We start from the raw sequence: 70,338 nt of genomic DNA, 5'->3' as shown, positions 1-70,338 counted from the left end.
TCCTGTAACAACCTAACTAAAGGTTTGCTAACTAGGAAAAAGAAATGAGCGTTATTGACAAGATTAAAGCAGGTGAACATACACAAAAGGTAATAGAAGTGTCTGTAATAAGCAAGCTTGTACGTCCTTTAGGGCTAACCCAAGCCAAGCAGCTTGGCGGATCTCTCACTTATGTTTAGGAATCTTTGCCCCTCAGACTCCAGACAGCATAAAGAGACCAATTTCTCCTAAACAGGCATTTGTACTCCCTTCCCCCCACATTCAAACTGTGACGGGACGTGGGCTTGCACATGTCCCCTCTTCAGAGGTGTGGGGGAAGCAAAATCAACAAAGGCTTGTATCCACAGCGGTTTGTCTGGTGTCTGTACACCTTGTGGTGGTGGGGAGGAGAGAACCCTGCTTGTGGTAAACTAGCATTTCACACTTAATATGGCTTCTCCCCTGACTGGGGGGGATCTACAGTCTCAGCAAATGTGTTTAGTTACAGAGCAAACATTAGAACTTCACCTTCTGGCATGGGAGACGAGTAGGATTAAAACATGCAGCATCCTACAGGCAGTCCATAAAGTCTGGACACATTTTTATGACTCTGCTATCGATGGTAATAACACTAACACACAGGTGAGCCAGGCGAGTTTCCCGCTATGCATTTGTCAGCGTTCAGGGAGGCCTAGGGGCCTGGGCATGAGCTGTGAAAGAGATAGGCGCAGCAAGGGGCAAGCTGATGTGCTTTGGGGAAGCATATGCAGAAGTATCAGGTCATGGAACAGAGAGGTGATTGTGTGTTTCTCGGTTCAGTGTTGGAAAATTCAGTACAGGAGAGTTTACAAACTGAAGGGAATTCATGGACAAGCAGCACAAATTATCCCGGGGCCAGAAAAACTCATTTGTCAGGAGAGGTTAAAAGCGCTAAACATTTCGGGCCTGAGTTTCATTTTCACGAAGATCCCTTTATATCACGCTGGCCGTGTTAAAGGGGCTGTAAGTAGATGTAAATTACAGATGCTCCCACTTGAAGGCTGCTTTACGCTGGCAGAGGGGTGTAAAGGGGCCTTAGGGTAAATGAGAATCCGGCCCATAGCTGTGTGCTATCCATGGATAGGGCTCTGGAGTGGGAGCGAGCGAGAGCAGATCTTCATCTGGTGTAAACTGACATAGCTCCATTGCCTGCCATGGAGATGCGTTTTCTGATTGACACCAGCTGGTTATCTGCCTCCCCTCCCCCTTCCAGGTTCCGTTCCCAGCTCCACAACGATGCATGGTGTCAGTCACTTCCCTGCTCCGTGCCTCAGTTTCCCACCCTGTACAATGAGGATAATGATGATCAATGGATGAAAAGCCCTCTACGAAAAACGGGTTCTTATTTATTACAATATTCAGTTTCTTAACGAGTAAACCTAAGTTTTGGTGTCATACTGAGCATGGGACAATACTTATTCTAGCTTCTTGCTTTTGATTGTGTTCATGTAATTCAACCTTGTCCTTGTGGCTATTTATGTAAAAGTGTGTGGGGAAGAGAGGGCAGGGTGTGTGTGTTAACTAGGGCTGCCAATAGGATTGTCCTGGAGTCTCCAGGAATTCAAGCTTAATCTTTAATTAAAGATTGTCATGTGGTGAAACCTTCAGAAAAATGTCCAACCCCAGGAATACCTCCAGCCCCAATGGCAACCCTAGTGTAAAGCTAACACGGACTCTGCTCTGCTTTGGAGAATGCGTCTCGGGGAGAGGCTGACCTGTGAGTTAAATGCAGCTCAGACTGTCTGCTGAGCGGAAGATGCACAAAGGTGTTCGCACAGACCACAGTGTTATTCTAAGCCCAGCGAGGCAGTGGCTAAGTGTGTGATTCACTGTACAGTGGCCAGCCCTGGGTCCTGTGGGCTGAAGTGAGACCTCACTTCCGCGTAGGCCCCGTGCTAGGCTGCTGTCCGGGAGTCAGTTTCACCGAGAGGCTCAGGCCTCTACGCGACTGAGCCACCACGAGGCTGCTGGAAATGGGCAGCTGAGGGTTCTCCCTGTTTCAGGGGAAGTCTTGGATGGGTAAAGCCAGTGTAGGCAGTGTGTCAGGGAGGACCGGGGAGGGGGCATGCCAGGTTCAGGAGAGGGTGGGGCAGAGCCCGCAAAGCTCCGACAGATGCTTGGTGGCACAGGGTAATTTAGAGCAGCCCTGAAGCTGGTCTAAGTTACACCAGGGACCATTCCAGTCTCTGGGATGCCCAAGCTAAGCAGAGTGGAAAGGTCCCATGTACCCACCTGCCCCAAAGCTGAGCCAAATAGAAACTGAGCACAACTGAGGACTGAGCCCTGAAGATCTTATTTATGCTCTCAGGCCGCGTAAAGGGGCCTCGGTGTGAATGAGACTCAGGCCCTCTGTGTCCTGCTGTGGCTGCCTGCGCCCCAGGGAGTGGGTGTGGGAGGAAAGCGTCTGTAACAGCAGCTTCTGCCCTGCACCTTGGTGGGTGCTGCTGGAAGTGGGAGGCTGGGCTAGATGGACCAATGATCTGATTGAGTGTGGAAGCTCCGGTCCCAGCAATCCTGCTCACCCCAGCGGCTTCCTCTGTGTCTCCCCCTGCCCCCCAGCAGCTGTGATGGGAAAGAGGGAAGCTATTAGTGCTATTTGCACACACCTGTCCCTCCTCTGAGGGTCCCCAGAGCAGCTTATCTGCGCTGCTGGCTCGGAGACAATGGCACCTACTTAACCACACACAGGAAAAGGCAGATGAGCAGAAAATGCTCACGCTCTTGGGGGTTATTTTTCAAGAGCTTTTCAGCTCAACGCTTTGCAGGAGCTGTTAGCGCCCAGGGGCTGCTCCGGGGCTGGTGTGAAAAGAGAGCGTGGGGCTCCGTGCAGCTTCTGGGGAAAGGGGTCCAAGGTACAGTCCGTAAGACCATCCCACTTGGCACTGTCATCTAAATGCTAATGAATGAAAGCTCATTTCCCAACTTAGCTGACAGACTGAAGAAGGAATCTGGGGCCCGGATGAGCCAGGGAGACTGAATATCTAGCCGGGAGTATCAGCGATGATATTCTGGTAGTCCCTAGGGGCCATCATGTGTGGCTGAGTGGTTAGAGCACTGGGATGGTATTCAGCAGACCGGAGTGTTTATTTCTAGCTCTCCTGCTGAGTGACCTTGGGCAAGCCACTTCCCTTCTCTGTGCCTCAGTTTCCCCAGTTGTAAAATGGGGCTAATGAAATGGACCTCCTTTGGAAAGCACGTTGAGATATACTGATAAGAGCCAGGGGTTATTAACATGTGGGATGCTGCATGTACGCAGTCCCTGCCCCATAGACCTTACACTTTAAATAACAAGACAGAGATTGAAAGGAAAGGGCATCGTATGAGTAGCCCCACTTTCAGGAGGGAAATTGAAGCACAGATAGGTGAAGCGACTTGCCCATGGTCAGCCCTGGAGTCTGTGGCAGAGCTGGCAACACTGAACCCAGGTGTCCCCAGGCCTGGCTCAGTGCCTTAGCCACAAGCCCATTCCACCACTCCAAGAAGTGTGAGACAGTGGAATGGGTGGGGCTGAGGATCAGCCTCCCTAGGGACAAGGTGGAAGCCCCTTTGCCTGGGACAGTGAAAAGTGGGGTGGAGCAAGGATCGAACTGGCCATGGGGGCTGACTCCAACCTGGTGCAGATCAGTGCTGATGCACACAGCCTGGGGTGCAGCTGCTCTGTGGTTTAATAGAGGACTCCAGGCTGATCAGTTCAGTACCTTTCACCAGCACTAAATTCCACCCACCCCTAAGCCAGGCCAGGAAATGATCCTGTTTTATCCCAGGTTTCCCTGACAAGCTGGGGACCCAGTTAACCCTTCACTCACCTGCTCTTTGTACTTTTGGACCCCCAGGTTGCAAAGAAATGGAAGTGGCCAGAATTGCAGAGGAATCGGTTCAGTTACAGCCAGTGAAATTGCCGGAGCCTTGGACAGAAATGACCTGGGAGGTTACACTAGACTCAGCAGAGACATATGGGATTGTAACATTTAATGAAGGGGAACCCCCTGACCTTGGGTCATCCCCATATTTTATCAACAGAGTCACTTTCCACCCTGAGAATCTCTCACTGCAGATTGATCCCTTTAAGAAGTCAGACAGTGGCCTCTATACCTTGAGAATTGACACTGGAGGAGGCCGTGAAGACATCACGAAGTTCCGTGTCTCTGTGTTTGGTGAGTAGCAAAGATTACATTTTCCCCTAGTGTGTGTCACTGACGGCAGCCGCCTTCCTCAGCATCTCTCACCAGGATCTCTCCTTTCAGAGCGAGTCCGGCAGCCAAACCTCACGGTGCTCTCTGCCCACCAGGAGCTCGGCCAGTGCAACGTTACCCTGTCCTGCTCAGTGCCTGGCGCTGACAGAGTCACCTACAGCTGGTCCCAAGGCACGTCCCAGATCCTGTCTGACAGGGACCATCAGCTCCCTGAGAATCAATCCCTGCTGCACATAGTGATTAACGCAGACAGCAGTGACGTCTTCTACCAATGTAACGCCAGTAACCGAGCCAGCTGGGCCGCAGCCACTGTAGATGGCAAATCATTGTGCGACTTCCCAGCCACAGGTAAATATTCCTCAGCCGAAGAAATGTGAGGATTTATTGTCTTCTGCAATGCATGGGGCTCTGGGTCTGGGAGCAGCCAGAGCTCTGGTGGCTAGTCGCATAGGTTTCAGTGACACAGGTGTGTTTCCACTAGTGCGGATCTTGCTCTCTTTGACTAATAACTCGAATATAGCACGTGTCAGCTGGAAATCTCCAAGCACTTCACAAAAGAGGGCAGTATCATCCCCCTCATCTGACAAATGGGGAAACTGAGGCATAGAACAGTGATGTGACTTGCCCAATGTCACACGGGGCAGAGGCAGCTGGGAAGTGAGGCAGGGATTATGGGATAGGTAGAACTCTCTGGGAAACATTTCTCCCCCCTCCCCGAACACGGAGAAACTTTACACAAAATAACAACAAAATTGTTTCAATCTAAATTTTCCACACAACATTTAGACTTTCCATCAACCAGCCAAAACCCAAACATTTTTGGCCAACGCCCATGTTTCTTTTATTTTTGTGTTTTTTCCCACATAAAACTCAAAATTTTCCACCAGAAGCAGATGCTCTTCATGAAAACATTTTATTTAACCAAAAAAAGCAAATTTCGGTCAAAACACATGTGAAGGAAAATTTTTGACCAGCCTTTTAGCCAGGATTGGGATTTTCAAAGGAGCCTGTGTTAATCCAGCTCCCAAACCCCAGCACGGAGGGCCCTGCGAGCGAAACAGTTTAGAACAAGGTAAAGCTCATCTGCGAAGGCAACAGGTTTTGGGGCCTGGTCCAAGATCATGGAAGTTCCTCCTGCAGGATTTAAGAACCACCACAAAACTCACGCTACCTTCTGCTCCCAGTGCAGGGGGCACGTGGTCTACACATGTTTGCAAGTAAAACCAATGGCTAGGGAGTAGTACTGCTGAAAAGGTCTGGGGGTTACAGTGGATCACAAATTGAATATGAGTCAACAATGTGATGCAGTTACCAAAAGGGCTAATATAATTCTGGGGTGTATTAACAGGAGCATCATAGGTAAGACACGAGAGGTCATTGTCCCGCTTTTTCCCCACATTTTAAGAAAGATGGGGACAAACTGCAGAGAGTTCAGAGGAGAGCAACAAAAACGACAACAGGTTTAAAAAACCTGATCTGTGAGGAAAGATTAAAAAACACTGGACTTGTTTAGTCTTGAGAAAAGATGGGGGGACTTGACAGCAGTCTTTAAATATGTGAAGGGCTGTTATAAAGAGGACTGTGATCAATTGTTCTCCATGCCCATTGAAGGTAGGACAAGAAGCAATGGGCTTAATCTGCAGCAAGGGAGGTTTAGGTTAGATATTAGGAGAAACTTTCTAGCTCTAAGGGTAGTTAAGCTCTGGAACAGGCTTCCAGGGAGGTTGTGAAATCCCCATCACTGGAGGTTTTTAAGAACAGGCTGGACAAAACCCTGTCAGGGCTGGTATGGGTTTATTTGGTCCTGCCTCAGCGCAGGGGGCTGGACTTTATGACCTTTCAAGGTCCCTTCCAGTTCTAGGAGATAGGATATCTCCATTAATTTAATTTATCTCTGGAGGTCCCTTCCTGCCTGACATTGCTGGGATTCTAGGATTCAAGTAGCTTGTCCCAGTAAAAGGCTAGATAGGGATACACCTGCAATTTCAGATGTCAGTGCTCCCAGTCCCTGCTAAGGAGGGTTGAGCTGGTTCAGTAGGAGGATGGGAGACCTCAGGAAAACCAGTGGTGCTGTTCAAGGAAACAGAGCTGCTGTTATTCCTCTTGATTATGAGCTCTTCAGGAAGTGTCTCTTTGCTATAATTATGATTGTGGTAGCACCTACAAAGCCCCAGTGGAACAAAACAAAATGGAAATTTCCCTCCCAAATGAAATTAAAATTAAAGAAGTTGCATTTTAGGTTGATCAAAACATTTTATTTCAATCAGCTGAGAACATTGTGCTCCTATTTAACCTTTTCAACTTTAAAAAAAGAATTAAAAATAGCAGAAATTTGTTTCATAATGAAAAGCAAAACATTTCATTCTGAAAGTGGCATGTTTTGACATCGGAGGAAAAATGAAGCATTTTGATAAAATTTCACTGAAATCTATGAGTTCTTTTTTCTTCAAAAAATGCCATTTTTGGTGAAATCTTTTCAATGAAACATTTGTGACCCACTCTAGTCGCAAGCATTGTGGGTGATGTCCCTATAGAACTAGAAGTGAGGGAAAGTGAGCAGATTGGCCAGCCAAACTGGCAATCATCCAGAGAAACAGGGGAGGGACTTCCTTTCTCTGCAACGGACTCGGGTAGGCTGATGAGGAAAGGTCATGTTACCTGGAGGAACCTGGCCCGTGTAAGACATAGTAGGGAGTATTTGGGGTGAGTAAACAGACTGATGTCAAAAAGTCTATTTTGTTGGGGTTTTTTTTATTTACTTAAACATTTTGGTGGTTTTTTTGTTTCTTTTTTTTTTATTTTTTGCTAAAAGTCTCTGAATTGGGTCCCAGTGATTAGATTGGACAGCCTTGCTGCTGCACTTGGCCAGTAGCATGCTAAGGATCTGAGTGATATGTGTTATGAGCACATCTGTAGAAGGTGTTACAGATGGTTATATGCCATAGGCTAGTGTTGCAACCTCTTGTGATTTTGTTGCAAGTCTTACGACCTTAAGCATTTTCATTAAAGCTCCAACTTCTGGACTCAGGCAACAAGGTGAGACCCTCAGCTTTCATTATTTTTTTTAAAGTAAGTTTCTAGCCATCAATGGGAGACAAACCTGAAAATATGACCCAAGTGAACTCTAGAGGATTGGAAACCAGAGGGCAAATAAAAGAAAAAAAACGCTCATGATTTTATTGAATACCAGCGGTTGGCAATATTTCTCATCAGTCTGTTGGGCTCTGTGACAATTGATCTATCATTTACCAGAGCATCTACTGCCCATTAACTAACCCATCATAAACATGCTATAAAGTAGGGTGGAGAATAAGGGTCAGGAAAGGCTCTGGCATTCTGCCGTGTAACGAGAGCTCGGCTTTTCACCTTTCTCTCTTCCAGACTTTTTTCAGAAAGTCCCACTCTGGGCAATTGTTGCTGTGGGGCTGGGGCTGCTGCTTCTGCTTCTGCTCATGGTGCTCACCCTCATCTTCCTCTGCAAGCATCGGAAGAAGCGACGTAAGTGGTTAAAAGGAAGCTCATCCGGTAGAGGAACGTCACCTTCAGGTCATGAAAGCAGGTTAACATGAGGGCCACATACGGATGGCGGAGAGCTGTCTATACACTGTCAGTCCTCCCTGCTGACACCTGTTACACTGGAGGTCAGGCTAGATGGTCACACTGGTCCTCTGACTCCCTTCTGGACTGAAAATCTATGACTAAGACATGAGAAATTGGCCCTGTAAACCCATAGAAACCCCCTGAAACTGCCTCTTGTCTGTTGATTTTTAAATGCTCGTCCTGATTTACTGCACTGCAGCTTGGAACCTGACCCTGGGGTAGGAGGCCAAGAGACTTAGACTAAGATCACTGGGACCAGGGTGGGTGGCTCTGGGAAACATCAGGGCTGTGGGTGATATGTTAGTGGTAAGGTGCCCACACCCTGTGCAACCCTGAGCAGAGGGCTTTGTCTGGAGTAACTTTCACCCTGTGAGACTGGGATGCGATGGGGTCTCTTACACAAGTCGCTTTGTTCTGTCTCTTCAAAGGCTCCTCCAAAGACGGTGACCCGCCCCTCACCATCTACGAGGAAGTGGAGGACGCCCGCCCCAGAAGAAACGCTGTGAGTCCCGAGGGAATCCCTTTGTTTTCCCCCTTTGTAGGCAAGGTCAGGGCAGTATTGTTACAGCTCGCCCAGCTTAATGGTGGCAAAGGCTGAAAGCTTTCGCAGAGAGTGAGTCTCATGGAGCGCCACCCTGCTTTGGCAGAAGGAACGGATATCACTGACAGCCTTCCCACCCAGATCAGATAGAAAACCGTCCCTAGGAACATGGGGATTGCCAGACTGGATCAGACCCAGGCCCATCTGGTCCAGTATCACGTCTGCGATAGTGGCCAGCACCAGATGCCTCTGGAAGAGGAAAGAACCCTTCTCTAGGCAGGTGTGGGATAACCTGCTATCAAGGAAGGCGTCATTTTCACCCCTAATAGTCCGAGATTGGTTTAAGCCCTGAAGAATGAGGTTTTTATCCCTTCCAAAACTCTGTTTGCATTAATTGTTATAACTCTGAATATCCTTGTTCTCCATATAAATGTCTCCCATCCCTCTTCGACTCTTACTCGCTTCTTGGCCTCAATGACAGCCTGTGGGAGTGAGTTCCACAGTCTAATTATGCATTAATTGAAAAACTAGTTCCTTTTATGGGCTTTGAATTTGCCATCTTTTACTTTCATTGAGCGTCCCTGTCTCAACACAGGCACAAGGGGAAAACAGAGACTTCTGCGCTAACGCCCTAGAAAGCACCATGCAATAATATGTAACTTAGCACTTCTGTTGCTGCTGTTTAGCTGTGGATCACAACATGCTTTATGAAGTCTGGTCAAGATCATTACACCCATTTTATGGATGGGAAAACTGAGACACAGAGTGGGGGAAGTGACTTGCTCAGGGTCAAAGCTGGGAGTGACACTTAGGTCTCCTGATTCCCACTCCAGTGCCATTTCCCCTGGGCTGTGAATGCAGTTGGGGTGACTATAATTTACCTGCCTAAATTCCCCCTGAAGTTTCGAATGCCACAGGCATTCTTTACTTCCCATCTAAACATTTGTGTTGTGTTGCTGTGTAGCTGTTAAGCAGCTGCTGTGCTCTACCCAAGAGGGAGCTGCTTTGCAGGGGTGGGGGAAGTAAATCTTATGTATAGTGTATACATTGCTTTGCAGTCCTGCAGGATAGAAGTGCTATAGAAATACGCTTGTTGTAAGATCTGAAATAAGAAATATATTTTCCAGACAGGTCAATGGAATGTCTATCAGCATGCAGGATTCATTCATATCCACCTGCTGCCACCTTCTGCCCAGTTTAGAGCATAGCAGCTCCTTTTCTGATTTCTGATCCTCTGCTGCCCCCTGGAACTCATTTCATCTCGCTCTTTTGGAGCTGCCGCAGTCTTAAAATAAACAGGAGGACTTGTGGCACCTTAGAGACTAACACATTTATTTGAGCATAAGCTTTCGTGGGCTACAGCCCACTTCATCGGATGCATAGAATGGAACACAAAGAAAGAAGGTATTTATACATACAGAGAACATGAAAAGGTGGAAGTAGCCAGACCAACTGTAAGAGGCCAATCAATTGAGATGAGCTGTCATCAGCAGGAGAGAGAACCTTTTTCTCTCTCCTGCTGATGATAGCTCATCTGCCTCTTACAGTTGGTCTGGCTACTCCCACCTTTTCATGTTCTCTGTATGTATAAATATCTTCTTACTGTGTGTTCCATTCTATGCATCCGATGAAGTGGGCTGTAGCCCACGAAAGTTTGTGCTCAAATAAATTTGTTAGTCTCTAAGGTGCCACAAGTATTCCTGTTCTTTTTGCGGATACAGACTAACATGGCTGCTACGCTGAAACCAGTCTTAAAATACTTTCCCTGTATTCGTCTTGTCTTTCTTGTTTTGTTACGTTTCACGTCTCTATTTCTTGGATAAGTGGAGCTAATGTCAGATGAACAATGGGTTTTTCATAATAAAAGTACAGATATTTAATGTATAAAAGCAGCATAAAAATCAGAGAGGTAACACAGTTAGTTAATGTGTATATACACCACTGTCCTCTACTGACTGGAATCAGAATTCACCTGTGTGTCATAGGCTGTAGGTGATGGAGCTACCCCTCCCAGAGGGAATGACCAGACTGAACCTTGTGGTCTGGAGGGCATGTTTGTCTGTGGAAAGGTTGTCATGACTTGAGTCCCCTCTCGTCAGTTTTTAGTCTGCACCACTGTGGCCTATCCACACTGTATGTCTTGGCTTTGTGAGTTTAGCTTTAAGGAGAGATGGTATCCAATGCTTTATGAAACCCCAAAGAGATTAATTCTACCTCATTCTTGCCATCCACTTCTCTTGTACCTGTGTTTAAAAAAGCTAATCAATTTTTTTCGGCGTGACTTCTTCTTTGCAGTCCCCCAGTGCTGCTTGTCGTTCATGGGTCCATCATCCTCTAGCAACCTGATTCCGAGCTCACTGAAGTTGGTGGAATGGTTCCTGTTGATTTCATTGCACCTTGGATCTGGCCCCAGAGGATGGTTGAATTTTATTCTCTCAGCAGTTGAGCCAGTGATCCTGATTGAAGAGACAGGAAGGAAATTAAATCCCTTATTTTTTTCCCCATGTCTAAGATAACCCAGTTGTTATTTTTTCCCCTGTACAGAATGGAAATGCACAGAGCAGAATTGTAGGAAACACCATCTACGCTGAGATCAACTGCAACCCACAAGTAAGTGCGCAGTGGTCCTCCCAGGTTCACTCTGCTGCTTTCAAAGCGTAGGTTTTGTTTTACATCAAGCTACTCCAAGTGCAGGCGTATGGATGAAAGGAGTCACCTCTCAGGCCTGTGGGACCAGAGCCTCTATTGATGTAAATTGATATTGCTCCATTGATTTTTGTGGTTTCGATGGAGCGATAACAATTTACGCTAGCTGAGGATCTGGCCAGTGGTTCTTGAAGAATCATAGCAACGCCATGCTGGAAGGGCCATTGAGAAGTCATCAAGTCCAGCCCCCTTGCGCTGAGGCAGGACCAAGTAACCCAGGATCATCCCTTGTCCAATCTGTTCTGAAAAACCTCCAGTGACGGGGATTCCACAACCTCCCTCAGAAACCTATTCCAGAGCTTAGCTCCCCTGAGAGTTTAGAAAACTTTTTCTAATATCTAACCCATTGCCTGATTTGTTGAATGGTCATTGATTATATTGACTTCAGAATTTCCAGTTGATCAGTGATTAGATTTGAGGCTTGAAAGGTTCTAGTCCCGGTATCAGCACAACAGAATAAAGTTCAATGTCTGGTTGGGAACCCGGGACATGCACAATGACCACACTCACCTGAATGTTCCTATCCTAAAATATCCACAGCTGGTTTCTGTTCCTATTCCTATTCCTGATCTCATTTTACACCCCAAATCCCCTAAACACAATATTCTCCGTTCCCTCATAGCTCAGGGTTACTGTTGGGTAACTCCCTTATGCTCAGGCCTCCAAACCTTATGCTAACTACTAAAGGGAAATATCTCGCAGGTGTACATCTGTAGGTTCCTCACGTTACTGCCCCATAAAATACCTTCAGGATAGTTCTATGAGCTAGAGACTGGAATCTCCCTTGCTGCAGATTAAGCCCGTTACTACTTGCTCTACCTTCAGTGGACATGGAGAACCATTCAGCCCATCCTCTTTATAACAGCCCTTAACAGATTTGAAGACTTATCAGGTCCCTTCTTTTCTCAAGACTAATCTTGCCTAGTTTTTTTTTTTTTTTAACTTTTCATAGGTCAGGTTTTCTAAATCTGTCATTTTTGTTGCTGTCCTTTGGACTTTCCCTCCAGCTTGTCCACATCTTTCCTAAAGTGTGGCACTGGAACTGGACACAATACCCCAGCTGAGGCCTCCCCAGTACTGAACAGAGCGGGACAATTATCTCCCGTGTCTTACTTACAACACGCCTGTTAACACATCCCAGAATGTTAGCCTTTTTTTGAAGCTGCATCACATCGGTGGCTCGTATTCAATTTGTGATCCACTGTAACCTCCAGATCCTCTTCAGCAGTTCTACCACCTCCCCATTTTATAGTTGTGCATTTGATTTTCCCTGCCCCGCAACTTCCTAATTGAAGTACTTTGCATGTGGCTTTATTGAATTTCACTTGTTGAATTCAGACCAGTTCTCCAATTTTGAATTCTCCGTTTTGAATTCTAATTCTGTCCTCCGCAGTGCTTGCAACTCCTCCCCGCTTGGTGTCATCTGCAGATTTTATAATACACTCTCCACTCCCGTATTCAAGGCACTAAGGAAAATATTGAATAGTACCAGGCCCCCCCAGATACGCCCTCCCATTCTGACAGCGAACCATTGATAACCATTGATTACCTTCAATCCATAACGTTTTTGCTCGGTTCAAGTTCTAATCTAACTGTAATTCTTTCCTTGAACAGCCCCTGATAAAGGGCTGTGTTCTAGTGGTTTGTGCTAGTCCTTGGGATACCTAGTCTTGAATCCCAGCTCTCCAGCCGACTCACTGGGTGCGTGAAGTGTTCTGAGAGCTAACAAACAGAAGCACTACCTTGTTATTAGTACAAGGATCCCAGGGTCAGGTCCTCAGCAGGTGTGCATTTTGCATAGCTCCACTGAAGTCAATAGAACTATGCTGACCTACGCCAGCTAGGCCCTTTGTCCATCATTTGCTCTTCACTGATGTTGATTGTCTTGACTTTCCCCAGGTAGGAGACTTCACGGTGTACGCTGCTGTCCAGAGGGTGAGTCTGTCTTGCTATGGTGATAGCAGTATCTGGGCAAGCCACAGCGAATGGCCGTATTGGGTTCTGCAAAGATTTCGTCTTACGTAGCTGGGCCCACTACTGTGTGAAGGGTAAACTTCCAATGGGCTTGGCAGGATTTCCCATCCATGTTAATGGGAGTTGGCAGCGTTGCTGTAGCCCTGTCGGTCCCAGGATATATGAGGTCGTCTCATTTATTGGACCAACCTCCATTGGTGGAAGAGACGAGCTTCCGAGCTACACTGAGCTCCTCTTCAGGAGCAGGTGTGCGAGCTAAATACAAGTTGGGGCGGATTGTTAAACGTAAGGGGTCAGGCATGTGGTAGGAGGCCCCCTGCAAAGGGGTTTGAAGGGGCCATTAAAGGTCAGCAGGCAGGTGTGTGTTACACATTGTTGACTTGGACTGGAGCATTGCATGATTTGCACCTTTAGGTTGTGGTTTGCAAAGGGCCCTAAGGGAGTTAGACACCTGTAGTGAGATTTAATGTCCAAAGGTATTTAGGGACCTAATGATGTAGATAGGTGGCTAGTGGAATTTTCAAAAGCTTAGGCACCTATCTGCATTTTTAGGTTCCTAAATACCTTTGAAAATCTGGCCCCAACTTCCATTGACTTAGGCCCCTTTGAAAATCCAAGTTGTAAAGGTTGGAGGGCAACATTTTCAAAGGCACCTAATGACTTAGATGGTCCCCATTGGGAGTTGTGCTGCTGACATTAACCATGCTGAAATCAATGGAGCCAGGATTCCATCCCATCCTCTAACCCTGAAGGCTCGGCTAAGTCCCACTGCCAGTCGATGGAGTCCTGCTCCTACGTCACATAGGTGCTTTTGAAAATCCCAGAGTCTAACACACGGGTGGACCCTGGGCTGGGCATTATCAATGGTGGAGGGATCATTTTGCCCACATGCAATCCCCAGATGGCCCCACACCAGCAGCTACATAACTATTGATAACACAGCCCCTTAGCCAGTCCCGTGCGTGGAGGCGGCAGAACAGGAGTTGGGACTGAGGTGCAGATGTTTGTTGGGCTTGGCATACAGATCTCCACGAGCCTTGAAGGGGTCACTGGGGAAGCACTCAGCACTTGACAGGATCTGGCCCTTCGCCTGCCTTTGCTTTACTATTCTGGGCCCTGCAGCCCCATCCAACAGGGCCATGAACTGTGCTATTTAGGTTCCTGTCCCTTTGGAGCGTTACTCTTCCTAGCAGAATAAGGGTCAAAGTGCTTTGCAGTCCTCGTTCCCTGACGGCTTTGTCGGTGACGAATGGCGAGTAACAAATGTTAGCACGTGTCTTTGCTAGAGCGTGGCAGGGAAGCTGGGGTTTATTGCCCGGTTTATGGATGTTATAACCAACCGTCTCGCTCTGCTTCACAGCCTCCTTCTGTCAAGAGGAAGAAAATCAACCCGTCCTTCATCTCAACCATCTACACAGAGGTAAGGGGTGTGCTGCTCTGATCCTGCCATGTTGAACTCCAGCCCCACTGGCAGCTGAATGTCCCCTCCCCCACGCCACACCAGAGCTAAGAGTGCCCACTAACCTCGGGGCAAAATGCTGGATTCATCCCTGTGACCCAATTCCCTGTGGTGGGGCGAGGGAGGGAACGTTTACCCCGTCTCCAGCTCTTCAAAGGGAAGGAAAGAGGAAAATTCTACATAGGCGTGGGCCAAGTTCCCTGCTGGTGTAAACCAGCTGTAATTCCATTACATCAGTTGTCACTCTGGTTTCAAAGGGCATAGATCCTGAGCTGGGGTAAAAAGAGCCATCCCACCACTGGAGTCGGGGGGGGAGGGGAATGGGGGATAGATTCTCACCTGGTGTAAGTAGATGCAGTCCATGCTGACTTATGCCAGCTGAAGATCTGGCCCCACATGTTTATTTCTCCTGCCTGGGGCCTGATTCTTCCACTGCTGGGCATGAGCAGCTTCCACTCGCTCTGCTGACAGCGACTCCTCTCCGGCTGCAGCTCCATTTCAAAGCAACGTGAGGCGGTCCTGCTCTCGCAGAGCTGGCGCTGGTGCAGTCTGACCCTGTTCTGTCGAAGCAACTACTGAGGTTCCTATTCCCTGCAGCCTGTTCTCCAGGGCTCTGTCCCTTCCGCCAGGCGAGCCAGCTAACGTGGGCTGACGCTCGCAGCAAGCAGTCTGGCTTTGGCTTCGAAAGCATTGCTGAATGACCCGCTAATTATAAAGCGAATGACACAAGAACAGAATCATCAGTCTTGCGTCACCCGCTTGCCACTGATACCAATTAACATCTTTGTTAAAATTTGGGGCCAGGGTCCCCACCTGCTGTACATCGGCTCCAGTTTCCTTTTCACGGACATGCTGGGCTCATCTCCCATCCAAACACTGTCCTTGTCACTCCACATCACTGCTTGATTTTTGATGGCTAATTTCCTTACGAAAATTCTTATCCAGCCTCATGGACCTGTCTCCTTTTCCCCCGCCCAAGGATTGTAAAATCAGTAGATTTGGTGCCTCTGAGGTTTGTGTGTTCGATGAGATTTCCTGTTACTGAAGCACATTCAAGGTGGTTGGTTTTTCTTGTAGGTTCAAGAAGCCCCTTCCAGACCCAGGCAGCCTCAAAAGCAGCGCTCATCTTCACCGAATCCTGGGCATCTGTATTCCTAGCTTCCGCAGCCCCTCGCTGCAGGACACCACCTTCCTTTTTTTAAAGGCCTTTTCCCTGTGGAGCGAGTTCCTTGCTGATGGACAGACCTCCACCTGTGCAGCTAAGCACAGCTTTGATCTGAGCTGCTTGGATGTACAAGACTTGGGGTTCTTTCTCCTTGCGCTCAGAGCGGAAATATCACAATAACAGCGTCTTCATTCGTATCGTGCAGTCCCCAGCCAAAGCATGAAGGCTCATTGAAAACAAATACACAGAAGGAGCAGAGAACAGATAACTGAACTTTTCCTTCATTGGGAAAGGTTGTTTGAGAAGGTTTGATGTGGAAAGATGGTTGGTTTGGGGGTATTTTTTTGTTAATTTCAACTGGTTCAACACTCCTCTGCAGTTTGCATGCAGGAATGTGTAGAGATTTAACTGTATAAGCAACGGGCATTGTGGGTTAATTAGCTTATTTTTAGCTTTAAAATATAGCTAAGCAGGAAAGATGCTAGTGTAAGTCATGAGTAACTCCACTGAAGTCAACTGGGCCAGATACTCTGTTGGTGTAAATCAACAGAGCTCCAAGTTACAGCTGTGTCAAATCAGGGTAGGTGAGAGGAGATTCAGCCCCTACTCTTCAGGGAGGTGTCTAAGGGGCAGGGAACAGCACTGGAATTTGATGTTCTAAGTTTTGGTGACTGAGTTGTATAAGAGCCCAGACCCAGGTCTTGCGTCATCAGTAGTGCAAGTAGGGTGGTACTCTCCAGTACACAGTACTGGCAAGAGATTTTTAGGGGATACCAGAAAGGGTACCAGAAAGACTTGGGGTTAACCCCCCCCCCTTCCTTAAAGGAGCAGAACACGGCTAGGGAGGGCATTCATTCTTTATATGGCTTTAACAGCACAATGCATATGCTAACAAACTTAAACAAAGGCTTTGTTTAAGTTTGTTAGCATATGTATTGTGCTGTTAAATTGGTCAGGAGTCCTCAAGGGGTGGACGGGGGAGGGAGGGGACCGGAGGGTGTTTAAACAGTGTTTTTGATTCTGTTTCTCCCCATTGGTCTGAATTATCCATGACATTCATACTGCATCACATCAAGTCCAAATCATTAGAGGAATGCATCTGCTTGCACTGACCAGAAGATGTTTGGATTCTGATGTCAGCCCAGTTCTGCAGCCTGACAGGTATCAGGTGTTGTCCCCAGTCTACATAGAATTCTTCTTTGCAGCCAAACTAGTCTAACGTGCATTTTGCTAACTGGAACTGGAGCAGCAAAACAAAGAAAACAAATGCCTCATTTTCCAGCTCTGTAGGTGAGAGAACTATAAGTGAAGATTATAATGCCGGACACGGATGGCCTTAAACCAGCTGCCTCAGGAATCTGCCAAGAACTTTGCTGAAAATATGTTCCTCATCTTAGCAATGGAGCTAAGACTTATCACACATCTGCCCACCTTTATTCGAATGACGCTCCTTCTGATCTGACAGCTCAGGCATTGTCAGTTTCATCCAGAACAATTTACAAACTTCCTTAAGTAATCCTGTAACCTCTTAATCATCTGATCAATCCCAGTACTCCTGTTCTTTTTACTGAAGACAATGGGACTGTTTGCATGTCTATGGACCACTTTTGTGGTAAGAGTTTCAGGAGTCTGTTCTGTTCCTATAAAGGAAGTTGAATCTCCCATTGAAATGCAATGTTTGGGTACAATATCATAATGCAGTTTAGGATACAGTTCTACTTCCAATTTGTCTTTTAATAAGTCATACATATGCTGAACTGGATCCTCACCCAACTCCCATATTCCATATAAACAGACTCAAATACTACATATTTGGGGGGAAAGTGAGTAGTTAAGCATGTTGATGTTTGTATATACAAACACCCATTTCATCACTGTACTGGAAAATGTAACTGAACTTAATTTTCTATGGAATTTGAAGAAAGTTTAACAGCCCCAATTGTTTTCTGTGTTAATCAGTGTGAACCTGAAAAAATTACATGCCTTCTAAGAGAAAAGAATCAGTCCACACTTACTGAAAAAAAAAATTCCTTCCAACTGGTGTTCAGAAGAGTGCTACAAGACAATACATAACCTCATGAGCAGAGGGCAGAGAGGAGACCCTCCCACATTATGACCAGCAATAATAATAATAATAATAATAATAATTAATAATAATAAAATCTCAAAGAGTCAGAGGTTCACAGATTTGCAAACCTAAAAACCTGTGTTATGCTTTAAACCACCTCAGCACCTACCAGGCTTATGAACATTAAGAAGTTTACTGCAAAGGAACACTGAAGCTGTTATAACTATAAAGGGAAGGGTAACAACCCTCCTGTGTGCAATATTATAAAATCCCTCCTGGCCAGAGGCACCAAAATCCTTTTACCTGTAAAGGGTTAAGAAGCTCAGGTAACCTGGCTGACACCTGACCCAAAGGACCAATGAGGGGACAAGATACTTTCAGATCTTGGGGGTGGGGGGAGGCTTTTGTTTGTGCTCTTTGTTTTTGGGGGTGTTCGCTCTTAGGACTAAAAGGGACCGGACATCAATCCATGTTCTCCAAATCTTTCTGCACAAGTCTCTCCTATTTCAAACTTGTAAGTAACAGCCAGGCAAGGCGTGTTAGGTTTATCTTTGTTTTCTCAACTTGTAAATGTTCCTTTTGCTAGAGGGTTTATCTCTGGTTGCTGTAACTTTGAACCTAAGGCTAGAGGGGGTTCCTCTGGGCTCTTTAAATCTGATTACCCTGTAAAGTTATTTTCCATCCTGATTTTACAGAGATAATTTTTACCTTTTCTTTTAATAAAATTCTTCTTTTAAGAACCTAATTGATTTTTTAATTGTTTTAAGATCCAAAGGTTTGGATCTGTGTTCACCAGGACTAATTGGTGAGGGGATATTCTCAAGCCTACCCAGGAAAGGGGGGGTAGGGACTTGGGAGATATTTGGGGAAAGGCAGTGTTCCAAGTGGCTCTCCATAAATATTTGATTAAAATGCTTGGTGGTGGCAGTGTATTTTTAACCTAAGCTGGTAAAAATAAGCTAAGGGGGTCTTTCATGTGGGTCCCCACATCTGTACTCTAAAGTTCAGAGTGGGGAGGGAACCTTGACAGAAGCCCATTAACCTGAATGTGTGCCAGCCTTTGATACCTGTGCTATAAGCAACATAGCCCTTGCTTGAGTGGTTTGTTCGTTCCTCTCCAAATGTCAAAGCCTGTTCCCATTGAACTCAATAGCAAAACTCCTTTTGATCTCGATGGGAACAGGATTTGGCCCCAAGAGATCAGAGAATGTGATTTTGATAAATTGCTTCTCTGACCAGAGACAGTTCTCATGTACGTTCTGCCAGGCACCAGGCTGGGGGTGGGGCAGAGTCACATGGAGGGTCATGTGGGGAGGTCACGTGCCCTCCTTTGTGTCCCTCACATGAGTTCAGTACCAGCAAGAAATGATTTCTACTTGCACCAGTGCACGTCATCCGGAGGAAGATGATGACTATTACCAATTGTTTTATTTTATACAAGGGGAGCCCAGTGTCTCCTTAGAGTGAGCAAGTATCAAACTGACTAGAAACAAAGGTGAAACTGACCAGCCAGGTTTGTCCTGGCTGAGAGAAATGCAAACCGGCAGAACAGAGAGAATCGAGAGGAAGTTTTGAACCTTCCCGTGACTTCCCACACTTGCGGGGGTAATGGCTTTGGTGGGCTGCTCCTAATGATCTGAATCCTGGGTCAGGATATTCCCCTCCAGTTGCACCCTGCGAAGCATGAATTGGAATCACTAACAGGAAGCTACAAGAAGTCAGTTCAGCAGGACTGGGGAATTGTAATGTCCTGGTGCTCTGCAGAATGTGTGTGTGTATAGAATTTCCAGCCCAGATCCTCAACTGCTATAACTTCGCACAGCTCTACTGAAGTTAATGGAGCTATGCTGATTTAGGCCAGATCTTTAGCTGGTATAATGTATGTAAAGAGATGTAGCCGTGGGAGGAATATCTCTTGTATTATATTGTAGATGAGGCCAAATGCCCAGGAGAAATAAATACTACTTTCTGACAAGTAGCTGTGGTCAAATTTTTCTCTCTAAATATTGTGAATCTGAATACCTAGCTTTTGTACAGCATTTTTCATCAAGTCTTAAAGCACCTGACAAATGTACCTTTTTTCTGACTGTAAATGGTTCATGAGGTTTAAGTGGGATATTAGTATTGGGCAGACTTTGTCCTGGCCCTTGGCATGGGGGTGAATTTCAATCTCTAGACACATCTGCCATTGACATCACCAGAAATTCTGCCCAGAGGGTTTGATCTTACGCCTGTTGGAGTTAATGGGAAAGCTCCTGTTAATTTCAGGGTGGGAGAGGGGAAGATGACCCTTTGTACTGACAGCCCACCCAACAGAGCTAAACAGTAAAGCTGGTTGGGAAGTGTTTTGGATAGAAAATGCTGATTCATTGACACCAAAATCTTTTGTGGAAATGTCTTGGTTTTCATGGGAAGGCTTTGCAGGTGCAGGGTGGGATTTCTGGTCAAAAGGAGAGACAGCAAGACCCCAGGTCAGTCAATAGGCTGGGGGCAGGGGAGGGCACTCACCTGGGATGTGGAAAACCCAGGTTGAAGTCCCCACTGCAAATCAAAGCAGAGCAGGGCCTTGATCCTTCATTTTCCACCGAGCAGGTCAGGGCCTTCACCACTGGGCTATGCTGTAACCAGCTTTTTGCAAAGCAGAATTCTCGTTTTCCAGCCAGCCCTATTAAGTGGACGGATTCACTAGAGCAGTGGTTCTCAACCCGTGGCCCATGGTTGCTTGCAGCCCAATCAGCACACAGGTGTGGCCATACGGGTAGTGTATATATACTGTGTGGATGCGGCCCACATAACACATAGAGAGCTGCCTATGTGGCCCATAATGGCAAATAGGTTGAGAACCACTGCACTAGAGCAATCCTAATGGGTCCTTCTTTTGCTGCCTATAAATAGAAGCAGACATAACGTAGCCCGATCTATGGATTGTGTATTGATTATATTGATAACTGGGAATTCTTAAGTAATCGCTCTGAGGGTTGACAGGCCCCAAATCAGGTCCAGTTTTATTAAAATTACTGTTCCCTTGGGAACCCTGCTTTGCACAGTTGTGACGCTCACACTTTAGGAATCCTTCGGTATTTGTGATAACTCATTGATACATTCAGCAAAGTCCCAAACACTCGAATCCTGCAAGGTAGGTAGAGACAATACAGAATGTCTATTGGAACACCCATATACTTGCACCCTCCCTTGCAGACCAACCTGAAATGTTAGCCATTGTCTTCCTCCTCACCTTCCCCCTCAACTCCAGTGGCCATCAGCCGGGCACCTCCCCAGGGCTACAGCTCTCTCCTCCTACCCACAGGCTGGGATACAACTTTTATAATATGTTATGCTGATGCCACTCTGCCTAATGCCTATTCAGTAGAGGTTTCTCCCCTCTTCCTTGTTTGTATTTCCTCACCCTACTAATGTTGGGGTGTCCTCCTATGGGTTAGTATATTAATGAGCTCTCCATTTCAAAAAAGCTGGTGTTAGCTCATGTTCCTGTGGTTGGCTGGTCACGTGCTGCAAAAACAAAAAAGGAAATGTAACTCTTTAGATTCACTGAAGACGGCCATACCAGTCTGACTGAGCTTCCTTGGTAAAGTAATTGTTTTAAAACCAATTGGCCTGTGTCTCATGTACACCAAACCCTTTTTATCCCAGTGTAACGGGGCTTTAATGCAGGTGTACTGTAATTTGGTCCCATATAAAGGCCCTTTTACACGGCTGGTGTAAGTGAGAATCAGGTCCTTTGACAACGTAACTTGATTAGAGGATTTCGATTGCCGCGATGCTGGGGAAGATGGCGGCAGCTGTTGCAACCTTTGCATGCCTGGTGATGCTCAGCAGCTTACAAGGTAAGACACATTTTTTGCCTTTTCTCTTGAAAAAGGCGCTTGCTTCACATTCCTCTTCCAGCCGTCCTGGCACTTCTCTTTATGGCTCTAAGGCTGATCCTTTGCAATGGGCAGGTGCCGTTCTAATGTAAGTTCTTTTGCGGAGCTGTCGCTCCCAAACCCCTCCACCCGTTTTGGAGCCGGGTTGCAGATTTGGGCTGTGTGTGCGCGCGTGTAGTGATTTGATTCTTTCTCAAACTCCCCTGCCTTGTGCTAGATAAGCTTTATCTTGGCGGGCTGGAGGTGGGGGAAAGGATATTGTTGGTTCCCTTTAGCGTCTGGCTGTAGAAGTGACTAAGATGTTGACAATCAGAGGGAAGGAAAAATTAGTTGGGACTTTTCAAAAACTTCCCATCAAAATTTGAAATTCTGATCTAGTGTTTTGCCGACATTTCTTCACTAAGTGGAGCACGGCTGCCTTGTTCCTTCCAAGTTACAGTTTTCAGGCTCATCACATCAGTTTTCAGGCTTAGAAACTTATTTTTTGTTTTTGTTTTTTAAATGAAAGCCCATTTTTTCCATCACAGAGACCAATGCCAACGGGCTCGCACGAGTCTCTGCATCAAAGCTTCAGAGAGATTGTTAGAACTCATTAACTGTAGTTAGCTGGAGTGCTGGAACAGACATTTCCTTACCCTGCCTAGTCTTTGTTCACTGAAGTCAGTTAGAACCGTACCCATGCATCAAAGGGTGGAAACTAACCCCAGCCCACAGACTGGAAAGCTCCAGAGAAAGATTCCAGAGTATTTGAGTCTCCAAGGATCTAGAAGCTCGTCCTTTTTTTTATCATTGACAACATTTGTTCCTGCACGCACTGAAATTAGAGCCATCAAAACCCACATTTCTGATCAGAAAGGGTTGTTTTTTCCTCCTGCGTACAGCATTACAGAAGTGACCAGGGGAATCAGACAGAGGTTTTGCTCTACTTACTCCGAAATAGAGATTCTGTTATTGTCAACTCTTGTGAGTTTGTTGTGAGTCTTGGTGTTTTTCTAAAAATCCCCAGCTGCTGGAGCCTTGTAATTATGTGAGAATCTCACTTTTTAAAAAAAAATGAAAGCTAAGTTTCTAGCTGTTGTGGTTATGGAGAAAAGCTTGAAAACATGATCCGTACATGTTCAAAACCCAGCAGGCACATAAAAAAGAACTCCAAATTAATATTTTAAAAAAGACAATCTCATGTGGGAGGGACATCATTCGTGATTTTGGGAAGCACAGGGTTGGCAATATGGCGGTGGCAGCGGCAGCGGGGGGGAGTTGAAAGTCCCAACTTTTTAGAGGTGTTTCAGTGCCTTCAATGCTGGTGTAAAGGGTGGTGTATTTATTAATCCTCATGTCATCCATTACATATTTATGGGAAGTCACACGGTGTTTGTGGTTACCCCCCCCCCTTAGTAATGCCTTTTTATGGTAGTTCTGTGTAAGGGAGAAGATGGTCTGGCTGAGTTGAAACAGCAAAAACCACTGTCTCATCATCACGCAGCAGCTTACAACACAGCAGCAACAGTGAAGCACATACAGCGAATCAAGAGACCATAAAGTGGTAAAAGGAGCTGAACTTCCCCCAAAATCAGCAGCGGTCACATCTAGGGCGTTTTGCTTGATCCAATCAAGAAGCAAAAATAAAAACAATCACCCCTAACTCTTCTCACCCATGGATCTCAATGTGCTTTTTAAAGGTGGTTGGTACCGTTGTCCCCATTTCACAGTGGGAGAAACTGAGGCACAGAGCAGGGAAGTGACTTCACCTAGCAGGACAGCCAGGAATAAAAGCCAGGTCTCCTGAATCCCAGTCCAGTGCTCTAGCCACTAGGCAATACTTCCCCCAGTGAGTAGAGCACACTCTGTTTGCTAGATTACCAGTTCAAAAGGTCCAATTTATAAATATGAATGTGTTTAACACACCTGATGTGTGTGTATGTGTGTGTGTGTCCGTCCCCTCCCACTCTGGTGCTGGTGGGGTAACAATCTACTATTGCTACCAGCTAATGACTCCTTTAGCTCAAGTGTGAGACATCGGTTCTGACTGCTGATAATCCCTGACCCTAAAGATGACCCCTGCTGGATTTGCTACCGGTGTCACTCGTGAAATGCTCTTTCCGTGATTTAAAAAAAAACACACAACTCCCTCAAAAGGCGAAATGGCCTCTGAGAAAGGAAATGATGGGACAGGAAGTGGCTCAGCATAAAGCAGCCTCTCCTGCTAATTCTGGGCGATTTGTAGATGGGGAGGGTGGGTGGAACAGGAAATGTAAAGGGTGAGACCATCGTATGTTGGTTATTGATTAGGTCCCCAGAGAACAAATTAGGGGCAGGAGAGAAAATAAAAATGGGTGCAATCTAAGCCCAAACTGGAAATAAAAACAATACTTTGCATTTCTGTAGCAACTTTACTTACCAAGGAGCAAAGAAATCCGACCTCAACTGAACCTTACCACAGCTCTCTGGGAATTAGCTGGGAATCGTTATACAGAGGGGGAAATTGAGGCAGAGTGAGGAGTGACTTGCCCAAAGTCAGTGAGTCGGTGACAGTGCTGTCAGGGTGTAGCCAAACTTGGCAGGATCCACCTGCTAGAACACATGAGGAAAATATTGGTGCATCAGTTAAATCTCCCCAGGCAGGAAGAATAGCCTGTCCCATCCTTGCTGCTTGATTGCAGCAGTGGCACTTTGTGGGGACTCCCCTCTGGATGAACGGCTGCTGTGCATCATGGGAGATGTAGGCTGGAGGAGAACAGGGGTGTGAGGTTCTGCACTAGCCCAGGTGGACACAGATGAAGGGCGAAACAGTCCATTTTGATTTTCCCGCGCACCAAAGAAATAGTTCAGACAAAATCAGTATTTTTCCCGTGGAAAACGTCGTTTTTTGCGGAAACCACATTTGCCGTTTAATCCCCCACGGATATTTCTAGGACCTCGCTGCCGAAGTTATCCCAATAATTTCAACATAAGAGAGCAGCATGGCAGAAGCCTGCCCCTGGAGATGAACAGCCCACGCCCGCTCCTGAATGCCGGTTTGGGGCACCGACCCCAAGAAATGGGCATCCCCCTCGTGCCAGTCTCCCTGTTCTCTGTGCTTTGAGGGACAGGCAGTCAATGTCCTTTCATTTAGCTGGGCAGACCTCATTTGGCCTGCGTCTCTCAAGCGACACCTGCCCCAGGGATCTCCGTTTCCTTTAGTGGTCTGTTCTCTAAATGGCGTTTCTTCCCCTCCTCTCCAGCCTTTTCTTTGCTTCTTCTTGCTCCTCCTTTCACTTCTCCCTCTGTGGGTCACTTGCATTTGTGCTAGCTCACACCTCTGGGCAGGTTGTACCCCGAAGCCCACAGTTAGCTCAGGCGTTAACTCAAATTTCGCCCAATGTACTAGACAATCTCTCATACGTTCGTCCTCGCTGATACCAAAGTCACAAAGCTCTGCTTGCTCCAGGCCCCCCTGGACACCGGCAGGCCCTTGTGCGTATTATATTGTTGTTGGGAAATAAATGGTCGACAAGCTTTTTAAGTACAAATCTCAGAGCGGTTCAAGACCTAGTGGCCCCCAATCAAGGCTCCATTTCGCTAGGGATCCACAACATAACAATACCTAGAGCGAGGGCTCTTTGCGGCTGTAGATCTGTGATACTGGGTCCGGACACCCCAAGGGGAAGAACAGGTTAAGCCCCAAAAAGGAGCTGCTGAACCAACTGATTGCACGGTGTATTGTACTATGGGAGTATATTGAGTAAGGGCTTTTGTGAAAGCTTGGAATAGTCTGAACTTGATGATCATTATGCGCTATGTATACAGACTGTGATTAAACTGGACTCAAGGAATGCTCCATTACTCATTTTGCTGGGGCCTAAATCTTCTGTTCTCCATTGGGGGGGGGAGAAGGGGGGAGAGGCAGGCTGGAACCTGAGTGTCACAAGAGCTCAAAGTCCTTCACAAAAGAGAGTGAATGGCATTATCCCCATTTTACAGGGGGAAACTGAGGCACAGCGAGGGGCATTTGCGCTAGCTTGTCCCAGTTCACCCAACAACTAAGAGTAATGTTTGTTCCTTTGCTTCCCATTGCAACCCTGATTTTTGTCTGTTGACAGCTTATGAGGCCACAGCGGTGCCGCACAGTCAGGTGAATGGGATTGTCCGTGGCACGGTGTATCTAAACCCCAAACTGTCAGTCCCACAGCAATACAAGCAGATCATCTGGAGGTTCAACAACTCCCTAAAGATCCTGACTAAAAAATGGAATCAGCCAGTGTCTTATCCCAGTGGCTCTTTTCAGAATAAACTGCATTACCACGAGAATCACACCCTGGAAATTAACCAGCTGCAGAAGCAAGACAGCGGCATCTTCCAGATACAAGTGGAAGACAACCTAAGCAAGAAGACAAATGAAGATATCCAACTGGATGTGTACGGTGAGTCGGGAGCAGCCTCTTCGCACAAGGATCAGGGATGGTGAGGTTCAGGGAGCTAGAAAGGCCCTGATAATGCACCCTCCTCTCTCCCCACCCCGAAATGCCCACAAGGCAGGGGAAGGAGCAGGTAACAGCCTGGATGGGATAAAGAGGCTCCCAGGAAATGGGCCAGATCCTCAGCTCAGGTTCTGGGTCCAACGCTCCATCGCCAGAGCTGTTCTTTCTGGAATCTTTGTGGCTGGGACTTTAAGGGGAGGGGTCAGGTACCGACCTTAATGACATTCCTGTTTTGGGACCTCCCACAATGGACCAAATGGGAACAGAAGTAAAAGCAGATTGCTGCCCTGCTGGTAGAAGGGGGGGTAATGGAGCCACTCAGACGTCTTCAAGGAACAGCTACACACACATCAGAAAGCAGGGGAGACCAGCTAGTAAGCGCCAGGAAGGCCACTGTGGGAGGGGGCTCCATAAAAGAAATGAGTTGATAACCCCCCTAGACTAAGCTGGTAAGGGCCAAGAAGGATGGTCTTGTAGCCAAGGCACTGGACTGGCACCCAGGAGATTTGGTTTAGTCACTTAGGCCAGTGTTTCCAAAAATGACTAAGGATTTGGGATGCCCCATTTTTTCGGCACACTTTAAAGGGACCTGATTTTCAGAAAGTGCTGAGCATCTGGGCTCTAAAAATCGGTCTCCTACAGGGGATCCAGAATTGCGGGACACAGTCACTAGTCACGTTTAAAAATCTTGGCTTAAGGCCTTGGCCAGGGGTCTCTCTGTGCTTCAGGGCATGAGGGTATGGTCATTGAGTCCTGAGAGGTGCTGGGGTGATGGAGGCTAAACACCCAGACAGAGCCCAGGGTCACATGCACTCTATAGGTGAGTGGGGGGATACACAGGGAATTTGGTACTGTTGATCTAATGTCTGTGATCCAAACGAGGGCTGCATTTCATGACCCCCAAAATGCTGAAGGAAAACGATGATATCTGGAAAACAGGCTCTCCAATGGGAAACTTTTTAATGAGCTTATTTTAGTTAGCTTATCAAAGGGAAGGTTAAAAGGTGACTCGCTCTCAAAGCAGTACTGACACACAGAGAAGATCTCTGAAGAGCCCTCTCTTATCAATCTAGCAGATAAAGGTAGAACAAGATCCACTGGCTGAAAGTTGAAGCTAGAAGAAAGTTTAGTCTCATTTCGTGTTTGAATTTAATGGGGATGGAAATGAACCCCTGAAGCAGCTCACCAAGGCATATGGTGGATTCTCCATCACTTGAGGTCTCCACATCATGGTTGGACCCTCTTTCTAAACGATACGCTCTCATCCAGCCACAGGTCAATGGGTTGGAAGCAGGCGCCATTGGGTGAAATTGTCTGATCTGCATTACACAGGAAGTCCGGCTAGATGAGCATCATTCATAGATTCCAAGGCCAGAAGGAACCATTGTGGTCATGTAACCTGACCTCCTGGATAACACAGGCCGGAGACCTGCCACAAAACAATTTCTAGAGCCGATCTTCTAGAACAACATCCCCCATCTTGATTTTAAAATTGTCAGTGATGGAGAACGCACCACGCCCCTTGCTAAATTGTTCCAATGGTCAATTACTCTCACCGTTAAAATTTTACGCCTTATTTGCAGTCTGAATTTGTCTAGTTAATAGACCATCCTGTATAAAATCTATACAGGCAACATCCCCAGCTGGTATAAATCAGTTTCACTGGAGCACCACCCGTTTACATCATCTAAGGATCTGGCCCAGGGTTAGATCTCTGTTGTTGAATTTCTCTTTTCTCTGTTTCCAGAGCCCGTCCCTAAACCCAGGATGAACTTCACTATCAGGGCCAACAAAGATGGATGGTGCAATGTCACCCTGGCGTGCATTGTGGATGCCACCCAAGTGACCTACCACTGGCGCAAGAATGAAAAGGATTTAGTGGGCGAAAATAGCAACACACTGGATGATCAGTTAAAGTTAGAAAGTGACGCATCTTACAAATGCATCATTAGCAACCCCGTCAGCGAAGAGACGGGCTTCATCCATTACGGAAGCCTTTGCAAGAAGGATGGTAACATTCACTTTGCTTTCATTTCTCTTGCTGCGTCTATCTGGCTGTAGAGGCTACCTATGCAGCCACTCGGGTTAGGTCTCCATTGAAGCAGGGCAGCCGTGGTTCTGGTGACTCTTGAGCGAGAGTCTCGTTCGCTGGTCCCCAGTGTGTATTTCCCCCATGGGGGACCCCAGAGCAGTCTTCTGCTGACCTGCCCTGGGCTGTGAGTTGCTGGTGAAGCTGCAGCCACCATGGGGCTAGGTTGGGAACGCCGTGCTGCTGGGGGTGCTGCGTGTTGGATGACGGATCCTGGCCACGCGGCGTGATGCTGCCCAGGGATGGAAGGGCCGTGTGTGCCTGTGACACAGGAGAGCTGCCTGCTGCTGCTGTGATGGGCTGTTGTTCAGGTGATGGGCTGAGTTCAAGGGGTCGAGGCCCGTGCTTTGGAGCTAGAGGTTGCGGGGACAGTCCCTGGCGATGGCCCGACCAAGGGGGTCCATTAGAGGCACCAGTGCAGGGTGTGGTGTCTGCGTTAGCACAAGGTACAAAGTGATGCGGGGGGGGGGGAGGGGGTCGGTGTGGTCCCTCTCCATCCTGGGAGGGGCTCCCTGGGGAAGGCGCAGTGCAGACTGTGTGTTCTAGGGGGATCCCAGAGGATTAGCCACAAGCACGGTGCCATTGCAGCCGGGCACTGGGTTCTGGAGCCAGCAGTGAGGTTCTAGGAGCCTGTGTTGATAACTGGGGGATCCTCTAGGTTTTGGGGGTGTCTGCACAGGGAGGAGAGAAACATCATCCTGGGTGATTGAAGCAGCAGGGGGGCTCTCTCTGCACCCACGGGAGGACACGGGGGGCGGAGCGCTCAGGCCAGGGACAGGGCTGCTTTCCCTGTGTTTCGCTGGGCATCCTCTCCTTGCTCCCCTCTCCTTCGACCCCTGCTCATCCTTGCCCCCAAGTTCTACCTCCTCCTGTGGGTTTTCCGTGGCAGGGGCGAGGCAGCCCATGTGTATTATTGTTAATAAATAGCCGGCGCGGCCTATGAATAACAGGCTCTTGTCTTGTTTCAGAGAAAAACTCAGCCGTGCCCGTGTCCCTGGCTCGGAAGACGGCCGATTCCATCCTGGCGTTTGGATTTCTCCTCCTCGTCCATAACTGGGTCTAAGGCTGGGGAGCCAAGAGAACGCAACAAACCACTCGATTGCCTCCGCCTGGTGAAACACACAAGACCAAAATGAACTCCTGAAATAGCCGCGTTTGACAGCCATCCCCCATCTTGCCAACACACTGGGGATTGAACCAGGGGCTTAGAGAACTGAGGGGAAGATGATGTTGCGGAGACAAGGCCCATTACTTGGGTGCTATAATAGACTCACCTCTGCAGATGGGGGGTGGGGGGGAGGATCCTGGCTGTTTACTGGATAAGAACAAATGCCCTAAATCAGTTTAAATTCAGGCTATTTATTCCTTTGTTTGTTGGGCTCTGGATAATCCAGTTTAAAAGCGCAGCCGCTCCAGGTTGTGGGCACAGTTGCCAACTTTCACATGGTAAATAAGCACCCCGACTTTCACAATAAGCCAAAAATCAAGCTAATCCCATTTCAAAACAAGCCAATCCCTAAGTACCCCAACACTCTGTGTCACTAGGTCCCCCCCCCCCCCCCCCCAGCATGCAGTCTGAGACTGTGGTGGGCCCACTCAAAGGAGCTAACTTTCCCTGGCGCTATTGGGTGCCCCCCCCGTCCCTGGCCCCGCCCCTACTCCACCCTTTCCCCACCCCTGCCCCGCCCCATTCCAACCCCTTCCCCAAAGTCCCTGCCCCAACTCCGCCCCCTCCCTGCCCCATTGGACCCCTTCCCCAAATCCCAGCCTCGGCCCCGCCTCTTCCCTGAGCGCGCTGCATTCCCCTTCCTCCCCTCTCCCTCCCAGCGCTTGCTGCGCGAAACAGCTGTTTTGCGGCGCAAGCTCTGGGAGCTAGGGGGGAAAAGCGGGCACACGGCATGCGCAGGGGCGGAGGCGGAGCGGAGGTGGAGGTGAGCTGGGGGGGACGGCAGGGCGTGGAGCTGCCGGTGGGTGCAGAGCACCCACCAATTTTTCCCTGTGGGTGCTCCAGCCCCAGAGGTGTTACAACCTGAGGGATTTTGCATAACAACTCCCCACTGTTCTGAGTACCCAGTGAAGCTGTGGCCTCCCTTCCCTGAGGGAATTGCACATCCAAGCCAGAACTGCAGGAGAGCTGGTCTCTCTCACCAACAGAAATGGGTCCAATAAAAGTGATTACCTCCCTCACCTTGTCTCTCACGCAGCCTTGTCCCTGGCACTCAGCGATACTTAAACTTAATTCAGGAAGGTGAACCTGTATTCAGTAGGGTTTGTCCAGGAAATTGCCACACCTGTGACAAATTATGAGGGACCTGGGAGAAAGGAAACAGTCCCTGGAGAAAGAAATAGCTGGGAAGCCTGCAGAGAGGTCAGGGCAAGGAAGGCTCCCCTCTCTTCCCAACTGGGGATGAGCTGGGAGAAGGGGACCAATGTACTTCCTCCCAACGGGAGAGCTGCAGACTCCTGTTTTAAGGAGAGAGGTAACAACTGCCTGAATTAACCTGCTCCAGGAGGAGGGTGGAGGTTCCTGCCACAAGGAGAGACTGAGGGGTAGCCCAGGCTGGGAACAGGGCTCAGGGGGTGGGCTTCAGAGCAACCCCAAATGCCAGGAGAATCTCTGCTTTATTAAAGATGTTTGTTCTGGACTATTTGGCACCTGCTTTTATTAGTAAATTCACTCCATGGAGAGTGTTATTGAGTCAAGAGGCCTGAAGTGGAGTTACTGGGTTCCTGAGAAGGGAAACTGAGGCAGGGAATGCCACATTTAGCCAGAAGTGGGTGATGCTGCCAGGCAGTCACACCCCGTGACAGTAACAAAAGGGGCAGAAGCATGAAAGAAAGTGTGAGTAGGAAACAAACAAATACTTATGGCACCACCGTGACATTGGCAGCTTAGCCCACAACTCACGCTGCTTGCTTGTTGCTGTGATACTTTGAGGAAATCTCTCTAATTTATGACTTTGGTGTGAAGTTACGAACTCGCTGTATGTACCTTTACCAAGCTGAAAATGCCATATGGAATGTGCAGCCTTTTGGTGTCTCTGTTGTCCTTTCAACTCCATGTTGGAACAGGAGGGGGTAGGGGCCGTGGCCCAACGGTAGGGAGTCATTTAACTTAAGTGCTCGCCCATTGAAATGTGATCACTCTCAAACGGACTGGCTCCAAACTAGGAAAACTAGGTTAGCCGGGGTGAGGTTGCCTGGCAGTGAAGACACCTATAGAGGGTGACAAGGGAGTCACCTGACAGAGGAGACTGGAAGATTATAAAAAGGGAGGTACTGATCTAGTTGGGGATCATTTTTCCTCAGCTCAAGAAAGATAGGACAGAAGCAATGGAACATGTAGGTGCCTAAGGTGGGAGGGAGCCCTGCCTACCTAACTGCACATAGATGGATCAGGCACTGAATTAGAATCCAGAGTCTCAGCTCTGCCACTGACCTACCTTGGGCAAGTCACTGTGCCACTCTGTGCCTCAGTTTCCCCTACTAACTTTGTCTGACTGATTTATGTAAGCTCTGCAGGTCGGGGACAGTCTGGTTAAAACACCTAGCACAACAGGGCCATGGGCATCCTTGTGGCCTCTCACACGGCTATCATACTAACAACAACATTGATTGTGAATTTAGAGCCTTTTTATTGGCCTCTTTTATTGGTTAGCAGAGCTTTACCTATTGCCCTCACCATGTTGGATGCAAATGTTCAATAGCTGGTTTCGATGAGCAGTTTTCAGGAACTGTTCAGTTCCAGCTCTTTCTAATTGACGGTTAGTGACTGGTTGCTAGGTCCCATGGTATCATTTTTGCTCTCTGGTTCGGTACCTGAAACTGACTTAGAGAAGTATCTGGGATGACATTTTAGGTGACTAACCATTTACAGTAAAAAGCTAAGAATCTTTCAAGATTAACAAACATTTTCATAATGACCTGGTAGTTCTCCAGACAATCACGAATAAGATAACAGTAAGTCCTCCTGAATGGCAGACAATGCTGCAGAAATAATAGCATGCAATCATCTAATTAATTAAACTAAAGCAGACTGACCAGGGGAAGAGTTAAGGTTGTATGGACATCAGCAGCTAGAACATTTGCAGGCTTTCGAGTGCAGAGCTAGGTGAAATATTTCAGGCAAATAACTTTTATTTGACCAAAAATGCAGATTTGGGCTGACCAAAACAATTTAGGAATTCTGGTTGATTTTGGTGAATTCTTGTTCAAGAATAAAGAAACTCGGAAAAGTCAGAACAAGTTGTTTCCAAAAGATGTTGAGGAATTTCCCTCAGATTTATTTTAAAAACTCTTTAAAATGTTTTTTTTAAAAAAAACTCCAAATAAAACAAAACAGTTCAGGTCGTGTGATAAGTTTGATTTGATTCAAAATGATTTTTTTTTTGATTTGCTGAAGAAAAAAAAATTGGGGGTCAAGTCCAGGTCCCTGCACTGAGGCAGGACCTAATAAACCTAGACAGGTGTTTATCCAACCTGTTCTGATGTATTTTTCCCCACTAAGGAATGCACGCATGGATGCCACACATACACACTCCTGTCTTTGTTGTTGTTCTGAATTTTCTCAATCAGTTGCGCTCCAAATCTCTGTGTCCTGCTCCTTCCCTATGTGTTTACATATCTAATGCCAGTGGCCCTCCATTTCTGGTCCTTCCTGGATGCAGGCTGATGCTTAGACAGAATATATACCTGCAAGGTGATGTTTTTTCTCTCTTCTTCTTTCCCTCTGGCAGGGAAGGGGTTACATCGGGGTGCAGACTCTTTGAAGTTGGGGGGGGGGGAGGAAAGGAAGCTGTTGGAATGTTCCATTCGCCCTGCAAAGGGAGGGGGGCGTGGGGAGAGCTGTTCTATAACACGGTTGTACAAACGAGCATAAAAATAATCACCAGACTCACAAGGATACATCACTAGACATGAGTGTGCACAAATGTGAACTGAAATTGTGTGTGTGTTGGGGGGGGGAGGGTTAATAGATTCATCTCCTCTTCATCCCCCGCCCCCAGTAGAGATGGTTCAGTCACCTGTTACAGGTGAGACATACCTGCATGCTGACTGCCATGGTAACTGCTCATCATGGGGGAGAGGTTTGACCCTATTAACCCTTAGAATGCTGGTTTGCCCCCAGGCATTTCACACCTTCGGGACCAGACAGTTCCTGAGGGTTTGGGAAGGGGCCACCTGGGGGCGCTGTGCTGGGGTGCTGGCTTCTGGCCACTGGGAGCACCCAGTCCCTACCTATCTCCCCCCTCCCGCTCCATCCATCGCTCTCCTGAACCCCCATCCTCCCATTGCAGAGGACAGACTGACCAATGCCACTTTGCTCCCCTCCTGCCCTGTGTGTGGCTGGCAGCAGCTCGTCCCTGCCCCCTATAGGGGAGGTCCGGGGGTAGTTTGTCTGTGTGGGCAGGACAGCCAGGGCTTGGGATGCTGTGGGGATGGGACTGCAAAGGGGAGAAAGCGGGGGGGGGGCAGGGGAACAGGGCTTAGGGGGTGGGGCTGCTATGGGGCTATATAAGGATGAAGGGGGGAGAAGGATTGAGTGGGGGGAGGAGGGGTCAGAAGAGGAGGGAGAAGGGACCAGTGTGTGTGTGTGTGGGTGGGTGGGGGGGGTGGTAACATAGGTAGCACAAGGATATTACTCAATGGCTAATGCAAAGCATGGCCCAGCAGCTAGGACACTAGCCAACGACTCTGAGTCCAGTGCCCAGCTCTACCAGACACTCCCTGTGTGACCCCGGGCAACCCTCTGAGTCGATTGGTGCCTCAGTTTCCCCACCTGTACCACAGGGATAGCAGCACTCCCCTGCCTCACAGGGAGGGGTGGGGGTTAGGGTAACTGTTAGAGACTGGGAAATGCTCTGGTCCTAGGGTGATGGGAGGCCAGGTAAGTAGCTGAGACAGAATGTGAAGGTGGGTGTTTAGGGACTAGTTCCCCCCTCCCCCAAAGTGATCCATAAGATGGCAACATCTGTGAGAGGCAGGCCTGTTGTGAGAAATTTGGGGCCCTGGTACAGGCCCCACCCCGTCTCATTTGACCTTATTTACACAGACATTAGAGAAGTTTGGGGGGCCCCCCTAAGCTCCGGTCCCCCCTGCACCCCTTTTCCTCCTATCTCATCTGCCCTGGAGAGAGGCTTCTCTAGGGTTGGCCATGGTCCTAGCCTAAGGCAAAGTGGTGTACTGGTCTAGGCTGTCCGGATGACTTGCCGTGTGGACAAGGTGCTTTCTCTCTCTGGGATAATGACAATCAGCTCCCTGGAGCATTGTGTTAGAGAACCTGGAGCATTGGGTAGTGGTCATGCAGCACTTTGAAAACCACAACACTAGAGATGGGCCAGACCTAATCCGAACTCAGGAGCTTCCAGAGCCAAACTTCCAGCTCAGTATGATGTCCCAGGGCTTGAACCCAGGCCTGGGAGTCCCTAGATAGCTGCTTCTGCAGCCTGGCCCCTGCACCCAGTGTCAGCTGAAACCTGGAGTGCCCACAAGCTGGTAGAACTAGACTCAGCCAAGACTCCACCTACGGGAGCCCTGATTGGAGGATCGCCCGACTCCACTGACTGGTCCAACCTCACTATTTAAGCCAGAAGGAAGAACAGGAAGTTTATCTGAGCAACAATGTGGCTTCCTGTTGTGGCTACACCCAACCTGCTTCCTGCTCTACACCTTGCTTTTGCCTTCTCTCTTGTTTCCACCCTGCTCCATATTCAGTCCCTGTCTCTCCTCCATTTCCTGCCCTTATGCCTCGCCTCCAGTTACCAGGCCTGGCGCTGACCCCGGCCTCCAACTTCTGACCCTGCTTGTCTTGACCCTTGGTTCTGCCATTTGGTATCTGACCTCGGCTCTGACTCTGGTAGTTGCTTCTGATACTGACCCTTGGCTTCGTTCCCCAACCTGAATGCCTGCTCTGCCCACTAGACCTGACAGCTGCTCTGATTCCTAGGCCAGGTCACTTATGGCCTGGTTCATAACAGTCGGTCCCATCCCAGCAACTCACCCACGTTGGACTTTGGCAGCAGGGCTAAAACCTTACAAAAATGGCCACTGGGTTTCTAATGACCCCAAGGGACCTTGGGTTTATGTGTCATCTTCCTCGTTAGTTTAGAAAAATGAGGCACAGGTGGTAAAAGTGAGACATTCTGCCCTGAGAGAAGTAATGCAATTGGCTTTAATTGAGTTCCTCTGGATTTATGCTGGTGTGAATGAGAGGAGAATCAGACACTAGGACTGACATAGCTGGAAGAGGCTGGATCAGAAAAGTCTGTGAAGTCCTTCCATGACCTCCCATGTCTTGATAAGTCACAGCTGCCAGTCCCCATTACAGACACACTCAGCCTGGGCCCCTGGTCAGAGCTCAGGGTATTAGGGTCACGATTAGAAGACCAAATGCAGCCTTGTGTACGTAAGTACCAGACTTCTCCAAGAGCACCCAGCAGCTCCCACTTTGGCCCACTTCATTTGGGTGCTGCTGAGCTCTTGTGGAAATCCGACCCTCCAGCCTTCTTTTGTGAACAGTTCGGCTCCCAAATGCTCACCTCGCTTTCCTCTTTCCCCACAGAGCGGCCTCTCCTGAGATGTCTTTTCCTCCTAGGACTCTCTGGGAATGTCTAGGAGAAGCTACTGGTTTGGTGTTAGGATGGTGATCCTGGGACTATGTTGGCTGCTCATGTGCCTCATCCTCACAGGTAAAGTGTGTGTGTGTGTGTGTGTGTGTGTGTGTGTGTGTGTGTGTGGAGCTGGTTGAGAATTTTCCATTGGAATGAAGAAACAATTTCTGCAAAATCGAAACTTTCTGTGGGAATTCTTTAATTTTGTTAAAAACTTTCAACTTTTCCAAATGAAAATTGAAGAAAAAAAAATTCTGTTCATTTTGACCCAAATCAGAATATTTTGTTCTGTTGAATTGACCCAAAATGTTTAATTTCAAAACAGTTCAACAAAATATTAAAATAGCATTTCCCTGTCAGTCCATTGCCTCATGGGAGTTGTAGTTTGGGCCTCCATTCTCGCCTCTGGGCCGGGCTCCCTGGAGGACTACATGTCCCATAAAGCAATACAGGCTCCCCTCTTACCAAGATGTGTGGTGCATCATGGGAGTCACATGACTCTCAGTACATTATGGGAGAGGGAGCCCGGCCCAACCCATAGGCATCCAGCTCCCAATTACAGCTTTGATGAGTAAATGTGCCTCAATGGGAAAATGCAGATTAATATTGAACTGATTTGAAACAAAGTTTCAGTTTAACAAACTGAAATGAAACATTGCCATTCGGGAATGTCAAATGTTTTCAGTCAACAGTGCTGAAACTAAATCCTTCTACGCTTCCAAACTGAAATATTCCAAGATTTCCATTCTGCAAAATAACTTTGAAATTTTGGCTTTTTATCTTGATGTGGGATGGAAAATGAAAATGAATGTTGAAATATTGTAGCTTCCCAGCGAATGGAAACTCCCAGTTTCACTCAATCTGTAGATAGGTGGAGGAACATGTATGTGGATAGAGAGGCGTGCATGGGGATGGATGGATAGATAATATCGATCTGCATGAAATATCTCATCAGACTCAGAAATCAGACTCAGCTCCATCAGTCTCCTAACTTCTCTCTTTCTTTCTGTGTTTCTAGATGCACGCACCACCAAATCCCAGGCGATCCAGCTGACTGGGATGGTGGGAGGGTCGGTAGTTTTCCCTTTCAAAGTTCCCCCGTGGGTACCCGTGGAGACGATCGTCTGGAATTCGGTCACAACCCTCGCCACGTTTACCCCCAGGAAAGGGAAACCAGCTGCAGTTAAAGTGCTGGATAAACGCTACATAGGGCGGTTGAGGGTCTTGGACCATACCTATTCTCTGGTGATTAGCAACCTGAGCATGCTGGACAGGGGCATATACAGAGCGCAGATAAACACGGAGTTCACCACCACCGTGACGGAATACCTGCTGCGTGTATACAGTGAGTGTGGGGGTGGGCTGCTGGGGGGTCGTTTCCACCAGCTGACGGTTGAGCTATTGGTCCATGGAGTTGCTCCTGCTTTTCAAAGGTGCTGAAATCCCTCAGCTCCCCTGGATTTCAAGAGGAGATGCAGCTGCTGAGCATCTCTGGAAATCAGACCAGAGCAAGGGAGAGGAAAATCAAACTCCCGTCTCTTTTAAATTCAAATTGTGTCTGTTTCAAGAGCTTTCCTTAAACAAAGACCCCTCAGGCCAGTTTCCTCCAAGGGTCAACAGGGAGCTACTCAGCTCCTTTGAAGCTCTTTAATGAGTGCATGGCATTCCAGCGCTCAGTTTTAATGAGGGGCGCATGCTAATTTCTCGTCTTCTGCAGCTCAAGTGTGGATATAACTGCCCTGTGGGTAGGTGTTTATTTCAACATAAATATATATTTTTAACAAGATTCCCCATAAAAATATTTGTACATAACATCTAGCCCCTTAGACACATCCACGTGTAACGCTTGTCATCTTGAAAGAGCTTGACAAATTACGGGCCTACCCCTTCTATTGAAATCAAGGGCAAAAATCCCATGGCAGCAGGATCACCAAAGCCCACTTGGGGCGTGGTTACATGCTGCATATGTGGGTCTCCACTGCGTGGACCTTTGAATCTCAGGGCAAACGTTCCTGGCCATGGGGCGGCTGGGTGAAAAATTTCTGTGCAAACTGTTTTTTGAGGGAAAATTGGGTGGTTGAATAAATGGATTTTATTTGCCTAAAGTATCTGTTGGAAAACTCACCACCCAAAAACTGAACATTTTTTGGTTTTCACCTGAAAACAAAAGTATTTTGATTCGGCTGTCCTGCCATGGTGCCTCATGGGAGCTGTAGTTTGATGGCCTCACTGCCTTGTTCTCCTCCACAGGCTAGTCTCCCTGGGCAGACTCTGGCTCCCATGATGCACTACCAACTTGCACGCCCTCCCTTCACTGAGGTGAGACCATGATGCATCATGGGAAATGTTGTCTGACTAGGAAGCCTGACCTGTAGAGAAGAATGGGGACAGGAGGCACCTGAACTACAACCCCCATGAGGCACCACAACTATATTTCAGAATTGAAATATTTCAGTTTTTAATTTTTATCAAAAACTTAGAATATTCCATGTGGAAACTCCCTCCCCCCCCCCATTTTCTGATCAGCCCAATGTGTGACCTCCATTAACAAAGAGTAATTCACTGTCTCCAGTTAGTGGCTATATCCTAGTCCTTTAGTTCATGTAGCTTAGGCTTTTAGATGCCGAAGGATGGGTTCAGTCCTGCAGAGGACCCCAACCAGAGGTGTTCTTCCGGAATAATCCTGCGTCTATGCTATGGAAAGAGATGAGAGGGCTGGAAACCTGGGATTGCACAGAGGGGCTCAAAGCTACGTGCAGGCAGCGCAGGGAATTCTCACTGCTCCCTTTCCCATTTCGTATTCCCTCCAACACGCAGAGAAAATCCCGGTCCCAGACGTTGACGTTGCCATCCTGAATGGAACCTGCAACCTCCTGCTAAACTGCTCTGTCGCCGAGGGAGCGGAAAGCACCACCTTCCTCTGGACGTACACCCGCAGGAGGATCATCCAGATCAAGGAAGGACCCACCCTGCGCATCTTGAGCCGGCCAAGAGCTAAAGACATGGTGCACACCTGCCTGGCGAGGAACCCCGTCAGCCAGGGCTCAAAAACGATCTCCATAGAAGACTACTGTGGTAACTTCCTATCGAAGCATCTCTAGGATCAACCTGAAAGGCATGGGGTCCTGGGGTCAGCGTGGCCATGGCAGAGCTGCGTGGGTTACGATCCCGCTGCATGAAATTCACCTCTGTGCAGAGAGCCCGCCGCGTGCCTTGGCCCCACTTAATCCTAGATGCAGGCCCCTATCCTTATAGGGCTGTGGCCCAAGCCTTTCAAACCCTGACCTGTGGGCATGGGCCAGGTCTTCCTTACAAAGGTTTGTTGGCACAGAGGTGCTGGTCCATGCCCCTGACTGACAGAGCTGGGCCAGCCAAACTCCCCCTGTAGGTGCAGCTGTGCCGACAAACGAGTCCTTTTTGCTGATCTAGCTTGTGTCGTTCAGGGAGGTGGCTTAACTATACTGACAAAAGCTCTCCTTGTGCTGCTATAAACTGTCCTCAATAGGTGGCTCTGCTGGACTAGTTATACCAGTAGAGCTGTCTCAGCAAAGCTTTTCTAGTGTAGTCTGTCTAGCCTGGTGAGAGAGACGGTGGTCTGCTTCTCCAGTGCCCTGCCTCTTGCCCCGTCACTTACACCAGTGGAGTGTCTGGCCTTTCTCTTTCTCATTTAGTAGCATTTTATATCCCATTGCGCTGGTGTAAATGCCTGCACCAGGTTGTGAGCTGTTTGGGGCACAGACTGTCGTCTTGTTTGGTGTTTGTACAGCGCCTTGCACCACGGGGTCCTGGGCATTACCGCAAAGCAAAGAACAAGTTATATTCAGAGCAATAGGGAATGGGGATAGGCAGGAGCGAATAGCCACTTTTGTAGGCAGAAAATATCCCCAGAGACCTAGAGATACTCACTGCAGAGGCAAATGTTCATTGTGTGTTTGTCTGTTTCAACAGAAAGTGGCTCACCGGCATCCATTTTCCAAGCGCCGAAGGCAACATGCTTCTTCATGTTCTTTGGACTCCTCTTCAGCATGACCAATATTCTAAAATAAGGACCACACGCTGCCTTCGAATGCAGACTGGAGTGACGGGAATGCATGCAAAGGGAAGATTTGTTGCTGAGGAGGATACAGAAGATATAACGCCAACTGCATCCAAATGCCACCAACCCTTGCTGTAAGTTGCCTGAACTTCAGGCCTTCTAACGCGAAGAGCTGCTGCTGCAGAATGTATTACTGTGGCTTTTTAAAAAGCCACTGTACATTACAAGCAGCAAGAGACGATGCCGAGGCATTTCCCATCTGCAGGCAGAAGGTGATCATCTCCCAACATCTCCTCCTTATGGGCATGAAGCATCACAGCTGAGATCCAGCCAATAGTGTGATGGTTTGCTCATTGTGTTGACTCCTGTTTACCAATAAAATGCACTTCTCAGTCAGGCCTGAAATTACCGATCTGCTCATAAAGATGTGGGGCTTTTTTCCCAGTTATGCCAAGGCTCTGGGGGTCGCTGTAATTTATGCTCGGAGTGGAGTAAAGGGACCTTAGTGTAAGTGAGAATCTATCCCCCCAAGATCTTCAGCTAATAAAGACCCCTCTGCAAATCAATGGGCCTGATCCTCCCCCGGCTTGCACCCCAGGGGCTTGATTCACCATTGTACTGTGCCAATGGTTGGTGACTGCTGTGATGTGGTGCAATCTGGTGGGCAGGAAACCCCTCCCCATTTAACTGCCAGCTTCCTCTCTCACTCATTTCTGCATTTGAGTTCTCAGCGCACTTATCTGGGCGGGAGGGGGAAGAAAGCCAGTTAGATGGGGGCAGTGGTGTTGCCAATCCCCCACATTCAGAAATCAGGAGCCAGGCCATCCAGAACTCCTGCTTTGCGAATCACAAGGGTTTGTTGTTGTTTTTTAATACTCAGTGTTGAGGTTTTTTTTAGTTGGCCTTCTGTGTTTTTCAGCTTTAGGACTCTCGCTTTCAAGCCTTCCTCTGCAACCACGGGGGGCTAGATCCTTTTTTTTTTAAATGAAAGCCGAGATTCTCAGGAAACCACCTTCATCCAGGAGCTGGGCTTGCAGAAAACAGGACAAAATTGGGAGAGTTGGTAACACTGGTGGCAGCTTCCCTGCTGCCCAAATTGTTAATGAGGGGGAGCGGAGGAAGGACCTTCCTAAGTGCAGAAGAAGGGGAATCCTTTAGCTTGGCTTTTACACTCTGGACTGCCTCGTGGAATAGCCACGGGAAACTTTCTTACCCGGCCTTCTCAGAAGCCCAGTTTGGGCTCTAGGGGACAATGAAGTTTCACCCTGGGGCATGTGGCTTCCTGGGTCTCAACTCGAGTCACCCGTCCCCACTCCTGGAGGTACAGAGTGAAAAGAACAGCAGCATGGAACGGCTAAACGCTGAGGGTACATCCATACAGCCAAAGCTGTACACGGGTTAGCCTGAACCAGCTAGCGCGGGTTACGATAGCAGTGAAGACAGAGCAGGGTGGGCTTCAGAGCAGGTCAGGAAGCAGTGTATGTGCCCAGGATCCGTGCTGGGCTGGCACTACCCATGCCAAAGCCGGCGCTGTGCTCGCTTCACAGCTATTGTGCCCCGCGCTGGCTGGATTCAAATTCATCATAATGGCAAGGTCCATAGTGGACTTCATAGAGTCTCTGCCCCGTCTTCCTTTAGAGAGTCAAAATGGCATAAAAACCTCATCCCCTCGTGCTGTCACGGTGCCGTTACGATGATTAATCATCTCTGCTGTGGTAGCACCTAGGAGCCAAGACCCCAATGTGTCAGGTGCTGTACGAACACAGAACAAAAAGCCAGTCCATGCCCCCGAGTGCTTACAACGACGTGTTAGGGACACAAGGCGGGCGAGGTCATATCTTTGATTGGATCAACTTCGGTGGTGCAAGGTGCAAGCTCTCAAGTGACACACAGCTCTTCTCGGGTCTGGGAAAGGTGCTCGGAGTATCACCGCTACCTACAAGATTGTTTAGTGTAAGGAGTTAACATGTTGCAAGAGACCCTTCGAGGTGTAATGGGCCATTAACCCCTCTGCAGCCACAGGACAAAGTGGGGTTAGTGGGCTACAGATTGTTGTCAGAAGCCATAACTCCAGTGTCTTTTTAGTGTCTAGTGAAGTTATGAATTTAAGCTCCCAGGGCCCAACAGAGCTACAGCAACATCGCACACAGCAGGCTACGCTAGTTTGCAGGCCCAGGAGACGATGTCCAGGTCTAGTAACATCCTGCAAGCGAATGACTGGCAAAATTGGATCAGTCCCATAAATCTAAGGATGAGTGAGCACATATAATTATACCCAGGGGCGGCTCCAGGCAAGCGCGTGCCTGGGGCGGCAAGCCGCGGGGGCAGCCTGCCGGTCGCTGTGAGGGCAGCAGGCAGGCGGCTTTGGGCGGCATGCCTGCGGGAGGTCCGCCGGTCCCGCGGCTTCAGCGGCAATTCGGCGGTGGGGATGCCGATGGCGCAGCACCGGCGGACCACCCGCAGGCATGCCGCTGAAAGCCGCCTGCCTGCCGTGCTTGGGGCGGCAAAAAACATAGAGCCGCCCCTGATTATACTCCCACCACCCGACTCTCGCGTGACCCCTCCGTAGAAGAAAAGTGCCACCGTTTACAATACAGGGTTTACTGAGGGTCAGCCCGGCCGCTGATATAAACCAGTGTGGCTCCACCAACTTCAGTGGAGCGGTGCCAGCTTACTCCTGGCATGGGGGTTTCCAGGATCGAGAGTCACAGAGTTTCTTCCGCTGACTTTCTGAGTTTCTTTAGACTGACCCCCTGCTTGGTAAGGCAACACCCATCTGTTCATGTACTATGTATATGTACCTGCTACTATATTTTCCACTCCGTGCATCTGATGAAGTGGGTTCTAGCCCACAAAAACTTATGCCCAAATACATTTGTTAGTCTCTACGGTGCCACAAGGACTCCTCGTTGTTTTTTCTTCAGCTGCAGTTCCCCTCCCTGCTACCTCCACAGCTAAAATTCTCCTCTGAGGCACAGCTGGACCAGCAGGGGTAAGCAGCCGCGCCTGACGAATGCAGCCTGCCCGTTGCGTCACATACGAGTTTGTTGTTGTTTCCTTCTCAGTCAGATCCGTGGCTGGGGAATGTCGTTTTATAAATAGCTTTCCATGGCAATGACTGGATTCCCTGAAGCGTGGGGTGGGCTACAGTTAGTTCTGGGAACTCCATCCTTTCCACGAGCTTGGTTTGCACTTTAGCCATTTGCTCTGACATCTCCCGCACAAAGAGAAAGCTTTGCTACCCCGGTGCTTCCGGTACCCCAGCTGCTTCAGAGGAAGGTGCAAGGTACCCCCAGTGGACAGTTATGGAATAGCTTGCCCCAAGCGAACATTCTTTCCTAATCTCTAGCATTAGAGGTGAGTTTATGCCTTGAAGCATGAGGGTATATATCCTTTCTAAAAGATTATCCAGTCTAATGTAATGGTGGATATTCTCTTTATCCATATACATGTCTAATCTATTTATTAATCCTGTTAAACTCTTGGTCGCAATATCTTGTGGCAAGGAGTTCCGCAGGTGAACTATGCATTGCATCAAAAAGCATTTCCTTTCATCAGCTTTAAGTGAGTTGCCTTTCAGTTTAATGGAACATCCCTTGTCCTGGTAGTGTGAAAGAGAGTGGAAGTTCCCAATGTCTCCCAGCCCATGTACTGTGTCGGTGTTTTGCCAGCTGTGAGGTTGCATGTGAGCCTCAACACCAAAGGCAGAAGCTGCATTTTCTATCTTTGCTGTTCTTTCCCCCTCCCACATTTGTGTGCGTTCGTCTTGTTTTGCCTTCTAGGAAATGGGATCAGCCTTTAACACCACCAGGAACAACGCCAGCTCCAGCTCATCTCAACTAACTTCTCTTTTCCCCCCAAAGGACAGTTAGCAGCAGCTTTAGTACCATCGGAGACTGTCAACGCAGGTTTTCCTTCTAAAAATGAAACAGGGAATGGGAACAAGAAATGTTGCTAAAATAAAAACTGTACTTAATATTTTAAATTTCAGATTCCTCCACTCTTTTTCTTTCTTGCCCCTATCTTTAATAAAGCGTTAAAAGGAGGTTTAATGGGGTGCTTGCCATGGTACTAAGCAAGCTGAGATCTCTCTATACCAAACCCCAAACCTTGTTTAATGCTGGACAGTTTCAGGGTCATGTTAACACCTTTGACACTTTGGGCCCATTTGGTCCATCTAATCAATACAACATCCCTGTTCTATGTTTGTACTGTACCTGGTGCTATGGGTCCTGGTCCATTAGTGGGGCGCCTACGCACTATATAATTATAATTAAGGCCCTACTTGAATTGCGGGATGATTGTCAAATAATCGCGGCTGAATTGTGGACAAGACGTGGAAAAGTAACAACGGCCCTTTATTCATTGCAGTCGTTCGGAAAAGCCGGAGAAGACCTATTGGTTTAAGAAATATTTGCTGGGACAATATAAACACTCAAGTATGATCTTAGGCCTGCTAATTTTTTTGATAACCAGTCATTTTGCTGCAACTAGATTACAGCCGTTAACGCCCGGGGTTGACAGCGGGAGTCTGGGTGGCTGGTGGCCGGGGGCTCCCGCTCTCAGCTGCCCGGCTGACAAAATTGCAGCGGAAGCCTAATATTGGGGGGACTCGCAATTTCCACAATATCGCAAATGACATAGGGCCTTAATTTTACTATTTAGTAGAGGTGGAAATGAGCGGTTTGCCTTTAACTCGTCACCACCACATTTCATTGACCATCACGCTGCCCATTGGACTACAGAGGGGGAAGACAGCTGATGCTTGAGGTCCCTGCCCTGGCAGGAAATTGATTAGATCAAATATGCCCAGATTATGCTAGCATGTGAAAGACGTGGTTTCAATTCCCGCTTTGCTACAGACACTCTGCGTGACCTTGGGCAAGTCACTTACCCACTGGGCCTCAGTTCTCGGCCTGTAAAATGGAGCTAATAGCAGGGCCCTGCTTCACACAGGCACTGTGAGGCTATTGGCAGGTAAAACTAGCGTAGTGCTCAGAGAATATAGTACATACAGCAGATGGTCTCGGGCTGGTGTGCCCTTTACACAGCTGCCACTAAGTGAATTCCTGCGGGCTGGCTTTTCACAGGTTGGTCCTGCGTGGGCTTAAGCAAAGCTGTGGGGCTCTCAGTCCTGGCTTGTGTGGCAATAGGAGGAAGAAAGGCCGCAGCATCCCACCTAGCAAGAAGGCACAATGTCCTCGTGGGTCCTGACCAGACTATAATGTAAACCCTTAACTCTGACCTCTATTTGGGGCTTACCTTAAAGCTCCTGGTTTTAAGAGCTTGCAAGAAAATCTGAGTTTTCATTTCTTTAAAAGTAAGTTTCTAGCCTTGTGGTTGCAGAGAAAAGCTTGAAAACATGAACCGAGTGACTAGAAGCGCCGAAACAAAAGGCAAAGAAAAAGACCCGAATGGCGTTTATTTTTGTTTTTACAAAAATCTCCTGATTTATAAGCCAGTCTCTTGATTTTGTGGGGCCTGATTGATGGGGTTTGGATGCTGCTCTATTGACAGGTGCAGTTTACATGGGTCACTCTTTATGTTCATGGGATGCTATGTGCCTGTGAAAGTGTGAGGTTGAAGTTGATGGTTTGTGTTGCAGTGGGAGTTAGAGGAATAGGGGTAGTGCTGAGTTACTACAGAGAATTCTTTCCTGGGTGCTGGCTGGTGAGTCTTGCCCACATGCTCAGGGTTTAACTGATCGCCAGATTTGGGGTCGGGAAGGAATTTTCCTCCAGGGCAGATTGGCAGAGGCCCTGGACGTTTTTCGCCTTCCTCTGCAGCGTGGGGCACGGGTCACTTGCTGGAGGATTCTCTGCACCTTGAGGTCTTTAAACCACGATTTGAGGACTTCAATAGCTCAGGCATAGGTTAGGGGTTTGTTACAGGAGTGGGTGGGTGAGATTCTGTGGCCTGCGTTGTGCAGGAGGTCAGACTAGATGATCATAATGGTCCCTTCTTACCTTAAAGTCTATGAGTCTATGAGTCTATTGTCTGTGAGCTGACAGCACTATTTGTGATAAGGGAAAGGGAGTCTCCTAGTCCTACCGGTCATTTATTTGCTTTTCAGGAACTGAACTGGGTGGATTTTTCATTTAAGCAATCTTAGCTGTTACTTAACATTGGCTTTTTGTTTTGTTTTGTTTTGTATTAACTATCCAGCTATCTATATATCGATCGACATCACATTCTAGTTATCTGTGAGCTGCTGGAGAGCTGAGCAGTAAAGCATTAAGCAGTGTGACTCTATATACTTTGAATACTTTCCACCCCAAGAAAAAAGGAAAGACACAGCAGACCAAAAACAGGAAACATGCGTGGTCCCAGCTTGCGTCTTATTTGAATACACCTGGTCTTACTGTATGTGGTGTCAGCAGACCTTTAAATACTAAGTCCACTGCAAGCAAAGTTTCATGTGTCGAGAGATGGACTGCAGTGAATGCATTTTGCTGATCATTTCTTTTTGCTGTGCTGGGGGTATGTACGTTTTCCTATGGTTAAATGGCTTGGTGCAAAATGATTTGCGGGTGTTTGCTGTTCAGAGCTATATGTGACAATTGCTTTTCTTGTGCATGAGGCAGATGCTGCTTTGCTTTATAGCCAGAATACCAATCTGCATGAAAAAGAGGATTAGCTTTCTGAAGAGGGTGTCTAGATCATATTGTTTTAATATGGGGAGGCTCACAGGACTGGGAAGGGAGATGAGAACCAAGATAGAGAGCTCGATCTGTATATGTGCAGCAAGGAATCATTTTACAATGTCTATTAGAGCTGGGTGAATAATTCGTAAGAAAGCATTCGGTACCTGTCTCTGCCCCCCTTACTCAGGGTGTGTGTAGTGCCTTATTTCACAAGTAGTCCCGTTGACGTCAATAGAACTATTTAGAGAATCTGTCACTTACCGTGATTTGCAGGGAGCCTAGCCGCAGGGGGTCCTGGTCTGTGACTGGGGGTCCGAGATGCTCCCACAATAAATAATAACAGTTAATGAACGCCTAGGAGGAATGGGGTGAAATTGGGAAGATGGAGGCTGGCTGTCAGGTGAAGTTTACAAACGGTGAGCTCTGTCGGTCAGGCTGTTGAACGGGGGGGTCAGCCCCAAAGTTTACATCACTTAAAACGTGATGGCTCAAAGTCTAGAAATGGATTGTGTCGCAAACCTCCGTGGAACAGCGTGTAGGGAGCCGGCGTGCACTGGCCAGGGTGATCCTGGTGGGACGGATGAAATCACCCTAATTCTGCAGGTCTTTGTGATCTCGGATTTCTATGCAGAGAAGACTCTGTTCTCTCCAGGGCTCTGGAGATGGCTCTACTGGTTATTCTCTGTCCAGGGATGCATGTGCCATGTCTTGCTAAAGGGAGCGTGTGTCTAGTGGTTAGATTGGAAGTCAGCACTGCTGGGATCTGTTCCCAGTTTGTGGGGGATGTGTGGCTAGTGGTTAGAAGAGGGGGAATGGGAGTCAAGACTCCTGGAGTCCTATTAGGATTTTCCTGTCATTCGGGGCAGGTGTAACAACTGTCAAAAGTGAAGATTAAAAACATCTTTCCTATTATTTGAAGATTGTTTAAAAAGCAAAGTACATGCAGGACAACAAGGACGTGCCTCACGTCAAACAAAGCAACGGGAACCGGACGGAGGTCGATTCTCTGTCTGTAACTTTGTTGTTGTGCCTCCATCTTAGGGCTCGGTGAGGATGCTTTGCATACCCCTACCCCCTTCCATTCATGGGTCTCTAAACCCTTTCGGGGCATTAATGACAGAGCCACTCAAACTCCTTGGGTGGGCGGCCAGTGATATTATCCCCATTTCACAGAAGGGGCGGACCTGGAAGGCTGACAGATTGCCCATAATTACACACCCAGGCAGCAGCAGAGATGGACCCCTGACTCTAGACACTAGTTCAGAGCCAGATCTAGAACCCAGGAGTCCAGACTCCTGCACTCCTGTTCGAACCACTAGGCAACATTAACAATGCGCAAGACCCCATCTACTGAATGTGCTGCAATATGGGGCAAAATGAGAGGAGTTAAAGAAAAGGAGAAGACCACGAGACAGCCTCAGTTTGGAATTTCTCATTGGTTTGGTTGGTTCAAAACTGGCTTCATACCAGGCGAATACATGCTGTAACTTCCCCTTGGGTTTTTCTGTGTCAGGGGCATACCAAAAAAGTCCCCCATAGCATGAGAGCTGCTTTAGACTCACTGCCCATCTCTGATCCCATTGTGAGCTTTTCCTTTGGAATGCTGCTGGTCCTGGACTCTAGCCGGGTTCTCACCTGGATTCTGTCTTACTCGGTGTTGCCTGTTGTCAGAGTTCAGGTGAGATGCCTGCTTCATACTGGATGTGCGCGCTGGCTGGGCACTCTGCCCTGGCCGAGGGATTTTCGAGATGATCTAACAGGGCTTTTCCATCAGTCGCTGTTAAGATCCCAATCACAACACACCATTCTCAGGCCTGGTTCTCAATTACACTCTGGTACTAGCAGTAATTAAAACCAAGCGCGTCGTCTATTCCCGCCACATCCTGGGAACACACAGCTACATGCTGAGTGGGCTATTTTGTGATGGTTTATGGTATTTACTGAAACTGTACAACTGTGTGTTTGCAAACTAGGCCGGATGGGGATCTGCTATCTGGGGGGCCGAACCCCGCTGTGTTGTTTTTCTGTGTGGGGCAAACCCCCTCCTCTCATGGAAATAATTCATAGGAAAGAGCGGGCGGGAAAATGAGTTGTTTTTGCTTCCAGTTTAACTGACAACAACAACTCAGTCAATGATGAGCTGGCATCTCTCACTACTAATGTTTCCTACAAAAACAAAGCTTCGGTAATCAATAGGACGGGTGAATGTGAATCATTGTACCCTAGGTAACGGGAGGAAAGGGGTTCTCAGGGACTTCCCCCAACCAAGGAGGGCTGATGCCTTCACAAAGTTCTCTCCAGGAGAAATAGACAGCCTGGGCATTTTTCATTGACCCCAATCTATGTATCTCTGTGCGCGCATGCACACACACACACACGCACACACACGCACGCACACCCACCCATACACACACACACACATCCCCAAGTCAAAATGAGGAGGTTTAAAATTGTTTTAATTAACTGTGTTTTTCCATAGCGCGGATCAGTCCATTGTCTGAGCACCTAACGAGCGTTGAGCCTGACAGTAGCCCGGTGTGAAGGAGAGGATTTATGATGCTCCGCTCACAGATGGGGGCCTGACATTTGCCAACAGGCCTTTTGGGTTCCCTACTTGAGACACTTGAAAGGCACTTGGCTTTCAGAAGGCAGGTGCTTGGCATTCTGAGAAGGCAGTCCCTCTGAGCTGTCTCACGTTTCATGGATTTTAAGGCCAGAAGAGACCATTAGAGCCTCCAATCCCACAGGTCATTCAATTTCACCCTCTGACCCCTGTATTGAGCCCAATAACTTGTGTTTGGCTAAAGCATTTCTTCCAGAAAGGCCTCCAGTCTTCATCTGAGATGACAAGAGACGGAGGAACCACTGCTTCCCTCGGCACTTTGTTCCAATGGTTAATCGCCCTCCCTGATAGAAATCTCAGACTTATTTCTAAAGTTGGGTACCCAAAATCACGAGCCATGTTTGAAAATCTTAGCTGGGGAAACCGAGGGCCAGAGCTTTACCTAAGGCCAAGCAGGGAGTGTACAGCAGAGGCAGGAATTGCATGTGGATTTCTTGGTCTGCAGCCTCATGCCTCAAACACAAGATCATCTTTTCCCCCCTGCCCATCTCTCGCTAACGGCTCCGTTCCGTCGGTGGGTCACTGCTGAATTCCATCCGCTGTGAGATTTCATTGCAAACATTTCGCAGCGCTCCCTTCTCGAGAACTGAGCCCAGTCTAGTTATAAGGGATTCAAGCGATGGGTCTCCCGCCCGACCCCACAATCTAACACACCTCACTCGAAGGAGATTTCCCTGGGAGACGCCATCCAAATTTCACAATTTCAGCTCATTCCTCCTGGGCAATGTTCCACCCTGAACAATTCCCCTCCTGTCAAATACTTCTAGACAGTGGCCTGTCTCCTTACCCCCTTTGCTGTGGCAGTAAATGCCTGCAGCCCCTCATATTAAGGTTCCATTTAGGGTAAATGAACAAATCAACGATGCAAGCATGTTACAGACACGTGCTATAGATGAGTGGTTTTCAAGCTGTGGTCCACGGAGCCCTGGGGGTCTGCAGACGAGGTCTAAGCTTTCCAATGGGATCCGCACCCCCATTTGAAACGTTTTAGGGGTTCGCAAATGAAAAAAGGTTGAAAACCATTGTTCTCCATGGTCCTGAGCACATCAGCTGAAGGTATTCTAGCAGGCTGGGCTGTATAATCATCCATTCCAACAGGTCATTTATTAAAACAACGGACTCCTCATTTATTAACCTTTTATCAGCTATTTATAGATAACCCTTGCAACAGTCATTTTTTCCCTCTGAACTCATTCTCATTTGTCATCACCTTCCTGAGTGCCACAGTTCCCAGAAAAAAGCACACTAATCTAACTAAGCCTCACGTTGCCAGGGACTGTCACCTCCAGCATGGAGTCTGTCTCAGAACTGCTCTGAGTCAAGCAAAGACTTTCCCCTTTAGCCTGCGCTTAAAGGCCGCCCCAGAACCCTGGCGGGTTTCGAACGTCTGCTCTGGATGCCTTCAAACCAGGGCAAGCGCCGCTCATCAGCGAAGACGCTTTATTGAGTCAGGGTCTCTTTGCACGCTCTGCTCTGGCTTTGCAACGGAGCCTTCGTCTGACTTTAAACACAGTTTTTACACCGGTTTAGCTATTTCATTTAGGGCTGTGAGTTTTAATTCTACCAATGTAGTTAGCCCAGTGCCACCCGGGGTAGTTATACCAGTACAATCCCGGTGTAAGTTATACAGGTGCCTTGGACCGGTATAACGTATTCCCCTTCTCTGTAGGAATAGCTAGCCCAACATAAAGCACCTTTCCACCTGTCTACCTGCATTCACACTGGGGGGATTGTATCGCTTTAACTAGCCCACCATCGTTCAAGTGGTACAAGCTGTGCATGTAGACAAGGCCTTGGTGTGATTAGCAATTGGCCCCTCAGCTAAGCAGAGGGCTGGTGAAAGCAGCAGGGAGATCATCATAGAGCTGCCTTTTCTTCTGACAACCTAAAAGCACTTGAAGAAAAACGTTGCTGAAAATGAAAACTTTTTCGCTTGTGTCGATTTTTCGAGGGTTTCCTGTCAGCTCGCGAAGGGAGCGGGGGTTCTTGGTACGCGAACCAGCCTGGGCGTCTACCAACTGGGCCAGCCCCTGCCACCCTGACCTGGCCGTACAAGCATTGTCGCTAATTTCAGTGAGACAATGGGCCAGATCCTCAGCTGGTGTCAAGCAGTGTCACAGCGCGACATCAACTTACAATAGCTGGGCTCTGAGCCGTTGACATCAGTGGAACGCTGGCCAGACGGCACGTGCTGGGGGTCTGGCTGCCCTTGGAGAACAGCCGAGTGACACCAGGTGCAGATTTCTTAGAAAGACACGCGTTGCAAGTGTTCCTGTTTTTAACCTACTCAAATAGAGACGGAACATCCATTGAAAACATTTTCTGTGTCTTGCCCGAACGGGCTGGCGTGTTCTTGGCCCTGGCGGATATTGGGGTGTTCCCAGCTTTGGGCCGCCAAGCGTTCTCGTTAGTACAGATCGAAAGGTCTGAGTACACTGCACGCTCCTTTCAGCGGCATGTGGAGTCCATGCACCGCATGCCTTCTAGCCCGGGTACAAACATCTGTGCAGCCAGCGAGGCAACGCTTAGGCAAGTAGAATAAAGACATGCCTCAACCCTAGGCTATGTACCCTACGTTCTCGCTACATACCCAAGCCTGGCCTCCCTTGTCTACACTATGATTTGCAGCCTAGTGTCTCCCTGCCTTTCCACAGCCAGAGCCTTTCATTGCCACTTATAGGCAATTGTTCCTTCTTGGGAGCAGAGCAGGGAAGGGAAAAATTCAGAGAGGCACAATCGGAACCCTGCTTCGCCCTTCCACCAGCAGCGCCATCATCAGCCTCTGGCCCTCACTAACTGTGCGGCGCTGGATGGTGTGCTTGGGGGCAGAGCCAAGACTACACTCCTCCCTGCCCACTTGTCTTACTCCCCCTTGTGCATAGTCAACCTGTGGAACTCCTTGCCAGAGGATGTTGTGAAGGCCAAGACTATAACAGGGTTCAAAAAAGAACTAGATAAGTTCCTGGAGGATCGGTCCATCAATGGCTATTAGCCAGGATAGACAGGGATGGTGTCCCTAGCTTCTGTTTGCCAGAAGCTGGGAATGGGCGACAGGGGATGGATCACTTGATGATCACCTGGTCTGTTCATTCCCTCAGAAGCACCTGGCACTGGCCACTATTGGAAGACAGGATGCTGGGCTGGATGGACCTTTGTTCTGACCCACTCTGGCCGTTCTTATGGAGCAGCAGTGCAGCCCAAGACATAATCACACTCTTAGTAATGGAACAGGGCTTGCTAGTTGATGGAGCTTGGACACCAAACTTTTGATGGCTTGTTGCCAACTCTTGTAATTTGATCATGAGTCTGCTTTTTGCTGGAGGGGGAGGGAGGTTTCTTCAAACCCCAGGTCCTGGAGTCACGTGATTAGGTGAGTATCTCCGCTTTCATTGGAAAAAATAATGAAAGTACATTTCTAGTGCTCCTGTTTGCGGAGAAAAATAAGCCTGACTGTAACCCTAAAGGCTCAGCAAGCTGATGGCAAATAAAAGAGCTCCAGAATATATAACTTTTTAAACATCTCATGTTTTTGAGGTATGACGCGTGATTTTTGAACTCCTGGGGTGGACAACGCTGTGTCCGCTGCCGTCTGTAAAACATCAACTCATGTCTGCGCTAACTCTGTTTCGTTGCTCCTTGTAGGCACAAGCTCTGAGTCAGAAAAAACAGTCTATGGAAGCCTGGGGGGCCCAACGCTGTTGAGCATAACACCCGAATTTCAGAATTTTACTGTGCAATTTAGCAACGCTCTATGGAAACTAGATACGTCCGTTGGAACCAGCAGGAAACTTATCATCAGCTATTCTGGAAACAATCATACCAATCACATGAAGGAGCAGATCAAGTTTCATCCTGAGAACTTCTCCTTGGAAATACTGGACACCAAGAGAACGGATGCAGGGCGCTATGAATACATGGTGAACAAAGGCTCTGAGGAAGAGTTTTTGCGTCTCCGGTTGGAAGTGTATGGTAATGAGCACAGTATTCGTATGCAGGTTTGGGGAACTATCCTGGGTAGGGTGAGCAGATGTCCCGATTTTATAGGGACAGTCCCAATATTTGGGTCTTTTCCTTATATAGGCACCTATTACCCCCCACCCCCTGTCCTGATTTTTCCCACTTGCTATCTGGTCAGCCTAATCCTAGGTCCCAATAGCTGGTGTAGCTCTGTGGCTGGTCAGTGGCTAGGAGAAAAGGCCATTGGCGTGGGGCAAGCGCGCTGGCTGTGGGAGGAGCTGCTGCCTATTCCAGTCCCAGCCTCTCCCTGCAGGGGGTGCTGTAGAGACCCTGGCACTCACCCACTGCAGCAGCTTCAGTGCCGTTCAGACACCCTCCAGCACCCAATGGCCCACACGTCCTTTGGCACCCACCCACCTACCCAGCACACCCAGCCACCCTCCTCCCCACCTGCTACAGACACCCCAGCACCCAGCCGCCCTAGTGAGAGCACCCATGTTTTGTGCAAGCCTTGCTCGGGGCACATAATCTGACATTCACGGGCATATGCAAATTATTCATAGGCACATGCAAATTATTCATAGATATGCAAATGAGCTCATGACATAATTTGCATAAAACTCAACTCATGGAGCTGCACCAAACTCGGCAGCCAGGGAAGGCCTTAGCGGCGAGACTGTCCTGCTCAGTCGAATGGCGCCGATGTTGCTGGTGTTTAAATGCCCTGGAGAGGGGATGACCCCGAGCAGGACTAGGAGCCGGAGCCGGCCGGCAGCATTTCACGCAGGGCTGTCAGTTCCATCCTTCCCCAGATAATCCGTTCATCTCCCCTCCCCATCACTCCCTACAGAGCGGGTGTCCGTCCCCGACATCCAGATGGTCAGCAAGACCTTGGAGAACGAGAGCTGCACCATGAACCTGAGCTGCACGGTGAAGAGCGGGGACAAGGTGACCTACAGCTGGAACTGCAGCGAGGGCACCACCTCCCAGCTGCACTTCAACAATGTCAGCTTCCTGCATTTCTCCTTCACCCCGGGGGAGGGCAGCTTCTCTTGCATGTGCATCGCCACGAACACAGTCAGCCAGCAAGCCACCAAGTTCAGCTCCTCGGTGGAGTGCAGCAACAAGCCAGGCGGTAAGTGATGCTGGAGGAGAAAGGGGCAAATCCGCTCTGACTGGGCAGTGGCTGGGCCCACCGGGGCCAAGGGCCGCTTGGCTGTTGGCTACGTTGGGTCTAGGGGCCAGATCCCCAGCTGGCGTAAATCAGCTGCGCCAGGCCTTGGCCCAACATCTTTACCTTGCATTGGGTCTTCCGTGCAGGCTCTGGATCCATCTCCACCCTCAGAGACAGGGATGGGCCCAAGTCTCTGAGCTCAGAACTGAGCCCCGGGCCCTGCCAACCTGGCTTAAACGCACGGCCACCACCCAAGACATGGGCATTGAGCTTGGCTCTGAAGGAAGCGTTGGTGCCTAAGCGGGCCAGATCCTCAGCTGGTGCATATCAGCGTAGCTCCATTGCAATCAACGGGCCTGCTTCTCCTCTCACATGTGCCCACGTAAAGCAGGACTAGCTCAAAGGGCCCATTTCAGCAGCCAGATGCAGGCTCCGGGCATTCAGAGCTCTGGGTAAGGAGCCATTCGTAGGGGTCCTACAGACCCCCAAACTACACCTCCTATTCCTGAGCTCCATCTGCTGGCACCTTATCTACTCACTATTTACGTCTAGACAGACACGGGCACCGGTCAGTTTCCTCGTGGGGCTGAGGACATAGAGGGCTGATTGACACCAGGGTCTTTTACACCACTCCGGCTGCATAAAGCAGCCTTAACGGGGGCTGTGACGGTAATTTGCATCCACTTTAAAGACCTCTTTGCCCTGCGGGAGCTTTAGTGTAAATAAAAATCCCACCTTTGGTTTCATGGTCACTTGGTTTTCAGAGCTAATCATGCAGCAGCCCCGGTTACAGTACAGTAAAGCCCAGGGTTGGTTATAAATCACACCTACTGCAACCCTCCGTGGGAACTTCCTCTCGAATAGCCTCTGGGGTATAGAGCTCTCTCTCTCTCATTGGGGTTTTTCTGACACCTCCTTTATGACGCAGGGGACTTTTATGGGGTGTTTTAATGAGACATTTAAACCTCAGCCTGGGACATTTTTCTTATAAGTCTCCATTCATTTGAATTAACATAGTCGGAGGGCGCAAGACCCAGATTTCTACCCTGCCCCTTGCTGTCTTGTGTTGGGGGAAAAAACCATCCCCTTGTGATTAGCTGGACCAGGCCCTTTACAAACATAGACCGTATGACAGTCCTACTGCAAAGGTAACTAGAGCATCAGGGCTGGGAGCCAACTCCTAAGGAGCAGAACCAGTTTAGACATAAAAAAAGACAATAAGGAGTCTATGCCTGATTCTCATTCACCTCCAGGCCTCTTTATGCCTCATGGTAAAGGGACCTTGGAGTGAGTGGGAATCCAATCCACGGTTGTTTGACACTAGGACCTCCATTGTCTCCTTGCTTCCTTGTGCGCCCATCTTTGACCTGTTGTCTCTTGTGGTCGACGTAGATTGGAAGCTCTTTGGGGGCGGGGCAGTCCGTTTGCTCTGTGTTTGTACAGCGCCTAGCACCATGGGGGCCTGGTCCATGACGGGGCTCCTAGACACCCCCCAATACCAATGATAGCTATTAATAACGAGAGATCAGCGTTCGGTGTAGTCCATCCTCCGTGGCGTCACCCTGCCGTAGTGTACCACCAGCGGGAGCTTGGCAAGCCAGCTGTAAAACCAGAGCGAAGCAGCGATGTGTGGAGCAGCTCCAGGCATTTGGCACCAGATTGGGAAGCGTAAGAATTCGGCACGTAGGACCACATTTTCAGAGCACTTGTAAGCGGGTGCTCTCACCTCCTGGGTGCCCCCTTGTGCCTAGACACGGCATTACAGGGGACTTCGCCTCTCCCGTCCTCCTTCCACTGCCTTGGCCCCATGATGGCCAGTTCCAGACGGTGTCTTCTTTCGACTTCCCCTCGGGTCGTCAAGGGCCCGGCCCTCATGCCAAGTCATGTGACAGTTCACGCCCCTCCCGGGGTTACTAAAGAGCCAACTTAAAGTGCACAAACAAACAACGTCCACCTCTCTGTTCTGTCCCTCTGGGGCTCGACTGGACTTGGCTTTCTGGCCCTGGCCAAGGTTCTCCTGAATGGGTTCTTCCCCAGCACAATTCCCCCCTGCTCCCTCCCCTACGCTACACCTTGGGGGTACCTCAACCTTGTCTCCGGCAGCTCCTCCCAGAGGAGAACTCGCCTTATTCCCCCCTCCAGCAGTTCCCAGCTCCATTTACCTATCTCTGGCCCTGCTCCACCATCACTACTTGGGTCACTAATTAACTCTAACGCTGCCGGCTCATCAGTGAGGCTGACAGACAGCAAGAGACTTAGGGTTGGATTTTTAAAGGTATTTAGGTGCCCAACTCTCATTGGTTTTAATGGGCATTGGGTGCATAAGTACCTTTAAAAATCCCGCCCCGAGTGACTTTTGAATTTCAATTAGATTTAGGTTCTTAAAGCCCAGACCCTCAACGGTATTTAGGTTCCTAATGTCCTTTGAAACCAATGGGAGTTAGGAGTCTGAATACCTTTGATAATCTGGGCAGTAAGGCCCTTTTGAAAATGGCGCCTAGGCTCCTAAATCACTTAGGCGCCTTTGAAAATTTTACCCTGGTCTAGCAAAACACGAGTGTGCTTAACGTTAAGCACATGGGGAGCCCTAGTGTAGACAATGGATCTGACGCTCAGATACACTGAAGTCTATACAGGCGGAAAGGGGTTGTAATTGACTCCCGCTTTTATGTCCCCTTTACTCTGCCAGAGAGAGTCCCAACGGGGCTATTTACACACTTCAAGTGAAGCCTGGATTGGGGCCTTCCGTACCTTCTGCTGATTCTGCACTTCCTGTGTTTTCTGTCTGTTCTACACAAAGATAATAAACCGCGATTAAAGAGATAAAGGAAGCGGCAATGTGATCTTAAAGCTGCATGGGCCCTCGCTCCTGCTTAACGATCACCTCCCCTTAGAACAGGGCACCAAGGTCAGGGACCAGTTATTGAGCATCTTCTTTTCTTTGTAAATCACTTTCCAGGCTCGCTCAGGAATGAACTTGTGGAATCCATCGTGCCAATAGCCATTGTGGGGGTCCTGGTCTTCGGTGCAGGGGTCACTTACTGGGTGAGACACAGAGGTAGGTTTTCAAGGCATTGGGAACTTGTTATGGTCTTAGGCCAAGTCCACGCTGTAAACCTAACGTCTGTCGGCATACAGCCGCCGCAGTAATTACAGCGCTCGTGTGTGGCTACACCGTGCTCCTTGTGTCGGCGGTGCGCGTCCTCAACCAGCAACGCTTGTATCGATTGTACTGTCAGCGTGGGGCATTGTGGGATGGCGCATGAAAACCAGTAACAGTCGATGTAAGCCATGGAGTGTCTACACAACACCGCGTCGACCGAATGACATTGCCCATGACTCTACGCCGCTCGGGGAGGTGGCGTTAAGTGGGCGCAGCAGGACAGTTAAATTGGCGGGAGCCAAATTTAAGCGTGGACACTTCCATAGTTAGGTTGACATAAGCTGCTGCGCATCAACCTAACTCTTGAATGTTGACCAAGCATTTGTCCTGGTCAATGCACAGTTTTTGTACTGGTATAACGCTTCCAGTTAGAGCTGTAATCATTTATACCAGTACAACCCTAGTGATACTAGCATAAAGGTAGCTTAGTATAGTTTATTCCCCTTCTCATACAAGAATAAACACCTTACCTACTGGCATAACTCCGTCCACTCTAGTGGGGGGAGTTGTAGCACTATACGCCAATATAGTTAAAGCTGTACGACACTTGTGTTTAGATACGACTTTAGGGTGAAATTTATCCCTGTGCGAAGGGCCAGCACACAGTCCTTGCACCACGTAAGTCCTCCTTCATTAGCCTGTGGAACTCATTGCCACAAGATGTCATTGAGGCCAAACATTTAGCAGCATTCAAAGAGGGGTTGGACATATACACCAGATAATGAGAACATCCAGAGTTTTGTCTCTCTAAGGTACTTACCTGGCCCCCATCACTGCAGCAACTGGGCCCCTCATAATGTTTAATACAGTCATGCTCGCAGCTCCCCTGTGATGTAGGGAAGTGCTGGTTTTTTACACATGGGGACCTGAGGCAGGGAGAGATTGAGGCCAGGCCTACACTGGAAAAGCTTTGCGGGTATATAGATATCCTGGCAAATCTACCTAGTGTAGATGCAGTTTATGCGGCAAAAAAAATTGCTTTTGCTGGTGTGGCATATTCTGGTTCCCCAAACGAAACAAGCCATATCCACAAAAGCACTTTTTTTCTGGTGTAATTGTGCCTATGCTAGGGCTTTTGCCGGTATTAAAACATCAGTAAAAATCACACCCCTAACCACATGACTACTCCAGCAAAAGGTTCTAGCGCAGACCTGGCCTTCAGCATCCGGTGCTTGGCCACTGTCAGATACAGGCGAGTGGGTTAACTAGCCCCTGGCTCTGACCCAGCCTGGAAATGCCTGCGTGCGTAGATTTTGTGCTGTGTCTCTGCACATGGGTAAATTTCACCTGAATTGAGCAGACTAGCCGTGCATTCAGTCTCAAGGGAACTCCACCTAGTAGTTTATTTTAGTTTCAAAGAGAATAGAAGTATTTTTTTCCACCCAGCATACAGAGTTAAGAGGCAGGAAGGAAGGTTAAAAAAAAAATGTAACTACTCGAACATCATGTGACAAATACTTGTGATATGATCTCCTCTCATGACTTCAAGGGAAGTGAGGGATCCTAGCCTAGATATAACAAGCATGATAGGTATCTCGCGTACATCTTAGATATATAGAAAGGCAAGGTGCAATTAATTCACCCTTGTGCTTCGCCTTGTGCAGGCACTTATGTTAGTGCGATGTGAGTGCAAATCAGAAAAACAGTGTTTTACACCCACTTTGCATAGGTGCAAATGACTGCACAAAGTGCCAGGCAATGGCTGATCCTCCTAGAAGTTGTAGTTTGGGCACCTCATGCGCCCATTGTCCTCTACAGGCCAGGCGCCTGGTTGAACTACATGTCCCATGATGCATGGCTCTCTCCCGTCTTTATGAGGGGAGCAGATATAGCATAGGAATCCCTGGGCAAGGTGCATCATGGGAAACGCAGTCCAACCAGAGAGTTCAGCCCATAAAGACGAATGGGAGCATAAATCATCTGGAACTACAACTTCCATGAGGCCATTTTAAATGGACCTATTTCAACTTTTGGCTTAAATATTTTGACAAACTATTGAAATTTTCTGTCAAAAGCAGACACTTTTCATGAAAATTTTTTGTTTAGCCGAGAACCTTAATTTTTCTGTCAAAAAACCATATGGATGGAAAATTTTTGACCTGCCCGGTCCGTCAGCCTTTTACGACACCTGGTGGAGTTGAAGGGGGATGTGACTGGTTTCAGGCAGCTGAACTTCCAACAGCTTGGGAACTGCCATCTTAGAGGAAGCCAGAATTTTATTAGGAACTTATTCTGCTGACGAATGCTTAGACTGCAAGAATTGTGATGTCGTCTGACAGGTCCTTGCCTGTATCTCTACGAATCTAGATCACAAGGCTGACATGGTCACATCTGTGGGTCTCCTGCCCTAACAACCCTTGCAATTGTTTTTCCAATCAGGCCAACAAGATCATTCTCAGCTGAAGGAGGAAAAGGAAAGTTGCACAATTTACTCACAAGTCCAGAGAGTGGAGGTGAGTTTGGGCGTTTGCTCTTTGTGTGCGACAGCCACCCAGCGCCCACCTAGTTGCCCTGGCCTTCCATTCATAGAATCATAGAATATCAGGGTTGAAAGAGACCTCAGGAGATCATCTAGTCCAACCCCCTGCTCAAAGCAGGACCAACACCAACTAAATCATTAGAAGGTTAAAGTCCCATCTACAACGTGGGTAAATTTTACCCTGGGAAGAGGGCCACAAGGCTCATGTATCACTTACGTCCTGCTTCGCTTGGGTTTGAGTCGTGTATAGGCGTTTCCGCACAAAGGGGAATTGACACCCTTCTGGGACTGATTTTAAACTGCATTAGCGTCCAGCTCTAGTCAGAAAACTCACAATGTTCACCTAGCTTAGGGCTGCCAACTCTCCAGGATTGGCCTGAAGTCTCCAGGAATTAAAGATTATGTCAAGCGATGAAATCTCCAGGAATCCATCCAACCAAAATTGACAACCCTAACCTAGCTGAGCTCCTTCCTGTCCCTGTCCCTGCGTCACTTGAGTCTTCTCATTTTACTGCCCTGAAGAAGGTTACGCCCTGTCTGCTGAGCAGGGAAAGACGCAGCTATGGGGGGGGGGAGTGGATTCCACTCCGCCTCGTGCAGCCACCGCCAAATGGCCTGGCCCCAGCTGAGTTTTCACAGGGGCAATTTTAGAGGAGCGTCTATGGTTATGTCTGCACTGCAGCTCTGTGGGACCCGGGCTTGTGGACTCTGTGTTTCCAAGCCCACACCTGAGCATCCAGGATGTATCGTAAACCTGGGCTTCCAATTGCTGGACCCGAGGCTCACAGCCCTGCTAACCCATCCATACTGCACTACACAGACCTGCTGACTCGGAGCTGCAGCTTGAGCTGCGTCCATGCTGCAAAATGACAGGGCTTGGACCTGAGTCCCAGCTGGGCTTGGGCTCTGACCATCTCCTTAGCAGGGTCCCGAGCGCTCGCTGACCCGAGTCAGACTGATCTGTGTGTGGATGGAAAGGGGGCTGGGGCTCACACCTGAGCGTGGGGTGTAGACATTCCCTATGGGGCACGGGGATGTTCGTGCAGCTCTGAGGGACTTGAGAACTAGCCCCATGTTTCTCACCTCTCAGTGACTCCCTGATCCAGTCACTAAGAGGACGTTTTGCGCTGGTTCCTAGCGGCCAGCCCAGCTACATTCCCCCCTGGGCAAGCCATGCTGAGTTCTTCCCTTCTTGCAAATCACCCGAGGTTCTGCAGGCCAAATTCTGCCCTCAGCGACTCCTGTGCAGCCCTGTTGCCTGCCGCACCAGTGCGATCGCTGAGTGAGCGGCACGTCACACACAGTTCTGCTGCTGAGGCATTTGAAGGAGTCGGCTGATGCACTGTGGCAAACTTCTCCCCGTCATAACCTGGCTGCCATGCATGGGGGTGGTCAACGAAAACGCTTCCAAGACCCCCCGTAAGGAGAATCTCACCTGCTGCAGCATAAATACTGATAACTTCAGAGACAGATCTGAAGGGAGAGCAACTAGCCACGTCACAGTTTCGTACTGGAAGCGGTTCCTGTCCAACGCTGAGGTCATTTCCTAGTTCAGTGGGAGTTTACCCCAAACGTGGCTCTGCTCACTGGGCGAGTCTCAAGGAGCAGGCAGGCAGCCCTGCGAGCCAGACACTTTTGGCCACTGGGTGTCGATAGAGGCTCATCACTGAATCCATACATAGCGTGGACCAAAGGACGCACTATGAGATCAGAATCAGGGTTTTTTTGTTGCAGAAGCTGAGGTGGCTAAAGCCGGCTGTCAGGGACTGTGTGGAGCGGCTGTGCAGTGCCTGGGGATTTCGCCACTGGCAGTCACACTCCAGCGAGATGAGTCTGGTCTCTGGCCAGGCACTGGGCCGTAGCTGGGAGCTCTCTGCATGTCCCGCTGGGAGAGACTGGGGCTGGAGCAGCAGGGAGACCCTCTTTTAGCATGCAGCCCCTCTGCACATCTGGCCAGTTCTGCTGGCTGGTGGTGGTGTAGAGAGGCATGCTGGCCTATATGTTGGCCTGGGGGAATGTAGCCTGTAATTCGGAAGCAGCCAGTGTAATGTCAGCTTCATCAGAGAGAATTTCTCCCAAGACCCTCACAGTCAAAGGTGGTTTCCTGGCCCACTTTTGAGCGTGGAGCGTGGTCTCCAGGAGGCTGATGGCTGCAGTTAGCACATGCGGCTCGCCTCTCTATCTGGGCAGGAAGTGGTGGGTTCCTTCTGCTAACGATGTTCGGCTCACACTTTTCTCTCTTTGCACAGCAGCAGAAAGGCTCTCACCCCCCTCCCGTGGTGAAGTGCTCTGAATGCACCACCATCTACGCCTCCGCCACCGGGCTACCTCCAGACCCGGCTCAGGTGAGAGGGAGTTCGTGTGCAGTTCATTGCTAGCCCTGCAGTTAATGCCTCCCCTTGGAGGAAACGGCTGTCATCAGCCATCCCCTCCTCACCCCTATTGCATCCAGCCCTTCGCTGTAGGAGCACATGATAGGTCACAGCAAACAAATTGGGCCAACCCATGCTGAGCAGAAAAGAGGTTGGGCCCGATCCTCCATTGGGTTCAATGGAGTTATTCCTGATTTACATCTGCTGAGGGGCTGGCGCTGGAGGTGCAGATGAGCGTGTCTGGGGATGTTTGCCCGACTCATTCGCTGGCTCTAGACGCGTCCGGCCTGGGAACGCGGGCAAAGCACCGGGAAGCGTTTTCAGCAGCCGAGCTGGCTGTTTGTACAACAGCCCCGCACCATGAGGTGTCAGCGGGTTTTCATCCCTGAACGTTCAGCCCCACAGCACAAATCTCTGACCCTGAGCTCCAGGGTCCTACGTAACGTAGGACCAGCAGGGACCTCCTGGGTCCCGGAGGCCTGTCCCTGCTCTCTCAGCCACCCCCCTCACAGAATCTCATTCATAAACTTGATCAAATTCCATCCTCAAACCAATTGGGTTGTTTACCCCTTCCCCTCCCCACACTGCTGCTACTGAGAACCTGCCCCAGAAGCTCCCTCCTCTGATGGTTAGAAATCTTCTTATCTCCAGCCTCAATTTACTCCTGGCCGGTTTATCCCCGTTTGTTCTGGCGCCAATATTGTCCTTTAGTTCAATGGCTCTTCTCCCTCCCTGGTGTTTCCCCCACTGTATGCACAGAGAGCAATGAGATTCCCCTCTCAGCCTGCCTTTGGCTAGGCTAAACAAGCCTCTCTGGAACGATCAGCTCTCCATTCCCCGGCTCACCCTGGCAGCCCTTCTCTGCCCCTGCTCCAGTTTGAATTAGATGGCAGCAGTAGTAGGCTGTTATCTTCCAGTGGCCCACCACACTCACATGCACACACACTCTGCCAGCATATTACACGTCTCCTTCTTCCTGCAGGGCTGGGAACAGGACAGGCAATCCTTGAACTCAGCTCCCCTGGCGGATGGGCCAGCGGGCGCTTTGCTTCCTGCTCCCTTTAATGCTGAAAGTGGCAGCCGAAGCCATGGGGCTGCAGGGGGTTTTGTTGGCGCCTCAATCCACGTGCATTGCTTGGTTTGCGCACTCACTGTCTGCTCTTGCCCTGTTTTCTTTCCCAGCCCCAAGATCCAGGGCTGACGACCATTTATGACAGTGTGATGCCCGCCGGTGTAATGTCAGCTTCATCAGAGAGAATTTCTCCCAAGACCCTCACAGTCACAGGTGGTCTGTAGCCGCTCCGGAGACACCGACGGACTTTTACCCTGCACGCAGCAGAAACCCATCTCTCCAGCTGGCCGAACTTTTACCACGTCCACGCGAAATCCCACTTGGCTCCACAGAAATGGGATAAAACTCCACCGTGCAATAGCGGTTGGCATAACGTGTCTCATCCAAATCGAGACCCGCGCCTGTAAACGAGAGTCACAGAGTTTGTAACAGCAGAGCAGCGGGGAAGCATCTAAGTGAGGGGAGACACCCAGGAGGGACTTTGCCATTGACTTTATGTGAGAGGAGCCCAAAGACAACCATGATCGGCGACCATATAAAACCCAAGGCTGGACAGATAGAGAGACAAGCACAGGAAAAAGAGGGAGGATCGCAGGTGAGACTGGCTAGGTGAGGAGACCGAGGGAGATACAGAAAGGCTGCTCCCGGTGACCGGAGCTGCATAGGAGAAGGTTCTCTCACCACCGCCAGCCAGATGGTGCAATGGCTCCGAAAGGAGGCTGATGCTGGAGGACTAGAGGGAAGCAGAGACAGTAAATCTGTCGATTGCAAGTTCCATGGAGGGTTTCAAAAATAAAGCGAACTGGATCCCAAGGGGCTGATCCTCAGCTGGTGTAAATCAGCCTCGCTCCCTGGTCTGCAAGGGAGCTACAGATTTACATCCTCTGCGCATTTGGCCCATGTGAATGCTGTCCCTATGTATTATCACCCCGCTGCTGCTAGGATAGAAATGTTAGACCTGCCTCTCCGTCCCAGAGCAGGAGCAGGCTCCCCGGGGATTCTGCTCTGGGAGGGTTAATCCTGCTTCAATCAGCTCCACACTGAGGATCAATTCTCCCCTGCCTGTTTCTGCATAGTGAAATTCACCCCGCACCAAGGTCCAACATGAGGCCTGCACTCCAGTTTGATCTTAAATCCCCCCTGCTCAATTCCCCAAACAAGCCCCCACTTGTAATACTGGCTCTGTCTGCAGTGGGGCTTGAACCCTGGATCTCAAACCATGAGTTGCCCAGCTCTGTTGTAAGCTCACCAACCTTGCTATGCGGCCAGCCCCCGCTAGATGGGGATAAAGTGGCACATTCCGTAGTTGTGGCTTGCACATAGAGCTGATTGGAGAAATGTCCACAAAACCGTTTTTCATAGGAATGTGCAGTTCTACTGAAATCAACACGCCGTGCAAAGTCAGGTCAATTTTTTGCTGGAATTTCATTTTGGAAGAAAACCGGGGGGGGCGGGGGGGCGGGGGGGGGAATCCCAATACTGTTGTAACGTCCCATTCTGACAGTTTTTGGAACACAGCCTTTCAGTTCTTCGTTGGGAAAGGACTTTTCGTTCTGAATTATTTTAAAATGTTGCATCCGCTATTACACTGCATCTCCCGTATTTGCGTTCTACTACGGCGTTTTTAGAAAAGCTGAACTCAGAATGAAATGGCATCAAAGCAAAATGTTCCGAGGGCCCCCAAGCAATTGCGATTTGTCGTTTCAATTCAGAATGAAGCCATATTTTGAAATCTCGTTAAACAGCACTTCCACCCTGCACGCAGATCTAGTTATGCATAGCCCTCGGGCCGGCCCTCTGCACAGGGGTGAATTTCACCATCAGAGAATAGACCCCCCGCTCTCAAGCCCAGAAAATGTCCCAACCGTGGGCAGACACATTCCTGACGTACTTACCCCTCTGACCTGTGAGACGGGGTAGGGACAGTCTGATAAATGACACAGACTGTTTTTAAAAGGTTCTCATGTTGCATTAACTTGGGGGGCAACATGGTCTAGCAGTCAGAGTGCGGTGACTAAGCATCTGGACTCCTGGGTTCCAGTCTTAGCTCTGCCACCAACTCTCTATGCGACCTTGGGTGAGTCCCTTTGCCTCCCTGTGGCTCAGTTTTCCCCCTGAGCTGTAAAATGGGGATCATGATACCAACATACAGCATGGAGGGAGAACAGCGTTTGTAAATTGCTTTGGAAACCTCAGAGAACAACTTATGTTATTTGTGCAGCGTGAGCTGACTGTGTGTGCCAGCTATAGGAAAGGAGAAAAAAAAATTATGCACTGACAATAAAATCCTTGAAGCGGAGCAGTTACCCCGCTCCTAGAAAAAAGGCTAAACTGATGGGGGAAGCAGCCAGAGCTGGGGCCACGCCCCAATCAGGCCACAGCTGTTATAAGGGCTCAGGGAGGAGCTAGGCCAGTCTCTCTCTAGCTGTGGAGAGAGAAGGACCTAGTTGCCAGTGAGAAAAGGGTACCTGGAGTGGAGCAGGGCTGGGGAGCTCCAGCCTGGCAACTCCCCAGGCTGAGGCCTTGGTAAAGGCCTATGCAGGTACTGGGGCTGGGAGGTGCTGCCCAGAGATAGGCAAAGGACGCTGGTCCATCCTCCTGGCCAGTGATGAGTGGCCATGACAGTCTGTAGTTTGCCCCAGGGAGCGGGGCCTAGATGACAACTGGCAGTAGCCACTGAGGCAAGGTGGGTGAGAGGGTTGGGGGTTCCCCTGGGAGGGGAGACCCAGAGTGTGGTGGGGAACTGCTGGGGCACCGGGGTCTGGGAGGGACATGGGGGTCAGCGGCAGGCGAGACACCGGCCAGTAGGAGGCGCTCTGTATGCTGGAGAGCTAATTCCCGAGATGACCAGCAAGAGGCGCTGCGCGAGTGAGTCTCACTTCGCTACAATCCTCCAAAGAAATTTGTTGAAGTTTTAATTGCTGAAAACCCAACCTCCCCCCTTGGAGACCGCTCCAGCCGCAGCCTTTCGCATCCGCTGCAGGTTCTTGATCTCTCCAGAATCACTTTCCCCCAGGGAGGCAGCGGCGCCTGCAGGCCCAGAATGCTGAAGTTCGAGCGGTGCTCAGTTTTGTTCTTAGTACCAACCTGTGGCCAGCTCTTCCGCTGAGGCTGCTCTCTGCTGCTAGGGAGGGGCAAAGAGGTGATGCCCTTTGTGCTTCTGCAGTCCCGGGGCTGCCGGCGGAGAGAGGCGGTGGGAATAAGCATGAACCTCATGCTAACGAGACCCTCTGTCAGACTCACCCGCTGCTGTTGGGCTAGAATAGCACGCCGGCCCCAGGTTCTCCACCACGCCGTGTTGTGCTTGCACTGATCCACACCATTCTGCACCTGCCACTGGGCAGGATCGTGTCCTTAGCATCCCCCCTTCTCAGGGAGGGTTGAGTCATAGGTGCTCTTTGCAAGTAGTTCACACCTCTCCTCCACTCCTCCGTGTGGGGAGCGAGGTGTCCTTGTTCATGCAGACTGAAATAGCCTTCCCCGAGATAACCTCAGACACCTTAGACTCTGCTGCTAATGGGCCAGGGGGTTCCCACGCCGGGGAGGTGTCTCTTGAGCTAGAGAGGGTGGAAACTTTCCTCCCCATTTCTCCTGCTAGCCACCTGCATCTGGGAAAAACCACACCTGGGATGAGCTCAGCATGCAGAGATGGCCTGGGATTAGGGATGAGGCCAGAGGTGGATTATTGGGTCAAAGAGAGACGGGGCTGCCCCTGATCTCATTCACACTGAGGCCAGGCCACAGGGTCTGTAGCTCATGACATGGGCACAGGAACATGGAACCTGCCAGACCGGATCAGGCCTGTATCTAGCCCCGGATCCCACCCCCAACAGTGGCCCAGCAGCAGCTGCTTCCCAGGAAGGTGTCAGAAGCACACGTTGGGCTGAAGTGGGATAATCCGCGCCCCCCAATTCTTAGTGGTGGGAGGCAGGTTTTCTTGGTATTTATCCTGGTCGGGGGGAATGGGGGTGGGGTGTCACAGACAAGGATGCCCCGTGTACCTATCCATGTTGGTTCCACAGCTTCACGGGTAAATGAGGCACCTGCGGGAGACCAGTGGGGATATCGGTCAGCGCACGAGAGTTACTCCTACCTCGGCAGAGAGTGAAGCGCCTTCAGGAGTTAATGGATTCACCCCTTAGATACACCAGCTTCTCCCAGCCTAACCCAGGCCCCCCAGCTGGGGCAAAGCCCCCCAGATGCGATCGGCCATAGGGAACGGACAGGGCCGGGCTGCGATGCTTACAGAGGGGTTCTGTATTGATGCTGCTGGACACAGACCCCAGGGCTCTCTCTGGCTCCCAGCCCGTGCTGCCTTTTGTCACCACATGGGGTCTCCTTAAATCCTAGACTGGGCTACACCATCCTAGAAGGAACAGATGGCTGCAATTCCAGGGCGCACACAAACTCTGCTGTGCTGTGGGGTCCCTGGCTGGGCAGTGCTGGCCAGGGCGGGCATTCAACATATCCCCTGGGGAGCAGAACTTCAGGGGGGGAGGGCAGTAGGTCAAACACCACCCATCCTCCCCTTGCAGTGGAATCACTGATGCAGGGGCGCGAACGGCACCTCACCTCTGTAGATGGAAAAGCAGTAGTGAAGCAGGAACATGCAAAATTCCCCTACACAAACCCACTTTCAGTTTTGAAAGTGGCTTTGCTCGTTGGTTAGCAGAAAGTGATCAGCGCTTTGATAAGAGGGGTCACATTGTGCTGCTGTTGACAGGGGCGTAAGTTGGGGGTGAACTCAGTAGAGCTGCCCCAGTTTTACACGGGTGGACGTAAGAACAAGAGGCAGGGCCCAGGTGGTGCATTTCAGGGTAGCAAAGATAGTTAGAGGAATGAATGATGGCGTATAGGGATGTACGCAGCCCCCCTTGCCTGCTGCAGGGCAGGTGTCGGATGACGTGCAGTGGGGGAGGCCGGGGGCAGATTGCTGAACCACGAGGATGAACATAACTACTGAACCACTATTGCACCCGGGGTGAAACTCCCCCCGTGAACAAGGCCAAGGTATCGCTTATGCCCCCTTCAGCCCACACAACTCTGCACTCACACTCTGCACAGGGGTGAATTTCACCCACCTCCGCAAAGCCAGTGGGCAGCTGGCAGGTCCTTTGTTCACTGTCTGATGAATGGGTTCTTTAAACCATTAGTGCAAAGCCAGGTGAAAAACAGTTTTCAACTGCCCCACCAGAAGGTACTGCCCCGGCTTTGGGGCTATGTCCTTGGACAGAGTTCGAATCCCTAATACCTCCTGCTACAGTGCTAGAGCTGTTCAAAAAAGGTTGTGAAGGGGAAAAAATGCAATTGCAAAAATTCAGAGATGCCACTGAGTTTTACTGAGCTCCTGCACTCCGGTCTTTAGGGAAATGGAGCAGGAGGCCAGGCACCTGAGTTCTAATGCAGGTTCTGTTGCTCACCTGCTGAGTGAGCGTGGGCAAGGCCGGATTTCCAATTAGCCACAGGAGGCACGTGCCAAGGGGCGCCGATGTTCTGGGGCGCCTAAAAGTTAAAAGTGGGTTAAAAGTTGAAAAGTTAATACATACGCCAGTGGTTCTCAACCTGCGGGCTGCATGCAGCCCAATTAGCACACAGCGGTGGCCCTGAGCATGGGCAAGCCCCTTTGCCTCTCTGTGCTCCCGTTAGCTTTCCCACCCTCTGTGTCTTTTGAGTGTTAAGATCTTTAGGATGGGGAATGTCTGCGCTGGACAGTGAACGCGGGTTAGCCAACCCTGGGTGGGAGCGTCCCCACTACATAGCACTACCTGTGTCTCTGTGCCCCAGGGCTCTCTGTGCTGAGACGCTGTAATTTTTCACCTCTCGATTGTGGGAGAACGTATCTGGTCTTCGGGGGGAACTGTGGGAACACACTGGGGGCTATCAGCACTGGAGTGGTTTAGCCTGTGTCCTCACTGAAAGCAGGTGGGTTCCAGCCTGAGTTAAAGCAGAGCCCAGGTTCTAATCCACACCCCGCTCTGGGTCAGCTACCCTGGGCTAAGGCACCTCCAACCCCGGTTCAGGATTTTTCTGTGTGGAGGGTAGGGGGGGTTGGGCTAAAATGTGGCGAAGAGCCACTGCTAACGGTGCAGTGAAAACAACCCTCTATTCTGTGAGCAGCACCCAGCCCCATGCAATGGAAATGATTAATAACCCACCCTTGAGCTCCGGGGGAAAACTGTGGTTAGTATCTGTCATTGTCACCACCCCAAGGGGAAAAATAATCACCCTGACAGTCAGACCTTGAATTCATTTCCCCCACTCCTTGAGCTGCTGCAAGGCATTTTCATGATGTAGGAGACCCTTTGGGACCAAATTTCACTCTAGGTCCACAGCACCCCAGGGAGCAATCTCTGCTTTACTGTCCTTCCTAGCACTGACCAGGATGGTCTTGTGTCTAAAGCACCGAACTAAGCTGCAAAACCCCCTGAATTCCATTCACTGCCACAGACTACCCCGTATGGTCTTGGACAAGTCATACCCCTCCTCTGTGCCTCAATTCTCTATCTGTAAACTGGGTATAACAGTCCTTTACCTCCCCAGGCTGCTGCCAGGAAACATTCAGCAGTGTATTTGATTTGCTTCAATATTACACCGACATCCCCCATGGAGAAGGTTATAAAAATATAAAACTTCAAAAACAGACTTCAAAGAGAAACAGCAGAGCTACAATTCATTTGCAAACTTGACACCATTAATTTGGGCTTGACTAGGGACTGGGAGTGGCTGGCTCACTACAAAAGCAATTTTCCCTCTCTTGGTATTGACACCTCCTCATCAATTATTGGGAGTGGACCACATCCACCCTGATTGAATTGGCTCTGTCAACACTGGTTCTCCACTTGTGTGGTAACTCCCTTCTCTTCATGTGCCAGTATATTTATGCCTGTATCTGTAATTTTCACTCCATGCATCTGAAGAAGTGGTTTTTTTTACCCACAAAAGCTTATGCCCAAATAAATCTGTTAGTCATTAAGGTGCCACCGGACTCCTCGTTATTTTTATAAAAATTCAGAAATTCTGCCTGTTGTGTATTTGGTTGTCATGGTAATAGAAT

General features: G+C 49.2%; 3 protein-coding genes and 1 pseudogene across 3 annotated transcripts; all 4 read left to right on the top strand.

Moving 5' to 3' along the window:
- Positions 1-1,630: 1,630 nt before the first annotated feature.
- LOC135892840 (natural killer cell receptor 2B4-like) lies at positions 1,631-15,649 on the top strand (annotated as a pseudogene).
- Positions 15,650-21,278: 5,629 nt separating this feature from the next.
- Positions 21,279-29,697, top strand: LOC135892643 (CD48 antigen-like). Its single transcript, XM_065420439.1, has 4 exons — positions 21,279-21,569; positions 25,688-26,008; positions 27,813-28,076; positions 29,123-29,697. Exons 1-4 carry the CDS (start codon positions 21,503-21,505, stop codon positions 29,215-29,217), a joined length of 747 nt encoding a protein of 248 aa, XP_065276511.1. The 5' UTR covers positions 21,279-21,502; the 3' UTR covers positions 29,218-29,697.
- A 6,096-nt stretch (positions 29,698-35,793) lies between these two features.
- LOC135892602 (SLAM family member 5-like) lies at positions 35,794-38,865 on the top strand. The gene is made up of 3 exons (XM_065420401.1): positions 35,794-35,842; positions 36,783-37,109; positions 38,582-38,865. The coding sequence occupies exons 1-3, from the start codon at positions 35,794-35,796 to the stop codon at positions 38,863-38,865; spliced, it is 660 nt and encodes a 219-aa protein (XP_065276473.1).
- Positions 38,866-46,213: 7,348 nt separating this feature from the next.
- LOC135892390 (signaling lymphocytic activation molecule-like) lies at positions 46,214-64,099 on the top strand. The gene is given in 7 exon segments (XM_065420160.1): positions 46,214-46,280; positions 52,710-53,036; positions 53,875-54,159; positions 57,158-57,256; positions 59,741-59,814; positions 62,090-62,185; positions 63,395-64,099. Coding segments are annotated over 7 exon segments (1,242 nt in total). The 5' UTR covers positions 46,214-46,216; the 3' UTR covers positions 63,692-64,099.
- Positions 64,100-70,338: the final 6,239 nt, after the last annotated feature.

Source organism: Emys orbicularis, chromosome 20 (assembly GCF_028017835.1).
Source record: "Emys orbicularis isolate rEmyOrb1 chromosome 20, rEmyOrb1.hap1, whole genome shotgun sequence".
Lineage (NCBI taxonomy): Eukaryota > Metazoa > Chordata > Testudines > Emydidae > Emys > Emys orbicularis.
The sequence above is the reverse complement of the archived record's forward strand: the minus strand, read 5'-3'. Positions and strand labels throughout refer to the sequence as shown.

What these genes read in the sequence shown, in the direction of transcription:
- LOC135892643 (XM_065420439.1), top strand. Translation starts at nt 21,503, where the DNA reads ATGCTGGGGAAGATGGCGGCAGCTGTTGCAACCTTTGCATGCCTGGTG. An exon ending in TATCCAACTGGATGTGTACG is followed by an intron (nt 26,009 to 27,812) that starts GTGAGTCGGGAG and finishes CTCTGTTTCCAG; the next exon opens with AGCCCGTCCCTAAACCCAGG. An exon ending in AAGCCTTTGCAAGAAGGATG is followed by an intron (nt 28,077 to 29,122) that starts GTAACATTCACT and finishes GTCTTGTTTCAG; the next exon opens with AGAAAAACTCAGCCGTGCCC.
- LOC135892602 (XM_065420401.1), top strand. Translation starts at nt 35,794, where the DNA reads ATGGTGATCCTGGGACTATGTTGGCTGCTCATGTGCCTCATCCTCACA. An exon ending in CATGTGCCTCATCCTCACAG is followed by an intron (nt 35,843 to 36,782) that starts GTAAAGTGTGTG and finishes CTGTGTTTCTAG; the next exon opens with ATGCACGCACCACCAAATCC. An exon ending in ATACCTGCTGCGTGTATACA is followed by an intron (nt 37,110 to 38,581) that starts GTGAGTGTGGGG and finishes TCCAACACGCAG; the next exon opens with AGAAAATCCCGGTCCCAGAC.